The sequence below is a fragment of the Salvelinus sp. IW2-2015 genome, linkage group LG4q.1:29 (genome assembly GCF_002910315.2).
Source record: "Salvelinus sp. IW2-2015 linkage group LG4q.1:29, ASM291031v2, whole genome shotgun sequence".
Taxonomy (NCBI): Eukaryota; Metazoa; Chordata; class Actinopteri; order Salmoniformes; family Salmonidae; genus Salvelinus; species Salvelinus sp. IW2-2015.
Genome location: NC_036842.1, coordinates 70,636,204 through 70,708,292, shown reverse-complemented (window position 1 = coordinate 70,708,292; position 72,089 = coordinate 70,636,204). Strand labels below are relative to the sequence as shown.

Genomic DNA, 72,089 nt, shown 5'->3' with positions numbered 1-72,089 from the left:
CCCCAAGCCATAAGACTACTGAACATCTAATCAAATGGCTACCCAGACTATTTGCAATGCCCAATGTAGAACCTCTTTTACGCTGCTGCTACTCTCTGTTATTATCTATGCCTAAGTCACTTTAGTAACTCTACCCACATGTATATATTACTTCAATTACCTCGACTAACCAGTCGTATATAGCCTCGCTATTGTTATTTTACTGCTGCTCTTTAATTATTTGTTACTTTTATTTATTTTTATTTATTTTTATTTTTTATTAAAACTGCATTGTTGGTTAAGGGCTTGTAAGTAAGCATATCTCTGTAAGGTCTACACCTGTTGTTTTCGGCGCATGTGACAAATAACATTTGATTTGATTATGTATGAATATTTTTTATGAGGTTTTACTTTCTCAACTTCTATAAGTGAGAATGAGATGTAAACCCTTGTAATCTATGCAGTGATAAATGTACACATCTCCAAAGCTTTCATTGTGTTTTAAAGCAGACTCTGGAACGCTCTGTTTTATATTTGCTTAGGCTTACTTTATAATAGGTTATGCATTATATAACGTTGGCACAGACATGTGATTAGGGGTAGTTCATAGGCCAAAATTGTGGGGTTGCTGTGTTCTGTGTGGTTTCACACTTTAATTGCAAAATGACGCAGTTCGGGCTAGTTTGAAATAGAATATGTTTACCAAAGATGGTAGGCCTAGCAGTATTTTGTGGCCTAGATGCTTTAAGTAGCCTACCCTTTGGGACCTCCCTTACTGAGCATACTAAAAGAAAGCATCGCGCACAACCTAACCAATCGAATTCGTCTATTTCTCGACGGAGCCTTCTTCCCTACTGCCCTTGTGAAAAACCCTCCTCCAGGGTGAGTGGAATGAATATATCCTTCCTTTTTATTTGATCAGTCCTAAACATCGGACTGTAATCAGATATATGTAAATCATTAATAGTAAGAAAACCCGTATATTATTGGACTTTATTGTGGATTATATAAATAGGGCACTTCACGAAGGAGGACTAGGCGGGTGCGACGAGGGATCGAGGGACGCCYCCATATTTTCTCTTGCTAGCTAGTGCACTACGAGATACGTGCTTTGTTTCGTGTACCCTTCATTTTAGTACCCTTGTATTTGTTCATGATGGAAGCGATGGATAAAAGGCCTTTTGGTTCAGAATATAACTATAAAAGTAAGTTTTATGCCAACCACGAATGTCGTTTTCTAACATGTGTGTTAACCTAACGTTAATTGTTTATGTTAAGAATATGGTATTATTTTGCGACGTCGCCGACTTGGAGTCTGTTAAAGTTATCAAAGTTATTTGTTTACTGCTGATTATGGATATGCTAACATTGTTGTATTTTTCACCCAATAAGTGTCGGAAAATGACATATCCAGATTGATAAAATTGCGTGCAACGAATGACGCCATCTTCACTGGGAAGAGAAACTCTGCCATGCCTGCCTGGAGGTGAGTGAGTGATACAATGTCTGATACTCAAAACAAAAGTGGATGTTTGATGGCTTTGATAATGACAATTAGTTTTGGCTTTCATCTATATGCTTGCCTCAAAATAAACTGTATCGTATGCCACTTTATTTGATATGAGAATGTTATATTTGATCAATTTTGTTGATAAATCAATGTTGAATCACTGATGTGCATTTCCTAACAAAAATAGAATTTGAAAAACATGAAGGCCTATAGGAAAGTCAGTGTTTTAAGAGCTAGTTATGAAGATGAAACCCTATCAATATCTGACTTAACTCACTTTGATTCTGCAGAGCAATGTTAGTGGAGTTGGGTCTCGAAGGAAAGCTTACAACTGGGCAATTGAAAAAGAAGTGGGAAAACCTTAAAAAGAAATATAAGGTAATGATTATGAATGCAATTGAGAACAGGAAACAAACACCCTTGGCCTTAACTCAAGATGTGTTATCTCCTATTTGAATCACTCTTGAACACAGATTCTAGGCTTTGGTTCCAGCCCAGTACTAACCCGATGTAACTAATCAAGGACTCAATGATGCATTTAATCAAGTGTGTGTCATAACCATAAATCATGCAACCCAAGACAAATAATAGAACATTAACCTGATTGTACCCTTTGTCATCTTTCTTTGTAGGATTTTAAGTACCCTCCTCTTGGCATGGAGAAAGTCAATCCAATGTCCTGGCGTTGGTTCCACCTCATGGACGATGCCATCGAGGGTCGCCTGTCTGGGTCTGCCCGTATCCTAAACCCTTCACTGTTTGATTTTGGGGAAGTTGGGGACGTTTCATTCGCATCCTCTCCCACTACCTCTCCCATAGCAAACAAGAGACTTTGTATGAGGCCGGAGGGGGGTGAGGGGACAAACATTTTTGAGTTCTGGGCCAAAGCACAGTTGGGGGAGAGTGTTGGGGCTGCGAGCACGGTAGCAGATGGACAAGTGGCGTACACAGACGCAGCTACAGAGGAGATCCGTAGGGCTGCGGTGGAGTGTGAGAGGGCCCTGCGAGAGGAGGGCAGGGGTGGGGGTCAGAACGAGAGGGCCGCGCCTGACAAGATGCCAGTGGGTGGATACGGGAGGACCATGGCTGAGGATGTAGAGACAATAGCTGAAGACGGAAGAGCCATGTTGGTGAGAAATCCTGGCAGGAACATTGAGAGGGAGACTGCTGAACTAGAGAGACAGATAGCAGATTTGGAGAAGGAGAGAGAAGTGTTAGAGAGGGAGCAGGCTGATTTTGACAGGGAGAGGTTGATACTGGACAGAGAGAGGGATGTGGTGAACAGAGAGAGGGTGGCTGTTGAGCGAGGCAGAGCATCACTGGACAAGGACAGAGCGGCGATGGATAGGGAGCGAGCGGCGATGGAGCGGGAGCGAGCCATACTGGACAGGGATAGGGCGTCAATCGAGAGAGAGAGGATAGAGCTGCAGAAAGAAAAGGAAGCCCTAATGAAAAGCAAGATTTCCAGGAACAACGGCTCTGCTGATGTAGAACTGGACTCATCTACTATAGAGAAGAGAGAAAGACTGCTTTCCATATTTGAAAGACTTGTTGATAAGCTGTGAAAATGAAACATCATTCAAAAAAAGTGTCTAGGTGAAGGATACTATAGGTGACACAGTGCGTACAAGACATAAACAGGTTTCTATGTCACCAGGCCCCTTATCATTGTGATCATTTTCATAAAGTTAACTAGTGGTGGCTCTCAGATCCTCCCTGCAGACACTGGGAGTGCAGTCATTTAATTAGTGCTGGGTGAAATGAGCATTGAGTGTGAGGTTTCACCTGGAAAAAGAACCCTTACGATGTTTGTTGCGCTTGTTCTGTTTTTTTTTTTCTTTGTAGATTGTTTACCATTAAATGTCATCCACTATTTAAGTATAGGTTTACACTATGAGAAATGACAAGAATTTCTGTTCCCTAAATGCATTTGTTAAACTGCATTTGACCATTATTTATGTTCTGTTCGGTCTGCCAGAGTACCAGTGTAATGCTATACTGTTAATAAAGCCCACTTTTTTTTTCTTCGTTCCTGTAGTTGTCATATACTGCCATTACTATGTAATTACCCTCTACCAAGCTAGTAAATATGCATGAATGCATTCAGTTGTACAACTGACTAGGTATCCCCCCTTTCCCCCTATAGTCTTTTACAATAAGCACTATGCAACTGCCTATATTTACATACCTGGTACAATGTAATGCTCCTCTATGACCCTGGAATAATACCTATAACATAATGACATAGCCTTCCTCACTGCCACCATGTCAATGTTATGATCATTTCATTATATTTACTTTAAAAAGGTGTGCTTGAATCTTGCAAAAACAGTCAGATTAATGTTATCAGGTTTCCAGATATGTATTTATCCAGTCAAAATTTGCAGAAAGAAATAATCTCAAACATCTGTTAGACAACAGTCATTCCATAATTATTATTTCGGTGGCCGAATTCCATCTGTGCCTAATGGACAGCTCCTGAGACACTATTGTACAGCATTACAAGTTTAATAAAGTCAAAAAGGTAATGATGTTTTCTGAACACCAAACGCATTGTCACACCTTATTGGCTTTGTGCAAAATCAGTAAGATTCCATTGGCTGGAGACTTCCAAAGGTGTCACGGGCCCTGCAAAATGTTTGTACGTGTTAGCATTTTAAAATGCTCACATACAAAAAAACTAGAGAAAGTTGCCAGTCAACTCAACACTCATGACCTTTTCTTGACAGATAGCTGGTTGCCAGGCCAGGGAGTGTCCATTGGTTGGCTGTGGTCACCAGGGCCTGAGAGATCCTGAAGTCATTGGAAAAACGTTAGGCCATTACCTCACAAGAGTGATGTGCCTAAACAAAACATCTGGGATACCTTGTCACAGCATAGATGTTCATTAGAGGAAATGCCTGTATCCAACACGTGACACATTTACATGACAGTGGCACGACATGCCAGAGAAGACACTGGCTGACTTCAAGGGGCAAGACCAAGCAAAATGCACCCCTACTGACAGGTTGCAACGGGTGCATGGCTGTGGGACGGAAAATCCAAAGTGACTCAAAATTTCCCTCCAAGAGGAAATAGAGATGTGCATGTGATAATCCACCATGCATTAGCAGTACAAGCTCTGAAACATCAAAATAACTATAAACACTTGGAAGGAGTCATCAGACAGAGAAGAGCATACAATATACAAAAGATGGAGCTCTATAAAATGTTGGTCATTTTTTATACCTGTTTACTGCACACCTTGATGCCTGCAGTCGGTGTGTGCGAAGTTCAAATGTGTGCCAGTCATGTTGAGAGTGCTTTGTTTTTACACTGCTGCTACTCGCTGTTTATTATCTATGCAGTCACTGTTCTCTCTGCTGCCGCACAGCAAACAGTACCAAATTACCTCGACTAATCTGTACCCCCGCACATTGACTCAGTACCGGTATCCCCTGTAATATAGCCTTGTTATTGTTATGTCATTTTCTTGTGTTACTTTTTTTGTTTATTTAGTAAATATTTTGTTAACTATTTCTTTAACTGCATTGTTGGTTAAGGGCTTGTAAGTAAACATTTCACTGTAAGGTTGTATTCGGCACATGTGACAAATGCAATTTGATTTCAGCCACACCCGTTGCTGACACCTGTATTAAAATCGAGCACACAGCCATGCAATTTCCATAGACAAACATTGGCAGTAGAATGGCCTTACTGTAGAGCTCAGTGACTTTCAATGTGGCACTGTCATAGGATTCCACCTTTCCAACAAGTCAGTTCGTCAAATTGCTGCCCTGGTCAAGTGTCAGTGCTGTTATTGTGAAGTGGAAACGTCTAGGAGCAACAACGGCTCAGCCTCGAAGTAGTACGCCACACAAGCTCACAGAACGGGACCGCCATGTGCTGAAGCACATAGTGCTTAAAAACCACCTGTCCTCGGTTGCAACACTCACTACCGAGTTCCAAATTGCCTCTGGAAGCAACGTCAGCACAAGAACTGTTGGTCGGGAGCTTCATTTAAAGGGTTTCCATGGCCGAGCAGCCGCTCACAAGCCTAAGATCACCATGCGCAATGCCAAGTGTCGGGTGGAGTGGTGTAAAGCTCGCTGCCATTGGACTCTGAAGTAGTGGACACACGTTCTCTGGAGTGATGAATCACGCTACACCATCTGGCAGTCCGACAGACGAATCTGGGTTTAGCGGGTGCCAGGAAACCGCTACCTGCCGGAATGCTTAGAGACTGGCCTGCAGAGCCCTGACCTCAACCCCATCGAACACCTTTAGGATGAATTGGAACACCGACTACGAGCCAGGCCTAATCGCCCAACATCACCAATACTATGTGGCTGAATGGAAGCAAGTTCCAGCAGCAAAGTTCCAAAATCTAGTGGAAAGCCTTCCCAGAAGACTGGAGGCTGTTATAGCAGCAAAGGGGGACCAACTCCATATTAATGCCCATGATTTTGGAATGAGATGGTCGACGAGCAGTTGTCCACATACACTACATGACCAAAAGTATCTTAAGTGTGTTAAGTCTAAAGACAAGTCAAACACATTATCTGCTGATGTATGCATGTCCCGTGGCGAGAAGGAAAACACTTGCAGAAAATGATCTGGGGTCATTTAACTGTAGAATTGACTAATCTTTCAGAATCAATGAAAATATCCTGGTAGACAATGTTCATTAAATATTGGGTAGTATTATTCGTGGCCATGGTTCCAAGGGGCGAAGTGAAAGGCCCACATTGTACTCCCAATTTCTTCTCGTCACACAGAGACACAATAATAAACATCTCGGTGATGGCGATTCTTTGGCCTGTACTTTCATGATATTGCTCTAATGACGAGTAGTTTTTGTCTCTGAAGTTTCAGATTGCTGTTCAAAGGACCTTGTTTTCCCTGGCAACATCTTGGCTTTTTCACCGACTTCCGATAGCAAGGACTGAATGTTCGTGGTTATTTTAAAGCCATTGCATCAAAACACATAGCTACCAAATGTTTTTTTTTTAATATCCTGGGGGAAAAGTTATCTATGTTTAGGACGGTCCTTTCTGTCAAATGGCTATTGTAGCTAGCATATCACAGAATTGACGTCTACAGAAAATATTTTTGTTCATGTTTTCGTTTTGTTGAAAATATTGAATATCCTCGGAATATGCAAGAAAAAACTATTTTTTTAAAGCGGCGATGTGTCAACTATAAACTGCTGCAGAATTTATGAACAAATATTTGAATCCAGGTGCGTTGTTTTTCTACCCCATGTTACACGGTTACGACACAGGAAACAACCAAGCATATTGGTTGAAATACATGACACTCATCAAATTCATACGGATCGTCCATAACGTCGAAGTATATGCATATACTGACAAGATACTTGTTTCAATGGGAGTAGTTGTCCACAAAGCGGCACCTGTGTCAAGCTCCCGCCTATTCCTCTCTTTGGATTGGTGGATACATCTATTTAAATACATGTTTTAGTATTCGATAAGGGTTGTTGACGTCAACAGCCTGTATTCAATTGGGATATGCTATTGTCGCCTTCACGTGCTCGTCGGAACTAGGAAACTCGAAAAATTTCAGACTTGCTAACTCATTGTAGTCAACAACCGCTTTCAATCAGTTAGCATTTCGGAAATGTCTGAGTTTCCTAGTTCCGACTTGCAGATGAACGTGGCATAGGCTAGTAGACTATGCTAGTAGTCTCGTTTAATGAATGCAGCATGCCATCTCGAGACAACTCCGATAGTGTTTTTTCCCCCTAGGATGTCACGTGTCCATTTATTTATTTGTATTGAACCTTTATTTAACTAGGCACGTCAGTTAAGAACAAATTCTTATTTACAATGACGGACTACCCCGGCCAAACCTGGGGTAGCCCGGTTGTGCGCCGCCCTATGGGACTCCCAATCACAGATGTAATACAGCCTGGATTCGAACCAGGGACTGTAGTGATGCCTCTTGCACTGAGATGCAGTGCCTTAGACAGCTGCACCACTATATCAGTACACTCATAACAATCTAAATAAACCTTACGTAGCAAATAAGCCATACACTTTTTTGTTGACCAAATTCCACTCTCATTGACCTCCATGCAAAACAAACGAAACATTGCCTCCTGGAGACAGATTTTTTCCCCTCTCGCTTTGCCTCTTCCTCCCCGATTAAGTGTTTACTGAGGGGATTCTATTAAACTGACCCAGGGTGCACTGGGCTATGGCCCATCACGTGACCGGCCGAAGGCTGTGAGGGAGGCACGCCCTTCTTCTTTGGAGATTAACTGCGGTTGGCATCCAATATGTTACATTACCGCCCCCAACTGGACTATAAAATAAATATATTATGCTTTGTAACACAAAATGGGAAAAGAAATAGGTTAAAAATAATAATAAAGATACCCTCCCTTCAAACTAACCCTACACTCATTAAAAACCCACTACCACATTCCCCTACTTTGACCCTATCAACTCCTGCACCATGCCAACGGCCTGGGAGGACGGGACACCACCACTCAACATACCCTGTAACTTCTGAGGTCAAATCTCGTATACCAAAATACTTCTCTGCAGCTACCACCACAACATCTATTTTCTGTGGTTTATGTTCCATTTCTGCGGTACAGTTGCTAACCATTGCTATGAACACTAAGAAGCCAACCTTACTTAAGTAATAATGCCCTCGAAGCCAGTATTTGTAAGATATATTGGCCAATATATCCTCCAAACACCAGCTTTGAGGGCATGATCACTTTTATACAACGGGTTACCAACATATTCAAATAATGATTTACATATTTTTATTACATATTTTATTTTTATGAATTCATTCTTCCTTCAACAAGATGTAGTCTCGACACAAATCTAGGGTTGCTACCCTAACTGGTTGGTCGTTCATTCTATCGGTTCGTTTGCCAGAGACGCGACCCAGTCGTTAAGTATTTTTGTTCTGCATCTATGGACCCAGTCGTTCGATCTAAATGTTCTATTGCCATACTGGCTGGCAACGTTCTTATCCCATGGTTGCTAGCTAGCCAACTACGGCTAATTTACAGTCACGTCAAACAGTGCAGCCAGAATAGCACCATTCGCCTCAGTTATGTTGTCAACAAGGTAGCAGGATCTGTTGTTCAGAAACATAACCGAGGTAAAGACAGTTTCAAGTTGGATATTCGCACTTTCAAACCACTTGAGCCACAGACTCCAAATAAGTGTCACGATGTTGGAAAAATTGCGCAAAACACTGCACAGGTCTTATTTTCACGATTTGGACATTCATTCGCTTTCCAAAGCTAATAAACATTTGGAAATGTGAGCAGCATTAAGTATTCCTAGTTGAATTAGTTAGGGAGCGTAAACAAAGTACAAACTTTTGTTACATTTGAATTTCAATAGCTCCTTGGTCATGTGACCTACTGACCTCAACCAAGGTTCAGAATGTCCACTAACTACCCTTCTATATTGCACACCCTTTAGTTTGTCCATTTTCCCCTCACTCGATTAAAACATTTTTTTTTTCAAAATGTTACATTTCAATAGCTCCTTGGTCATGTGACCTATTGACTTCAGACAAGGTTCAGAATGTACACTCAGTGAGCCTACACATTGCACACCCTTTAGTTTGTCCATTATCTCACACGTTTTTACATACATTTTTCAAACGTTCTAATTTCAATAGCTCCTTGGTCATATGACCGGACTGACCTCAAACAAGGTTCAGAATGTACACTCAGTGGGCAAGTCAGATCCGTAACTTTGGGATAAGGATTGGCTCTAAGGGCTGAGTCGGCCGGGCTGGGGTGCGAAGCGGGGCTCGAGCCGCTCTGCCTCCTCTCGCCACCGTTAGAAGTTCGTTGTGCGGTCTCCTGTGCGTGGTCTCGCAAGTGGCTGCGTGCGGGTGTTCGTCGGGCTGGTCTCAGTCGGCGGGCAGAAAGCGGACCGGTGGGGGGTTGGGTCCAGCGGTTGGTGACAGTGACTCTGGACGCGCCCCGGGCCCTTCTTGCGGATCTCCCCAGCTACGGTGCTAGCCGGCCCTTAGAAGCTGACTTAGAACTGGTATGGACCAGGGGAATCCGACTGTTTAATTAAAACAAAGCATCACGAAGGCCCGAGGTGGGTGATTTTTGCCCAGTGCTCTGAAGAAATTCAATGAAGCGCGTGTAAACGGCGGGAGTAACAAGGACTCTCTTAAGGAGTCCTTAGCCTTAGTAAGGGAGAAAACGAGGTAGCCCTCTAGTAGGGCTCTTCCAATCCCCCCCTGTATGTCACCTGTTTTCAGGTGTCGCTAACGTACGCAAAGAGAGTCCTGCAGATGGGGGTGGCTGTTGATAGTTAACGGAAGGCAGCAGTCGGTCCTGGAATATGGGACTTTCGCTCAAGCATGAAAATGTGACGGCGGTTCCACCAGACTCAATGATTTGCTGCGGGGCTCTTGTAAACGAATCCTGACCTTGACAGGAAGCCAATCAGAGAATGATGGCTCAAACCTATCCCTGGCTTTGGCTGGGAGGGGAGGAGTCAAGTCCTGGGGATGGCTGATGAAAGTGTACTACTGGCATCAGTCTTATCACAGAGCGGCTGTAGTGAAACGTTTAAACACGCGTCCCCGTATACTTAGCTAACTGTAAACCGCAAAGGTGTCAATCGAACGCTGGCTTCGGCTGGACCCGCTAACAGTGGAGCACTAAATGGAGATGGAATGTGCTTAGCGGTTATGGACACTGCCAGGTCTCAGGTCCGCCTGGGTGCGGGACTCTACACATTCTATGTGAGGGCTCTCCTCCACACTCCTTGGAGCATGTAGCGTGTGCCTTACCATTAGCTGACACTACCAAGCCTCAGGCTTGCCTGAGTGCGGGACACCACACATTGTAGGTGGGGAGGTCTCCTCTACGCTCACTAGACTCGAGGCAGAGACTAAACCCATTGGCCCCACAGTGATAGGGCATTGAATGGATCTGGATCATGCCCTACGAAGTGGGGAGAGGTATCTCCAGCTTGTCTGGGGAGGGAGGCCTACATCTGATGTGGGTAGTACCATCCACGCCCATTGATTTGCTGCAGACCCATAAAATGGACGAGTGAAGCCTAGGTTCCCACTGGGCACGGATCACTGAATGTCAACTTGATGAAATTCAAAGGAGCATATCCACCTGTCGCGGTCGCACTCAAATCACACAAGCACATTTGGTGTATGTGCTTGGCTGAGGAGCCAATGGTGCGAAGCTACCATCTGTGGGATTATGACTGAATGCCTCTATGTCAGAATCCCTCCTAAACGTAACGATACCGTAGCACCACAGATCTTCGGTTGGCCCGGGATAGCCTGCCTCTTTTGGCAGGTGAGTAGAGCTGTTTGTGACGGGGTTGGGGTGCGGCCGGATGAGTTACCGCCCCTCTCCTGATGCGCACCGCATGTTTGTGGGGAACATGGTGCTAAATCACTTGCAGAAGACCTGATTCTGGGTCAGCGTTCTGTAAGTAGCAGAGCAGCTCACTCGCTGCGATCTATTGAAAGTCAGCCATCGATCCAAGCTTTTGTTGGGGACGGAAGGCGTCTTCCTCCACCATCCTCCTTCTTTACTTATGGGTTACCAGATGTACGCAGAAGGGCCAGGGGCCAAAAGTGTGAGAGAGCCCAAGCAGGCAGGTAGAAGGCGTAAGACATTAACATGGGTCTCTGGATAGGTAGGGGGCTAGGTGGTGGTCACCCATCCACCCCGGGCCAATCCTCTGGTGGGACTGTGAGTCAGGTTGGGGCTCGCTGTGGAAGTCAAAGGGTCACCAGGTGCACGAGGAGGTGCACTCAGGTGCACTCCATCAAGGCAGGGGGCACTCAGAGTCCGAGCAGGGGCGGCCGGACACGGAGGCCATGGAGTTTATTTAACTAGGCAAGTCCGTTAATAACAAATTCTTATTGGGACTGTTTGGGACAAATTCTTATTGCCTGTTTGGCCCTGTCCAGGGCTATCGTCGGATTGGGCCACAGTGTCCCCCAACCCCTCCTGTCTCAGCCTCCAGTATTTATGCTGCAGTAGTTTATGTGTCGGGGGGCTAGGGTCAGTCTGTTATATCTGGAGTATTTCTCCTGTCTTATCCGGTGTCCCCTGTGAATTTAAGTATGCTCTCTCTAATTCTCTCTTTCTTTCTCTCTCTCTCTTTCTTTCTCTCTCTCTCTCTCTCTCTCTCTCGGAGGACCTGAGCCCTAGGACCATGCCTCAGGACTACCTGGCATGATGACTCCTTGCTGTCCCCAGTCCACCTGGCCGTGCTACTGCTCCAGTCTCAACTGTCCTGCCTGCGGCTATGGAACCCTGACCTGTTCACCGGACGTGCTACCTGTCCCAGACCTGCTGTTTTCAACTCTCTAGAGACAGCAGTAGCGGTAGAGATACTCTTAATGATCGGCTATGAAAAGCCAACTGACATTTACTCCTGAGGTGCTGACTTGCTGCACCCTCGACAACTACTGTTATTATTATTAGTTCTGTTATAATCTCCACCCGGCACAGCCAGAAGAGGACTGGCCACCCCTCATAGCCTGGTTCCTCTCTAGGTTTCGTCTTAGGTTTTGGCCTTTCTAGTGAGTTTTTCCTAGCCACCGTGCTTCTACACCTGCATTGCTTGCTGTTTGGGGTTTTAGGCTGGGTTTCTGTACAGCACTTTGAGACATCAGCTGATGTAAGAAGGGCTTTATAAATAAATTTGATTTATTGACAATGACGGCCTACCCCGGACGACGCTGGTCCAATTGTCTGCCGCCCTATGGGACTCCCAATCACGCCGGATTTGATGCAGCCTGGATTCGAGCCAGGTACTGCAGTGACACCTCTTGCACCGAGATGCAGTGTCTTAGACCTCTGCGCCACTCAGGAGCCCCACTCAGAGTCTCTGAGTGGAAAAAAGTGGACGGGTTACCAACTGCACAGAGACTGTTTCGGGTTACCAGGTGCACGTGGTTCCTGACAGCGGAAATATAGACGTCTTAGTGTCCGGGGAGGGGTGCTTAAGTGTGGTTGCCCCGGTTTGCCTGATGGGCAAGGTTATGGAGATGGCTGAGCCCTGGCCGGGACGCGGTGATGGGTGATACCCAGTGAGAGGGGTGTTGACCGGGTAAGGAGAGTAGGTGTAGAGGCCCGGAGGTCTGTAGTTCCAGGGAGTAAGCTATACACTCTCAGGCCCAGGGAGAGGGCAGGCAGGCGGCAGGGAGTGTAGGCATAGAGGCCTGGAGTCAGAGGTCACCATGTCAATGGGTGCCTGCCTGGAGGTCAGGAAGGCCCAAGTGAATAGGTGTGTGAGTGACACTGTCCTTCAGGGGAACAGAGCAGGCAATTAATGTAAAATCTTGTGAGATGAAAATGGACAAACGAAAGGGTGTGCCATGTATAAGACTAGTCAGTGGATATTCTGAAAGTAGTTTGAGGGTTGTAGGTCACATGACCAGGGAACTACTGAAAGTTAAAACGTTTAAAAATTCATGTAAAACCAGGTGAGATGAAAATGGACAAACTAAAGGGTGTGCAATATAGAAGGGTAGTCAGTGGATATTCTGAACCTTGGTTGAGTCCAGTATGTAACACGAACAAGGAGCTATTGAAATMAGAAAGTTTGAAAAATGTATGTAAAATCTTGTAAGATGAAAATGGACAAACTAAACAGTGTGCAATATAGAAGGGTAGCCGGTGTACATTCTGAACCTTGTTTGAGGTCAGTAGGTCACATAACCAAGGATCTATTGAAATTAGAAGGTTTGACAAATGTACAGTGGCTTGCGAAAGTATTCACCCCCTTGGTATTTTTCCTATTTTGTTGCCTTACAACAGGGAATGAAAATGTTATTTTTTGGGGGGGTTTGTATCATTTGATTTACACAACATGCCTACCACTTTCAAGATGCAAAATATTTTTTATTGTGAAACAAACAAGAAATAAGACCAAAAAACTGAAAACTTGAGCGTGCATTACTATTCACCCCTCCAAAGTCAATACTTTGTAGAGACACCTTTTGCAGCAATTACAGCTGCAAGTCTCTTGGGGTATGTCTCTATTAGCTTGGCACATCTAGCCACTGGGACTTTTTCACATTCTTCAAGGCAAAACTGCTCCAGCTCCTTCAAGTTGGATGGGTTCCGCTGGTGTACAGCAATCTTTAAGTCATACCACAGATTCTCAATTGGATTGAGGTCTGGGCTTTGACTGGGCCATTCCAAGACGTTTCCCCTTAAACCACTCGAGTGTTGCTTTAGCAGTATGCTTAGGGTCATTGTTCTGCTGGAAGGTGAACCTCCGTCCCAGTCTCAAATCTCTGGAAGATTGTAACAGGTTTCCTCTCAAGAATGTCCTTGTATTTAGCACCATCCATCATTCCTTAAGTTCTGACCAGTTTCCCAGTCCCTGTCGATGAAAAACATCCCCACAGCATGATGCTGCCACCACCATGCTTCACTGTGGGGATGGTGCTCTCGYGGTGATGAGAGGTGTTGGGTTTGCGCCAGACATAGTATTTTTCTTGATGGACAAAAAGCTTAATTTTAGTCTCATCTGACCAGAGTACCTTCTTCCATATGTTTGGGGAGTCTCCCACATGCCTTTTGGCGAACACCAAACGTGTTTGCTTATTTTTTTCTTTAATAAGCAATGGCTTTTTTCTGGCCACTCTTCCATAAAGCCCAGCTCGGTGGAGTGTACTATGGACAGTCCTATGGACAGATATTCCAATCTCCGCTGTGGAGCTTTGCAGCTCCTTCAGGGTTATCTTTGGTCTCTTTGTTGCCTCTGATTAATGCCCTTCTTGCCTGGTCCATGAGTTTTGGTGGGCGGCCCTCTCTTGGCAGGTTTGTTGTGGTGCCATATTCTTTCCATTTTCTAATAATGGATTTAATGGTGCTCCGTGGGATGTTCAAAGTTTCAGACATTTTTTTATAACCCAAACCTGATCTATACTTCTCCACAACTTTGTCCCTGACCTGTTTGGAGGGCTCCTTGGTCTTCATGGTTCCGCTTGCTTGGTAGTGCCCCTTGCTTAGTGGTATTGCAGACTCTGGGGCCTTTTAGAACAGGTGTATATGTACTGAGATCATGTGACATATCAGGTGACAATTAGATTGCACAGAGGTGGACTTTATTTAACTAATTATTTGACTTCTGAAGGTAATTGGTTGCACCAGGTGTTATTTAGGGGCTTCATAGCAAAGGGGGTGAATACACACCGTTAAGGTCYGAAGTTTACATACACTTAGGTTGGAGTCATTAAAACTCATTCTTCAACCACTCCACAAATTTATTTAGTTTTGGCAAATCGGTTAGGACATCTACTTTGTGCATGACACAAGTAATTTTTCCAACAATTGTTTACAGACAGATTATTTCACTTATAATTCACTGTATCACAATTCCAGTATGTCCAAAGTTTACATACACTAAGTTGACTGTGCCTTTAAACAGCTTGGAATTCCAGAAAATTATGTCATGGCTTTAGAAGCTTCTGATAGGCTAATTTACATTATTTGAGTCAATTGGAGGTGTACCTGTGGATGTATTTCAAGGCCTACCTTCAAACTCAGTGCCTCTTTGCTTGACATCATGGGAAAATCAAAAGAAATCAGCTAAGACCTCAGAAAAAAATTGTAGACCTCCACAAATCTGGTTCATCCTTGGGAGTAATTTCCGAACGCCTGAAGGTACCACYTTCATCTATACAAACAATAGTACGCAAGTATAATGTAAATGTAAACACCATCCCAACCGTGAAGCACGGGTGTGGCAGCATCATGTTGTGGGGGTGCTTTGCTGCAGGAGGGACTGGTGCACTAAACAAAATAGATGGCATCATGAGGGAGGACAATTATGTGGCTCTATTAAAGCAACATCTCAAGACATCAGTCAGGAAGTTAAAGCTTGGTTGCAAAAAGTTGTGGCAAAATGGCTTAAGGACAACAAAGTCAAGGTATTGGAGTGGCCATCACAAAGCCCTGACCTCAATCCAATTGAACATTTGTGGGCAGAACTGAAAAAGCGCGTGCGAGCAAGGAGTCCTACAATCCTGACTCAGTTACACCAGCTCTGTCAGGAGGAATGGGCCAAAATTCACCCAACTTATTGTGGGAAGCTTGTGGAAGGCTACCTGAAACTTTTGACCCAAGTTAAACAATTCAAAGCCAATGCTACCAAATACTAATTGAGTGTATGTAAACTTCTGACCCACTGGGAATGTGATGAAAGAAATAAAAGCTGAAATAAATCATTCTCTCGACTATTATTCGGAAATTTCACATTCTTAAAATAAAGTGGTGATCCTATTTGACATAAGGCAGGAKATTTTTACTAGGATTAAATGTCAGGAATTGTGAAAAACAGAGTTTAAATGTATTTGGCTAAGGTGTATGTAAACTTCTGACTTCAACTGTATGCACACACCACTTTTCCATTTGAATTATTTTTCAATATTTTGAAACAAGTTGTTTTTTTCATTTCACTTCACCAATTTGGACTATTTTGTGTATGTTCATTATATGAAAGCCAAATAAAAATCTATTTAAATTACAGGTTATAATGCAACAAAATAAGAAAAACGACAAGGGGGATGAAGACTTTTTCAAGGCACTGTATGTACAATCTTGTGAGAGAAAAATTAACAAACTTAAAGAGTGTGCAATATAGAAGGACAGTCAGTGTACATTCTGAACCTTGGTTGGGGACAGTAGGTCACATGACCAAGGAGCTATTGAAATTATAAAGTTTGAAAAATTAATGTAAAATTGTGTGTGATGAAAATGGACAAACCAAAGGGTGTGCAATGTGTAGGCCAACTGAGTGTACATTCTGAACCTTGTTTGAGTCCAGTAGGTCACATGATCAAGGAGCTGAAAACATAGAAAAATTCATGTAAAATCACCTGAGATGAAAATGGACGAACTAAAGGGTGTGCAATATAGAAGGGTAGTCGGTGTACATTCTTGTAGGGTTGTAGGTCACATGACCAAGGAGCTATTGAAATTAGAAACATTGAAAAACATTGAAAATGAATGTAAAATCATGTGAGATGAAAATGGACAAACAAACGATTGTGCTATATATATGGCTACTCAGTAGATATTCTGAAAGTAGTTTGAGGGTTGTAGGTCCTAAGACTAAGGTTATTGAATTTCAAAAATGAACAAACAAAAGGGTGTCCAATGTGTAGGCCCACTGAGTGTACGTTATGAACCTTGTTTGAGATGTGTGGGTCACATGACCATTGAATTTAAAAATGTAAATAAATAATTTAAAATAGTGTGAGATGTAAACCGACAAAAAAATGTGTGCAATGTGTGTCTACACCATCGGGTTAGCTAGAACCAGTTTTGAAAGTTTTAGGAGTAATGGTCACTATGTTGATGGTCCCTAACTGCTGTTGGTGGATGTAAGGAAAACTACAGGCGAATAAACAGCCATCACCAACACAAAGAGGCTGCTGACAACATACAGACTTGAAATCATTAGCCACTCTAACAAAAAGATCCCTAGTCACTTTATTAATGCCACTTTAATAATGAGGTTTACATATCATGTATTTCTCATCCCACATATGTATATACTGTATTTTAGACCATCTATTGCATCTTGCCTATGTCACTCGGTCATTGCTCATCCATATTTATATGTACATATTCTTATTCCATCTCTTTACTTAGATCTGTGTATTAGGTAGTTGTTGTGGAATTGTTGGATTACTTGTTAGATATTGTGTCACTGTAGTAACTAAAAGCACAAGCATTTCGCTACACTCGCACATCTGCTAACCATGTATGCGACCAATACAATTTGATTTGATTACTCCACTTTTGTTTTGAGCCGACATCACTGTCGGGCAGAACGGGGCAGCCGGCTCATGCCCGGGAGACAGCCCGCTTCCAAAACAAATGCAATCATCTTCCACGCGTTGCAAAGTACGCCTGCCCGGGCCAGATTAATATAATCCCCTCACTAGCCAGCTTGTTAAATAGAAGAAAAACGGCATAACATCTCGTTAAATGTTGTACAACCTGTTCTATTTGGTACCAACTCGAAATATCCCTAACACATGGACGAATTTACTGCGAGATGAAAGGATGAAATTGTTTTGATTGTTATTCTGTTAGTGGGTTGGGTTATCTGAGCTAGCTGCTTGCTACCAACACGTTAGCGGCCACTATCGCCTGCCTAGGCTACGAAAACGTTAGCTCCTAGCTAAACAACGAATCAAGCGCTGGCAAATCCAAAGTTCTTTGTTTCAACAAACTGCACCTTGAAGAGAAAAATATTATCAAACTCAACGAGATGCTGGCTGCAGGATAGCTACAACTACCTACTCAGCTATTCTTATAGTAAGCTCACTGGATGGAAAGCTTTTGCACGGGCACGCTTCCTTCCTGTAAGTGTTCACTTCTCCATTCTTTAGCTGGCGCAAATGGTGGACCCACTTCACGTCACGGATAYCTCTTATAAAAGTGAGTAGCTAATGTTATTAGCTAATTTCCCTTGTCTCATTTAGTTAGCTGGCAGAAGGTAAATTGTAACGTGTGCAATTGCAGGTTGTTTTGCTAGTAAAGTCATTTATTACGTGGATTGTTTTTATCAGCTGTGCCTCCATCCGTTGTCGAGATCTATAGCTTGTAATAGACAAGGTGATTACAATACAGTGTGTTTTGTTTACGGTATCTGAAAAGGACGCCAAGAGGTTTTAATAGAACTCTGTTCCTCCAATGAGGTTATTTTCACAGGAAAAATAAATGCTGCCAAGGTTGCCTGGGAGTATTATTTTTTTTTTTTTCACCTTTATTTATTTAACCAGGTAGGCCAGTTGAGAACAAGTTCTCATTTACAACTGCGACCTGGCCAAGATAAAGCAAAGCAGTGTGACACAAACAACAACACAGAGTTACACATGGAACAAACAAACGTACAGTCAATGACACAATAGAAAGTATTTATACAATGTGTGAAAATGAGGTAAGGCAATAAATAGGCCATAGTGACGAAATAATTACAATTTAGCAATTAAACACTGGAGTGATAGATGTGCAGAAGATGAATGTGCAAGTAGAGATACTGGGGTGCAAAGGAGCAAAAAAATTATAATATAGGGATGAGGTAGTTGAGTGGGCTATTTATAGATGGGATATGTGCAATGATCTGTGAGCTGCTCTGACAGCTGATGCTTAAAGTTAGTGAGGGAGATATGCGTCTCCAGCTTCAGAGATTTWTTTTTATTTTTTTGCAATTCGTTCCAGTCATTGGTAGCAGAGAACTGGAAGGAAAGCCAGCCAAAGGAGGACTTGGCTTTGGGGGTGATCAGTGAAATATACCTGCTGGAGTGCGTGCTACGGGTGGGTGCTGCTATGGTGACCAGTGAGCTGAGATAAGGCGGGGCTTTACCTAGCAAAGACTTATAGATGACCTGGAGTCAGTGGGTTTGGCGACGAATATGAAGCGAGGGCCAGCCAACGAGAGCATACAGGTCGCAGTGGTGGGTAGTATATGGGGCTTTGGTGACAAAACAGATGGCACTGTGATAGACTGCATCCAATTTGCTGAGTAGTGTTGGAGGCTATTTTCTAAATGACATCGTCGAGGATCGGGAGGATAGTCAGTTTTACGAGGGTATGTTTGGCAGCATGAGTGAAGAATGCTTTGTTGTGAAATAGGAAGCCGATTCTAGATGTAATTTTGGATTGGAGATGCTTAACTTCTTACGGCTGAGATCGGCTGAGATCCCGTTAACGGGATCGACTTGACAACAGCCAGTGAAAGTGCAGGGCACAAAATTCAAACAAATCTCATAATTAAAATTCCTCAAACATACAAGTATTTTACACCATTTTAAAGATAAACTTGTTGTTAATCCCAAAACTGTGTCCGATTTCAAAAAGGCTTTACGACGAAAGCACACCATCTGATTATGTTYGGTCAGTACCTAGTCACAGAAAAACACAGCCATTTTTCCAGCCAAAGAGAGGAGTCACAAAAAGCAGAAATTGCGATAAAATGAATCACTAACCTTTGATGATCTTCATCAGATGACACTCATAGGACTTCATGTTACACAATACATTTATTTTTGTCGATAAAGTTAAAATTTATATCCAAAAATCTTAGTTTACATTGGCACGTTATGTTCAGTAATGTTTTGCCTCCAAAACATCCGGTGATTTTGCAGAGAGCCACATCAATTTACAGAAATACTCATAATAAATATTGATAAAAGATACAAGTGTTTTACATGGAACTTTAGATAAACTTCTCCTTAATGCAACCGCTGTGTCAGATTTCATAACTTTACAGAAAAAGCACACCATGCAATAATCTGAGTACAGCGCTCAGAGACCAAAACAAGCCATACAGATACCCGCCATGTTGTGGACTCAACAGAAGTCAGAAGTAGTATTATAAATATTCACTTACCTTTGATGATCTTCATCAGAATGCACTCCCAGGAATCCCAGTTCCACAATAAATGTTTGTTTTGTTCGATAACGTCCATAATTTATGTCCAAATACCTCCTTTTTGTTTGCGCGTTTAGTTCCAAAATCCAAATTGATGACGTGCAGGCCAGACGAAAAGTAAAAAAATTCCATTACGGTTCGTAGAAACATGTCAAACGATGCATAGAATCAAGCTTTAGGATGTTTTTAACATAAATCTTCAATAATGTTTCAACCGGAGAATAACTTTGTCTGTAGAAATGCGATGGAACGCAGCTAACTCTCACGGGGGCGTGCCTGAGTGAGCTCGTGGCACTCTGCCAGAGCCCTGACTCAAACAGCTCCCATTCCCTCATCCTTCACAGTAGAAGAAGGTTCTAAAGACTGTTGAGGTTCACAAGGTTCTATAAAGACTGTTGAAATCTAGTGGAAGCTTTAGGAAGTGCAATATGGCCCCATAGACACTGTATATTGGATAGGCAAACCTACAAACCTCAGATTTCCCACTTCCTGGTTGGATTTTTTCTCAGGTTTTTGCCTGCCATATGAGTTCTGTTATACTCAGACATCATTCAAACAGTTGTAGACACTTCAGAGTGTTTTCTATCCAAATCTACTAATAATATGCATATCTTAGCTTCTGGGACTGAGTAGCAGGCAGTTTACTCTGGGCACCTTGTTCATCCAAGCTACTCAATACTGCCCCCAGCCATAAGAAGTTAATGTGAGTCTGGAAGGAGAGTTTACAGTCTAACCAGACACCTAGGTATTTGTAGTTGTCCACATATTCTAAGTCAGAACTGTCCAGAGTAGTGATGCTAGATGTGCGGGCATGTGTGGGCAGAGGTCGGTTGAAGAGCATGCATTTAGTTTTACTTGCATTTAAGAGCAGTTGGAGGCCACGGAAGGAGAGTTGTATGGCATTGAAGCTCATCTGGAGGTTAGTTAACACGGTGTCCAAAGAAGGGTCAGAAGTATACAGAATGGTGTCGTCTGCGTAGAGATGGATCAGAGAATCACCAGCACCAAGAGCGACATTGATGTATACAGAGGAAAGAGTCGGCACGAGAATTGAACCCTGTGGCAGCCCCATAGACTGCCAGAGGTCCGGACAACAGGCTCTGATTTGACACACTGAACTCTGTCTGAGAAGTAGTTGGTGAACCAGGCGAGGCAGTCATTTGAGAAACCAAGTCTGTTGAGTCTGCCGATAAGAATGCGGTGATTGACAGAGTCCAAAGCCTTGGCCAGGTTGATGAATACGACTGCACAGTATTGTCTTTTATCGATGGCGGTTATGTTATCGTTTAGGACCTTGAGCGTGGCTGAGGTGCACCAATTATCAGCACTGAAACCAGATTGCATAGCGGAGAAGGTACGGTGGGATTCGAAATGGTCGCTAATCTGTTTGTTAACTTGGCTTTCGAAGACCTTAGAAAGGCAGGGTAGGATAGATATAGGTCTGTAGCAGTTTGGGTCTAGAGTGTCTCCCCCTTTGAAGAGGGGGATGACCACGGCAGCTTTCCAATCTTTGGGGATCTCAGACAAAACAAAAGAGAGGTTGAACAGACTAGTAATAGGGGTTGCAACAATTGCGGCGGATCATTTTAGAAAGAGAGGGTCCAGATTGTCTAGCCCAGCTGATTTGTAGGGGTCCAGATTTTGCAGCTCTTTCAGACCATCCGCTATCTGGATTTGGGTGAAGGAGAAATGGTGGAGGCTTGGGCAAGTTGGTGTGGGGGGTGCAGAGCTGTTGACCGGGGTAGGGGTAGCCAGGTGGAAAGCATGGCCAGCCGTAGAAGAATGCTTATTGAAATTCTCAATTATAGTGGATTTATTGGTGGTGACAGTGTTTCCTAGCCTCAGTGCAGTGGGCAGCTGGGAGGAGGTGCTCTTATTCTCCAAGTATGTCAGGGTTGGTGTAGGAAATTGTATACACCAGTATACCACAACCAGGTTTATATCTATCTTTTAACGGTGCAGTGCAATTCTAAGGGGATTGGGTCTTGATAGAAAGCTGACAGCTGACCAGATTGCCAAAAAGTTGGAAAATCTGAAGACCAGATACCAGGTGAAGTGGGCTTGTGTTCTTAGAAGACTGAGATTTGGGACTTCTAAAAAAGTGTTTACTGATATTGTCAATATTTACTGATCATGAAGTCAAAACAAAAAAGCCTCATCCCAGCCATAGTCCCACTTTTGTATTTGTCTTTTAGGACTTAAAATACATTTTTCTTGGCAAGGACACTGTTGCTACCAGCATAGCCTCCTGGCCCTGGTTCCAATTTATGGGCGAGGCCATGGAAGGACGCCTCTTCAACAGCGCCCAAGTTTTGGCAGTGGCATCTTTGGCTGGTGAGGCTCCAGGTTCTTCCTCACCATTAACCAACGAGAGAGGACAGGGGGTTGACGGTGKTGACATTTTGGAGTTCTTGATCAAAACTGAGATGGAGGACAGTGTGGGGACAGAGAACTTGGAGGACAATGCAACAGTTAACACTGATGCAACTCAGACTGAGGGCCCTACTACTATGGGCTGGCGAAGAATTTCAGAATGCTCGTATAAAAGTAAGTGAGTTGGGGATACTCTGATTCTGTTGACCATTCAAATTATTTCTTCAACCTTAATTTGACCAGGAGGTCTGTTTAGTCCAGGGCTCTCCAACTCTGTTCCTGGAGAGCTACCATCCTATAGGTTTTCAGTCCAACCCCAGTTGTAACTAACCTGATTCAGTTCAACTAATTATTAGAATCAGGTGCCGTAGATTAGGATGGATTGGAGCAAAACCTACAGGACAGTAGCTTTCCAGGAAAGGGTTGGAGAACCCTGGTCTAGACTCTGGTCTTTTAAGGTTCCCTAGTGGCGCAGCGGTCTAAGGCACTGCAGCTCAGTGCTTGAGGCGTCACTACACACACCCCGGTTCAAATCCAGGCTGTATCATAACCGGCCGTGATTGGGAGTACCATAGGGTGGCACACAATTGGCCCAGCATCGTCCGGGTTTGGCCGGTGTGGGCCGTCTTTGTAAATAAGAATTTGTTCTTAACTGACTTGCCTAGTTAAATAAAGGTTAAATTCAAAAATAATAATTTAATTTAATTGTAGTTATTGGTTGTTAGCAAGCTTGCTGCAAAAAATGGTGTTATTTGATACATGGTAATATATGCTCAATCTGACGTACCTGATTCATATTACTGACATTGGTTCCTGCTTATCAGTGACAGAGCAGGAGACGGAGAGAATGATAAAGCTGCGTGCCGTGAATGAGGCTCTCTTCACAGGCAGAAAACATACTGCCAAGCCTGCCTGGAGGTGAGTATGTTTGGGAAGGACATATACAGACCATAGTTTGGCCCAGCACATCCTGTGATTATGTGTCCCAAATCCACCTCCAGCTCCTTTGCACTTATGTATGTCTAAAAGGACTGGATAGGTGTAAACAATATGGTGATAAGTCTTTCTAGCTCGACTTGGAGCTATTACCATATTGCTTATACCTATTTTATAATTTTGTTAACTGCCCTAAATGAGAATTAGTTTGCAAATTGTTGTCTTCGGCATTTTTGTTTGTCTCTCACAGGAGGCTGCTGAGAGGAGGACGGCTCATAATAAGGGCTGGAATGGAGTAAATGGAATGGTATCAAACACATAGAAACCATGTATTTGATGAGTTCGATTACCATTCCATTGATTTCGTTCCAGCCATTACTATGAGCCCGTCCTCCCCAATTAAGGTGCCACCAACCTCCTGCGTTGTCTCCATGTTTTCCTGCAGAGCTATTTTGAATGAGTTGGGCCTTCAGGGAAAGCTGACTACTGACCAGCTTGCCAAAAAGTGGGATAACCTCAAGAGGCGATATAAGGTAATGTGACAGTGACGGCAGTACTCAACTAGCGTATTTGTGTGTTTCATTTTCATTCTTGAATTATTTTGTGTAGTGTATAAGAAACATTCCCAAAGTTTCTTGAAGTTATTCTTGATCCACAATGTATCGCTCTCTCATCACCTCCTGCACACATCTCTTCTCACATCTCTTCTCTCTTCTCAATTCCACTCCACACTGCTTTGTCCACTGAACCCAGACACTGTGTTCCTCTTTTGGTGCAGGAGTTGAAATGTCCAGCCCGCAGCATGGAGAGCAACCCAAATTCCTGGCCCTGGTTCTACCGCATGAATGATGCCATGGAGGGACGATTCGCCGGCTGTGCCCCCATCCTGACGCCAGTAGTAGAGGAGGGTGATGAGGAGTTTGAGCCCTCTCCACCACCAAGGAAGAGGGCTCGTCGGACGCCAGGGAGGGGGGGGATGTCTGAGTTCTTGACAGAGTCTGAGATGGATGAGCTGGTGGAAACGGAGGAGAGGAATGGAGCAGCCGTCTTCCAAGGGGCCACCATAGGGGAGTATCACACAGCCACAGAATTCTCATATAAGCGTAAGTGATGAAGTTTTGCCTTTCAAAGGGACTATTTGCTCAAAATACAAATCAATATGATTTTCCACTTTCTTGGAATGGTATGGGTCGACCCAGACAGTTTTTAAAGTGCATGTTTGAGTTATTGGCAATAAGCTAACTAGCAACAAGTTACTTCGATAACAATTCTTTGTGAAGAATAACGCTAGTTGTTATATTTGCTTGATTTACAGTGACTGAGGAGGACACCAAGAGATTGATAGAGCTGCGTGCTTCCAATGAGGCTCTTTTCACAGGGAAGAGAAATACTGCCAAGCCTGCCTGGAGGTAAGTTAGCTTGTGTTGGAAGAAACTATTTGGCTAAATAAAAATGTGATCTTTCCAGTCAATGTACTCAGTTTATTTTATACCTCCATTATTTCTCTGTAGGGCTATAGTAAAAGAGATGGGCCTCGCAGGAAAGTTGTCTGCTGACCAGGTTGCCAAAAAGTGGGACAACCTGAAGACAAAATTCAAGGTATTGTAACTAGTGTGTGTCCATGTACATTTTGTACATTATTTTTCTCACCCTGTTTATCAGGGGCTGTGTGTGTACTTGCACATGTACACTGAGTGTACAAAACATTAGTAACACTTTACCTAATATTGAGTTTCACCCTCTTTTGGCCTCAGAACGGCCCCAATTCATCAGGGCATGGACTCTACAAAGTGTCAAAAGTGCTCCACAGGGATGCTGGCCCATGTTGACTCCAATGCTTCCCATAGTTGTGTCAAGTTGTCTGGATGTCCTTTTGGTGGTAGACCATTCTTTTTATATATATATTTATTTTTTATTTTTATTATATATATTTCTTTACTCCCTTTTTCTCCCCAATTTTGTGGTATCCAATTGGTAGTTAGTCTTGTCTCATCGCTGCAACTCCCGTATGGACTCTGGAGAGGCGAATGTCAAGAGCCGTGCGTCCTCCGAAACACAACCCAACCAAGCCGCACTGCTTCTTGACACAATGCCAACTTAACCCGGAAGCCAGCCACACCAATGTGTCGGGGGAAACACCGTACACCTGGTGTCAGCGTGCACTGCGCCCAGCCCGCCACAGGAGTAGCTAGTGCGCGATGGGACATCCCTGCCGGCCAAACCCTCCCCTAACCCAGACAATGCTGGGCCAATTGTGCGCCGCCCCATGGGCCTCCCTGTCGCAGCCGGCTGTGACAGGTGGTGGACCATTCTTGATACATACGGGAAACTGTTGAGCGTGAAAAACCCAGTGGCGTTGCAGATCTTGACACACTCAAACCGGTGTGACTGACACCTACTACCATACCTCGTTCAAAGGCACTTTTGTCTTGCGCATTCACCCTTTGAATGGCACATGTACATAATCCATGTCTCAAAGTTTAAAAATAATTATTTAACCTGTCTCCTCCCCTTCATCTACACTGTTTGAAGTGGATTTAACAGGTGACATCAATAAGGGAACATAGCTTTCACCTGGATTCCCCTTGTCAGTCTCATGGAAAGAGGTGTCCCTAATGTTTTGTACAGTCAGTGTATATGTACATGGATGCTCGTATGTGGGACCAGAAGATGGATAGGTCACACTAAGTGATATCTTCTAATTAGTTTATATCTTCTCTTATCCCTTAGGACTTGAAGTATCCGCCGCGTGGCATGGAGAACCAGAGCACCCCTGCCTCCTGGCCTTGGTTCCAACTCATGAATGATGCCTTCGAGGGCCGACTGGCCGCGAGAGCCCCCAAAATAACTCCCATATGGATGAGCGAGGAAGACTACTTGTTTGTATCCTCGCCAATGCCTACAGAGAGAGACCTGTGTCCCATGCCAGAAAGGAGTGAGATTTCTGAGCTGGAAGAGGGAATGAGACCAGAGGGGACAGAGGTGGATGGAACGGTTACGTTCTTAGACGCCAGTGGAGAGGAGTGCCCCACACCTGTGGAATTCTCCTATAAAAGTCAGTGTCATTCCTTCATTCTTCATGTCTCTGAATGTTCTTTTCAAGGAGGATAAAATATACTTTTAGAAGTCAAATTTCATGAGTTAAAAATTGATTAATGTTCTCAGGTGTATATGAACTAGAGCTGTCCCCAACTAAAATAAATCTTGGTCGAACGAGAGTAGTCTTTTCTTTTGAGCAATCGATTGGTCYAAATGTAAAAACATGTACTTTTCCATATATAGACACACCCTATATGTTTTAATAAAATCAACTACATGTACTGAGCTTGTCTGATGCTTTAAGCTTGCTGTTTTATTAAATAATTAAGTCACACAAATGACTCAAGGGAGCCAGAGATCAAGATAGCCTAACCAGAAGGGGGAAAAAATTACTTTTCCCGATCTTCCTCCTCCCGCTGCTGCTGAAGTTGCCGGTAATAGGCGACACCAGGGGTCGGCAACCTTTTTTCCATTTGGAGTAACAATTTATCTTACCATTTCTATCCATCTGTGTGCCAGTTATGATTTTCTTTTTTTTCCTTTTTCTTTTTAAAAATGTTATCCCATTTTCTCCCCAATTTTCGTGGTATCCAATCGCTAGTAATTACTATCTTGTCTCATCGCTACAACTCCCGTACGGGCTCGGGAGAGACGAAGGTCGAAAGCCATGCGTCCTCCGAAGCACAACCCAACCAAGCCGCACTGCTTCTTAACACAGCGCGCCTCCAACCCGGAAGCCAGCCGCACCAATGTGTCGGAGGAAACACCGTGTACCTGGCCCCCTTGGTTAGCGCGCACTGCGCCCGGCCCGCCACAGGAGTCGCTGGAGCGCGTTGAGACAAGGATATCCCTACCGGCCAAACCCTCCCTAACCCGGACGACGCTATGCCAATTGTGCGTCGCCCCACGGACCTCCCGGTCGCGGCCGGCTGCGACAGAGCCTGGGCGCGAACCCAGAGACTCTGGTGGCGCAGCTAGCACTGCGATGCAGTGCCCTAGACCACTGCGCCACCCGGGAGGCCCCCAGTTATGATTTTCATTTGCACATTTTTGTGGAACAGTTTCATTTAATTTATAGTCTTTTGTATCTCAAAATCATGGTAATGTGGTTAATCTAAATTCTAGCTAACAAACAAATAAAAACATGGTAGCCTGCAGGTAGAAAATATCCTGATAAATATACTATAAATCACATTGGCTACGCATGGCTGTCTGCAACAAACTTGAAACATATATCAACTGTGTCCGGCCCAAAGCCCACGCTAGCAAATTTTCAACATTGTATAAAAAATACTGGGCCCTCAGTTTCATTTTTAATTTGAGAAGCTCCACAGCTCAATAGTGGTAGTGAGTTAAGACAATCAGAAATACTATCCAACATCCCCAAATATGCACATTTATAGGCCTACATTTGCGCACAAGTCAGGTAGCCTAGGCCTACTTCTATATGCGTAATCAGGTGCATGTCCTTACTCAACATTGACAGGAGCACTCCAAACAAAAGACAATGGGAAAAAAATTGACAACTTGTAAATGTTAAGAAATAAACCAAAACTTTCTCACAAGTGTAGCATAGGTTGTGAGCTCTGCAAACAACGTTTCCACTCCGACAATGAGAGCGCTTCACGACTGTAATAATAATATTGAATGCATTAACAGAAATTACCGTAACCAAACAAATATTGTAGATTAGAAATTATGTGAATTAAAGTAAATGTAGGTTACTACTGGTGATTATATGTAATGGGGAATTGATAGACACTAACAATCAAAAGGGCAAACAATTCACACAAGGAAGTTATGAAACAATAAATGTGCACGAAATGACGGGAGAGARGTGCTTTGTGCATCTTAGCCACACTCCCCTTTTCCTTGGATAGTGGCATCCCCGCGGCTTCCTCAATGGATTTAGTCCACTGAGACCGGCGCGAATCAGACATGTCAAGTGTGCCATGAAAAAATCGATATATTTGCGACTGCTCAACGTAGGCTCTTGGCCGGCCGAGATTTTATATCGACCAAACAATCAACCAGTTGACTAAATGCGGTCAGCCTTAATATGAACCATATACAATGCCTTCAGAAAGTATTACTGCTTCAATTATTCCACATTTTGTCATTACATTCTGAATTCAATATTGATTCATATTTTTTTATCACCCACCTACACACAATACCTTATAATGAAGAGTGAAAATATGTTTAGAAACTTTTGCAAATGTATTAAAAATAAAATACAGATCTAATTTACATAAGAATTCACACCCATGAATACTTTGGCCGAGATTACAGCATGAATTGTCTTGTACAGTGCATTCGGAAAGTATTCAGACCCCTTGACTTTTTCCACATTTTGTTACATTTTAGAATAAGGCTGTAATGTATTACATTTAAATGTTTTCCTCATCAATCTACACAAAATACCAAATCATGAAAACCGGTTTCAACATTTTTGCAAATGTATATAAAAAAAAAAAATGTTTTTAAACATACCTTATTTACATAAGTATTCAGACCTTTTGCTATTAGACTCAAAATTGAGCTCAGGTGCATCCTGTTTCCATTGATCATCCTTGAGAAGTTTCAACAACTTGATTGGAGTCCACCTGTGGTAAATTCAATTGATTGGACATGATTTGGAAAGGCACACACCTGTCTATATAAGGTCCCACAGTTGACAGTGCATTTCAGCAAAAACCAAGCCATGAGGTCAAAGGAATTGGCCGTAGAGCTCCGAGACAGGATTGTGCCGAGGCACAGATCTGGGGAAGGGTACCAAAAGAATGGCTGCAGCTGTGAAGGTCCCGAAGGACACAGTGGCCTCCAACATTCTTAAATGGAAGAATTTTGGAACCACCAAGACACTTCCTAGAGCTGGCCGCCTGGCCAAACTGAGAAATTGGGGGAGAAGGGCCTTGGTCAGGGAGGTGACCAAGAACCTGATGGTCACTCTGACAGAGCTCCAGAGTTCCTCTGTGGAGATGGGAGAACCTTTCAGAAGGACAACCATCTCTGCAGCACTCAACCAATCAGACCTTTATGGTAGAGTGCCCAGAGAATCCACTCCTTGGTAAAAGGCACATGACAGCCCACTTGGAGTTTGCCAAAAGGCACCTAAAGACTCTCAGACCATGAGAAACAAGATTCTCTGTTCTGATGAAACCAATATTGAACTCTTTGGCCTGAATGCCAAGTGTCACTTCTGAAGGAAACCTGGCACCATCCCAATGGTGAAGCATGGTGGTGGCAGCATCATGCTGTGGGGATGTTTTTCAGCGGCAGGGACTGGGATACTATTCAGGATCGAGGGAAAGATGAACAGAGCAAAGTACAGAGAGATCCTTGATGAAAACCTGCTTCAAGGCACTCAGGACCTCAGACTGGGGCGAACGTACACCTTCCAACAGGACAACAACCCTAAGCACACAACCAAGACAATGCAGGAGTGGCTTCAGGACAAGTCTCTGAATGTCCTTGAGTGGCCCAGCCAGAGCCCGGACTTGAACCCGATCTCTGGAGAGACCTGAAAATAGCTGTGCTCCGACGCTCCCCATCCAACCTGACAAAGCTTGAGAGGATCTGCAGAGAAGAATGGGAGAAATTCCCCAAATACAGGTGTGCCAAGCTTGTAGTGTCATACCCAAGAAAACTCGAGCCTGTAATCGCTGCCAAAGGTCCTTCAACAAAGTACTGAGTAAAAGGTCTGATATTTCCATATTTAAAACATTTGCAAAGATTTTTTATTTTTTTTAAACTGTTTTTGCTTTTTCATTATGGGGTATTGTGTGTAGATTGAGAGGGGAAAACAATTTAATCAATTTTAGAGTAAGGCTGTAACCTAACAAAATGTGGAAAAAGTCAAGGGGTCTTTTCCGAATGCACTGTTTGCTTGTATTTGGTATTTTATTAGGATCCCCATTAGCTGTTGCAAAAGCAGCAGCTACTCTTCCTGGGGTCCACACAAAACATGAAACATAATGACATAACACAGAACATCAATAGACAAGAACAGCTCAAAGACAGAACTACATAAAAAAAAATGTTTACACATAGCCTACATATCAATGCATACAAACAAACTATCTAGGTCAAATATCTGCATTTGAGGATTTTCTCAAGCTATAAGTTGGGTGGGGAGTGTGGGAGAACAGCAATCTTTAAGTCTTTCCAAAGATTTTCAATTGGATTCAAGTCTGAACTTTGGCTGGGCCACTCAAGCGCTTTCACATTTTGGTTCTGAAGCCATTCCAGGGTTGCTTTGGCTGTATGCTTGGGGTCATTGTCCTGTTGGAACGTAAATCTTTGCCTCAGTCTAAGGTCATTTGCACTCTGAAGCAGGTTCTCGTCAAGGATTTGCCTGTATTTGGCTCCATTCATTGTTCCCTCTATCCTTACCAGTCTCCTAGTCCCTGCCGCTGAAAAGCATCCCCATAGCATGATGCTGCCACCATGCTTCATGATTTGGATGGTGTTCAGACCGGTGACCAGCTGTGCCTGGTTTTCTCCAGACAGTGCTTTGCATTCAGGCCAAATGGTTACAATTGTCTCATCAGATCATATAATCTTTTGCCTTATGCGCCGAGTTTTTTACATGCCTTTTTGCAAACTTCAGGTTGCCATGTGGCTTTTTTTCAGGAGTGGCTTCCTTCTGGCCACTCTTCCATAAAGTCCAGATTGGTGAAGTGTTATAGAGATTGTTGTCCTTCTGGCCAGTTCTCCCATCTCAGCCAAGGAACTCTGTAGTTCTGTCAGAGTGGCCATTAGGTTCTTGGTCATCTCCCTGACCAAGGTCTTTCTTGCCTGGTTGCTCAGTTTGGTCAGATGGCCAGCTCTAGGCAGAGTAGATCCACATTTGTTCAATTTCCCAATGATGGAGACCACTGTGCTGTTGGAATCTTTCAACACTCTAGAAATAGTTTTACACCCTTCCCCAGATATATGCCTCATCACCTCTATTTCAGAGTTCTACAGCCAGTTCCTTGGACTTCATGGTATAGTTTCTGCTCTGACATGCACTGTAAACTATGGGACCTTATATAGACAGGTGTTTTCTTTCTAATTCATCTCCAAACAATCCAATTGGCCACAGGTGGACTCCAATCACATTGTAGCGACGTCTCAAAGATGATAAAAGGAAATTGGATGCACCTGAGCTTAATCTGGAGTAAAGGGGTGTGAATACTTATTTAAATGAGATTTCTGTATTTCATGATGTGTGAGAGAAAGAAAATCTATTTTGAATTCAGGCTGTAACAACAAAATGTGGAATAAGTCAAGGGGTATGATTACTTTCTGAAGGCACTGTAGGCAACAATCAAGAAAAACATTTTGGCAAAGAAATATAAACTTTATTTTTGTTTTGATGACAGTGACAGAGCAGGATACGAGGAGGCTGATTAAGTTGCGTGCGGCCAATGAAGTTCTCTTCACTGGGAGGCGAAATGCTGCCAAGGCTGCATGGAAGTGAGTAGGATTTAGTATGAAAGTAAATGTCAATGACGAAGCACTAAAGTCAGATATGCATAATCAACACTGATCACATTGGTTATTTTTGTGTGCAGGGCCATTTTAAAAGAGTTGGGTCTCCTGGGAAAGGTGTCAACTTACCAGGTGGCCAAGAAGTGGGACAACTTAAAAAGAAGATATAAGGTAAACTGTCAAGTGTTTCCGGCAAATTTCTGCAACATGAAATAATCAAAGTGTAAGTAGATCAAATCAGAATGTTTATATTGAAGGACCAATCCTTAATAATGTCCATGCATTGCTCAAACACTTTCACCCATCTGAAATCTGTTCTGTTGTTTGTATTCTACACTGTGGTCACACTTGTCCCCTGTTGTTCCCTGAACAGGACTTGAAGTACCCTCCTGTGGGCATGGAGAGCATAGCAGACAACGCTGCTTCCTGGCCATGGTTCTACCTCATGAATGAGGCCATGGAGGGCCGCCTTGCTGCCAGCGGACCTGTCCTGACCCCTATAACGGAGGGTGATGATCCCGAGCCTTCCCCTTCACAGTCCTCTCGAAATAGAGGATGCCCGTTGCTGGAAAAGGATGACATCACACTGGAGTACGAACAAGAGATTTATGTGGACCCCACCATAGAGGAGTGCCACCGGGCCACAGCGGAGTGCGAGAGTGCACTGATAGAGGAGAGGTTGGGTAGGGGGCCAGCAGGGGGCACTGCTGCTCAGAAGTCTGTGACACTGGAGAGAGAGTGGGAGATGGTGGAGAGGGAGAGGGCAGCGATAGAGGGGGATAGAGCGGCGGTAGACAGAGAGCGGCAGTGGCTGGAGAGCGAGAGAGCCAACTTGGCAAGAGACAGGATGCTGTTGGAACAGGACATGGCGGCATTGGGTAGAGAGAGAGAGGCCTTTGAGAGCCAAAGGGCAGCAGTGGTGATGAACAGTGCTACAGGGGTGCACACTGGACACGTCAACCACTGTGGGATGGGGATGTAGACTTATGGTATTAACTGCCTTGGAAGCCAAGGACTGATTAAGAGCCTTCAAGTTATTTAGAGAAGACTTTTCAGCATGTTTTCACCTTATTGGCTCGAGATTAATCAAATCAAATTTATTTATATAGCCCTTCTTACGTCAGCTGATATCTCAAAGTGCTGTACCTAGCCTAAAACCCCAAACAGCAAGCAATGCAGGTGTAGAAGCACGGTGGCTAGGAAAAGCTCCCTAGAAAGGCCAAAACCTAGGAAGAAACCTAGAGAGGAACCAGGCTATGAGGGGTGGCCAGTCCTCTTCTTGGCTGTGCGGGTGGAGATTATAACAGAACATGGCCAAGATGTTCAAATGTTCATAAATGACCAGCATGGTCAAATAATAATAATCACAGTAGTTGTCGAGGGTGCAGCAAGTCAGCACCTCAGGAGTAAATGTCAGTTGGCTTTTCATAGCCGATCATTAAGAGTATCTCTACCGCTACTGCTGTCTCTAGAGAGTTGAAAACAGCAGGTCTGGGACAGGTAGCACGTCCGGTGAACAGGTCAGGGTTCCATAGCCGCAGCAGGACAGTTGAGACTGGAGCAGCAGTACGGCCAGGTGGACTGGGGACAGCAAGGAGTCATCATGCCAGGTAGTCCTGAGGCATGGTCCTAGGGCTCAGGTCCTCCGAGAGAAAGAAAGAGAGAGAGAAAGAAAGAGAGAGAGAATTAGAGAGCATACTTAAATTCACACAGGACACCGGATAACAGGAGAAGTACTCCAGATATAACACTGACCCTAGCCCCCCGACACATAAACTACTGCAGCATAAATACTGGAGGCTGAGACAGGAGGGGTCAGGAGACACTGTGGCCCCATCCGATGATACCCCCGGACAGGGCCAAATAGGCAGGATATAACCCCACCCACTTTGCCAAAGCACAGCCCCCACACCACTAATAAATGTTTTACACTCACAAGAGAACGTGCTTTCTTTGATTTGTGATTGATACATTCCGAACATCTAAACGTAATGGTTTATTAAACTAACCAGTGACAGAGACTTCAATCTGTAACATTGTGGACTTGTTTTAAATGTAATTTGAGAATTTCTCTTTCTTTTGACAGAACAGGCTAATGATGTCATGTAACCCTTAAAGTGTTTGTGGTGTGACTCATTATCTCAATGACCTCATCCTGTCTTTTCAGTCTCGGTTGCAATTATATTGTAATATAAGACAAAATTAGCACCATAAGTGAGAGAACTGAATTTGTTATAGAAGTGTTAACTTTTTATGTACTGACTACTTTTCTCTAATGTGAAAGCTGTTTCCATTTTCAAACAATGAATATGCTATAAATTACTTCCAAAAAAGTATGGAAGTGAAATATTGTTTGAGAAATCAAATCACAGTATGACCAAAGCTCAAGTGAGAAATGTGACGGAATATATTTTTTGAGGAAATAGTACCCGCTCAACAATTGTGTATAGCCTACAATAAAAAGGACCATACTCTGCTCATGATTTTCTTGTTATCGGATCTGTACAAATGTAGAGGACTAGGGGCTAAAATCAATGGATGGTTAGGTTTGAACGCAACAGCTATTTTATTTAACCTTTATTTAACTCAATATAGTAATGCATGGAATGAAATATGTTTGTATCCAGATGCCCTTTGTAGCCAGCTGAAGAAGCTTTGCTAGGAGAATCTCCAGGTGGACTTCATAAAGTCCTTGTCTAACCCGCTCCACTGGCACGGACAGTGTGCCAAGTGCTGGGACAAGTCCTTCTTTTTTCACGGACCTGGAGGTCCTGCAGTTCCACCGACTGTCCAGCTTGAAGTGTCATCGCGGCTGCAGCCTCCAGTACAGTGAGCAAAGTGTTTCCGGGTGGAAAGGTTCCATATTACCCAGGAGATTCATTGCCTCTTTTCTTGCATAGGCCTTGTTCAAACATAATGCACAATGTGTTTTTGACAGGCAATTGCCTGTGCATAGTGCTGCAGTAGTATAATGTTTTGAGAGGGGGTGGAGAAAAGGGAGGGATGATTGAGTAAAAGAATCTGGTGAAGAAAGAAACTTAGCTTTTAACCTAACTGGATCAACCTGACTAGCAACCAGCTGCATTTGCTCTTTTGTGCTTCTCATACAGGCAACAGGAGAGAGAGTAATCAGATATCATGCTCACTGTACGCATAGGTAAGTCATATTTTCCCATAAAATGCCAATGTTTTACGTTTACTGAGAAATCTGGATATCAATCTGTCTGTCAATACAGTATTTACTTTAAGAACAATGACAAGTTAATCTCTTGTAGGACAAAGGGTGCATAAAACACAGGGCTCCACAAGTTGCAAAGCCAGGGTTTTTTTCAGCATGTTTTATGTATTACTGCTCAATATATGAATGTTTTAATAGTGTGTATAGAGTACTATGGTATAACCTATTTTATGAACAAATGAAAAAACAAGATTATAAACAAAATATTTTGTTCCATAGAGGGGTGAAGACTACCAATCAACAATGTGGTTTTACTGGTAGAGCAGTCTTCTATTTATCTCTGGCTCAGGCCATTCAGGTGTTATTAACCCTTTTCTACTGTAGGGTGAGTGTAGAAATATACCTTAGTGTTTAGTGTAGGGCCCAGATCCTAGCTTGTGATCCATGCGAGTACTGACTTTCTCATAATTCATGCATTTACTGTATGTCAATAGGAAATTGAATTGAACATGAGTGAAATCAGCCCTTTGGTTGTACATTTTACAGTTGTAGTCATCCATTCATTGACAGCTGTCTATGCTTCTCCACAATATATACTGTAAGTGACTTGGTGATTATCCCGTATCAGTACGATATCCCCATTATTTATCTTGCAGGCCTTCTTCCAATCATAGCAGTGCTTGGAGTCCTTTTCTTTGCTGTTTTAATCATAATGCGGTCTCAAAGTAAGTCTCGATGACAATGTTTGTCACACAAGGACACATTCATTTGATAACGACTATTAATTACATGCTGTTAATAAAACCGGCATAACATTTGAATAAACGTTTGTCATCTAGCCTAGCTAATGATGAATTTATCAGGAAAAGAGTTCATGTTTTCTTCAAGAGTAAGTACCCACTACAATAATTCCCATTCATAATGATACACGCTGCTCCTTCACCCTATTACTCTAGGCGACACCCTCTCCTGGTATCCTGAGTTTCCTGGTCCAGAGTGGCTACAGGTGCCTAATGTACCCCAAGAGACCAGTGAGTAATCAGAAGGATGTGTATTTCCACCTGTGCAACATGTTTGGGCTACTAGCATCCACATATTCAAAATTTTAACAAAACAAAGTTGTAGCTGGCAAGGCCAAAAAGCTAGTCTATCGCATCAAATGAATGGTATGGGGAACCATTAATATGTGTGATTGTGTGTGTTTCTCCTCCTGAATACTTGCGCAGCCTCCAGACAAAGACCAAGTCCGTGTGGCATCCCAAAGCCCTGTCCAGAGGGGGACTTCAGCTTTTTAATCGCCAGTGGAGCTGCTAATGTGGTTGGACCCAAAATCTGCATAGAGGACAAAATGTAAGGAACATATCCCTGTGTGTGTTGTTACAGGTTTTTTCCATTTATGTTTTGGGGTTGGACTTTTAGCATGTAGGGCTCACTATCACCTTGTTAGTCAGTATGTGTTACACCTGTGCTGGTTGCGATGTCGTTAGTGGGAAGGTGTTTTACCTGAGCTTGCCCAGGTGCTATTTAAGAGTGGCTGGCCCACTGCTCCAGTTGTCTTGATAGATCCGAAGGATTAATACCTTTAGTTGGTGCTCCCTATTTTTATTTTGTAGACCAACAAGGCTTTATCTGGTTTTGCGCCACACTTTTGTTTTACTTCCTGTCTTTACATTTGGTATGGGTTTTACTTTTGTTTGCTTTTTCTTGGGCAAATTCAGTCGGCTCTCATGGTGGGTGTCTTTTAGGTTCCTGTTGATGCTAGTCAACCTTTAGTAGACACCCCCATGAGTCTTTCAGAACCCTCCTAAAACCCCACCTGTTTTGGTTGTTGGTCAGTGACTTTGTTAGTGCCTTCTGTTTGAGCAATGTTTTGTTTTTTTTTGCTGGGGAATGTATCTGTCTGTAAGTGAGAGTGATATCTTGATGTAGAGAGTGCCCTATTATTGTTCAATGTTGTGGGGGAGGGGTTGTCGGGTTGTAAGACTCTGTTCTATGTTCTCTTCAGGGTTATGGGTTATGTGGAAGAAAATGTAGGGTACGGAATTAACATTGCTGTTGTGAACGGTAAGTCAAAAGGTTATATACACACAAATAGTATTAACAGTTTTCTTATATTTTACATCTTGTATTCAGTGTTTATCTGATTTTAAATACCTAATTAGTCTCTCTTTTTCACACAGGGAACACGGGGGAGGGTATGAAGACAGCATTTTTTAACATGTATGATGGTGGTAAGATGGTTTACAGCCCCCTATAAAAAAWAAAAAAAWATTGGCCAGAGGAGCATGTACACTGCCTAGTGACCATCTACACACCACATTGCAGTTTTCACATTTTGCAAATCTAAATGGTTTAAATTGGTGACATTTTTTTACCAATCTACACAACATACTCCACATTTCAAAGTGAAATAAATGATATAAAAAAATAAAATTAGGTTTTATCTAACCTTTCACCTTTCATATTTCTTTGAGCCTAGCAAACTCCCCAGTCCCTGCCCGTGACAAGCATACCCATAACATGCCACCACAATACTTGACACATTACTGACCTGTATGGGGAAAAAAGGAAGGCCACTCTAAATCATTGATTCTGTTTGCAAAAAGGCAGTTAAGTAATACTGCAAGACAACACGGCAAAGAAAAATACTTTTGGAATAAATTAAAAACTAAAGGTTTGGGTCAAATCCAGTACAACACGAAGTGAATCACTATTTATTTTCAAGTATTGTGGTGGCAGCATTATGTTATGGGTATTCTTGTCACCGGCAGGGACTGAGGAGTTGGTCAAGATCAAATACATATAAAAGGTGCAAAGCTCAGGAATTGAGGACATTTTAATGCCAAAGACATTAAATGGCTTTCCAAGAGGTGTTGAGTGGTCCAGTCTATCCTGAATTAAAATTAGCTTGAAAATCAGAGGCATACAAGTATACCAAACACCTTCCTAATATTGAGCTGCACCCCACCCCCCCCCCCCCCCCATAACAGCCTAATTTCATCGGTGCCTGGACTCTACAAGGTGTCAAATCAAATGTCACAGGCTCCAAATACAACAGGTACCGTGAAATGCTTACTTACAAGCCCTTAACCAACAATGCAGAATGTTTGCTAAATAAACTTAAGTAAAAAAAAATGTACACAAATAACTAATGAGGCTATTTACAGGGGTACCGTTAGAGTTAATGTGCGGTGGTACAGGTCAGTTGAGGTAATATGTACAGTGGCAAGACAAAGTATGTTAACCCTTTGGAACTATCTGGATTTCTGCATAAATTGGTCTTAACTTTTGATCTGATATTCATCTAATTCACAACAATAGACAGTGTGCTTAAACTAATAACACACAAATTGTATATTTCTTGTCTAAATGTAATATATTTTAAACATTCACAGTGTAGGTTGGAAAAAGTATGTGAACACCTTGGCTAATGACCTCCAAAAGTGAATTGGAGTCAGCTAACCTGGAGTCCAATCAATGAGACGAGATTGGAGATGTTGCTTAGAGCTGCCCTGCTCTATAAAAAACACTCACAAAATGTAAGTCTGCTATTCACAAGAAACATTGCTTGACGTGAACCATACCTCGAACAAAAGAGATCTCAGAAGACCTAAGATTAAGAATTGTTGACTTGTATAAAGCCGGAAAGGGTTACAAAAGTATTTCTAAAAGCCTTGATGTTCATCAGTCCACGGTAAGACAAATTGTCTATAAATGGAGAAAGTTAAGCATTGTTACTACTCTCCCTAGCAGTTGCCATCCTGCAAAGATGACTGCAAGATCACAGCGCATAATGCTCAATGAGGTTAAAAAGAATCCTGGAGTGTCAACTAAAGACTTAGAGGAATCTCTGGAACATGCTAGTGTAACGGATGTGATATGGCTAGCTAGTTAGCGGTGGTGCGCGCTAATAGCGTTTCAATCGGTTACGTCACTCGCTTTGAGACCTTGAAGTAGTGGTTCCCCTTGCTCTGCAAAAGCAAGCGATGGGTAACGATGCTTCGTGGGCGACCATTGTTGATGTGTGCAGAGGGTCCCTGGTTCGCGCCCGGCTCGGGGCGAGGGGACGGACATAAAGTTATACTGTTACACTAACATCTCTGTTGATGAGTCTACGATACGTAGAACACTAAACAAGAATGGTGTTCATGGGAGGACACCATGGAGAAGCCACTGCTGTTAAAAAAAACATTGCTGCACGTCTGAAATTCGCAAAAGAGCACCTGGATGTTCCACAGCGCTACTGGCAAAATATTCTGTGGACAGATTAAACTAAAGTTTGTTGTTTGGAAGGAACACACATCACTATGAGTTGAGAAAAAAAGGCACAGCACACCGACATCAAAACCTCATCCCAACTGCAAAGTATGGTAGAGAGAGCATCATGGTTTGGGGCTGCTTTGCTGCCTCAGGGCTTGGACAGTTTGCTCTCATCGACGGAAAATGAATTCCCAAGTTTATCAAGACATTTTGCAGGAGAATGTAAGGCTATCTGTCCGCCAATTGAAGCTCAATAGAAGTGGGTGATGCAACAACACAACAACCCAAAGCACAGAGGTAAATCAACAACAGAATGGCTTCAACAGAAGAAAATATGCCTTCTGGAGTAGCCCAGTCAGTCCTGACCTCACCCCAATTGAGATGCTGTTGCATGACCTCGAGAGTGGTTCACACCAGACATCCCATGAATATTGCTGAACTGAAACAGTTTTGTAAAGAGGAATGGTCCAAAATTACTCCTGACCATTGTGCAGGTCAGATCCGCAACTACAGAAAACGTTTGGTTGAGGTTATTGCTGCCAAAAGAGGGTCAACCAGTTATTAAATCCAAGGGTTTACATAGTTTTCCCACCATGCACTCTGAATGTTTACATGGTGTGTTCAATAAAGTCATGAAAACGTGTAATTGTTTGTGTTATTAGTTTAAGCAGACTGTGTTTGTCTATTGTTGTGACTTAGGAGAAGATCAGATCAAATTTGATGACCAACTCATACAGAAATCCGGGTAATTCCAAAGGGTTCAGATACTTTTTCTTGCCACTGTATATGTAGGTAGGGGTAAAGTGACTATGCATAGATAAACAGCGCCTAGCAGCAGCGTAAAAAAGGGTGTCAATGCAAATAGTTTGGGTAGCCATTTGATTAACTGTTTAGCAGTCTAATGGCTTAGGGGTAGAAGCCTTTTGGARGTAGACTTGGCACTCCAGTATCGCTTGCTGTGCGGTAGCAGAGAGAACAGTGACTAGGATGGCTGGAGTCTTTTACAATTTTTTAGGGCCTTCTTCTGACACCGCCTAGTATAGAGGTCCTGGATGGCAGGAAGCTTAGCCCCAGTGATGTACTGGGCCGTACGCACTACCCTCTATAGCGCCTTGCGGTCGGATGCTGAGCAGTCGGATGCCATACCAGGCAGTGATGCAACCAGTCAGGATGCTCTCGATGGTGCAGCTGTAGAAACCTTTTGAGGATCAGAGGGCCCATGCCAAATAATTTCAGGGGAATAGGCGTTGTCGTGCCCTCTTCACGATTTTGGTGTTTGGACCATGATAGTTTGTTAGTGATGTGGATGCTAAGGAACTTGAAGCTCTCGACCCGCTCCACTACAGCCCAGTCGATGTGAATGGGGGAGTGCTCGGCCTCCCTTTTCCTATAGTCCACGATCAGCTCTTTTGTCTTGCTCACGTTGACGGAGAGGTTGTTGTCTCTGACATCCCTGTAAGCTGTCTCATCATTGTAGGTGATCAGGCCTACCGCCGTTGTCGTCGGCTAACTTAATGATGGTGTTGGAGTGGCGTGGCCACGCAGTCGTGGGTGAAAAGGGAGTACAGGAGGGGACTGAGCACGCACCCATGAGGGCCCCCAGTGTTGAGGATCAGCATGGGAGATGTGTTGTTGTTTACCCTTACCACCCGGGGGTGGCCCATCAGGAAGTCCAGGATCCAGTGGCAGAGGAAGGTGTTTAGTCTCAGGGTCGAAAGCATTCCACAGGGATGCTGGCCCATATTGACTCCAATGCTTCCCACAGTTGTCAAGTTGGCTGGATGTCCTTTGGGTGGTGGACCATTCTTGATACACACGGGAAACTGTTGTGTGGAAAAACCCAACAGCGTTGCAATTCTTGACAAAAACCGGTGCGCCTGGCACCTAGTACCATACCTCGTTGAAAGGCACTTGCCCGTTCACCCTCTGAAAGGAACACATACACAATCCATGTCTCAATTATCTCGCGGCTTAAAAATCCTTTAACCTGTCACCTCCCCTTAATCTACACTGATTAAAGTGGATTTAACAAGTGACAACAGTAAGGGATCATAGCATTCATCTGGTCAGTCTGTCATGGAAAGAGACAGTTTTGTATATTCAGTGTATTGCTGTCCATCAATAATTCCCAACCAAATTTACTGAGCTTGAGCAATTCTGACAAAAACAATGGATATACAGAGTTCCATAATTATTGGCACCCTTGATAAAGATGAGTAAAAAATATATGACCCTTCCTATATACAGAATCTTCCCAGATCTTTGATATCCTTCGTCTGCGTTTATGGACTGTCCTCTTTGATTCAAACCACAGGTTTTCAATGGGGTTCAAGTCCGGAGACTGAGATGGCCATTGCAAAATGTTGATTTGTGGTCAATTAACAATTTCTTTGTGGATTTTGATTCATGCTTTGGATTGTTTTGCTGGAAGATCCACTTGCGGCCAAGTGTCAGCCTCCTGACAGAGGCAACCAGGTTTTAGGCGAAAAATGTGCAAACTGTAATGGCTTCCAACAGTGCTTCCACCAGGTATTAACTGTGAGGTGTGAAGACATATGCAATAAAGACTTAATATTTCAAAATGTATTTAGAACATTGTCTATCATTTGAAACTTTATTATTTAAGGCAGCAAAATGTGAAGATTGCAAGGGGTGTGTAGATTTTCACTAGGCACTGTATTTCCTGCTTAGCAACATTAGTTAAATGCATCTCCACCCTTTCCATGATCGGTTTCTGTACCTTGTTATAAATGTTGAGCTATTAACCAACCAGATACAATCATTCCTGTATGGGTTGGTCAACCATATCCAGCACATTGAAAACGGAAGTACAGTGTTTCTTAAAATAATACATAGATTTTGTTCAATTTGAGTGTACATAATTCTAATTTCCACTCCTCAATAAAGAAGAAAACCATTGATCATGTTGAAAAGCTGACATGTTATCTCTGTCTTGCAGATATTGAATCTCTGGTGGAGTTTCTGGAGTCCATTGAGAATAGATCCATTGTGTTGATTGCCACCTACGACGACCCAGCTACAAAGTGAGTCACATTTCATTTTAACATTAAACCAACTTTCATGGCAGAACTTGACCAATATGGTCATCCAGGATACTATATGATAATGCTTTGGGACCTTTGGAGTGTGCACCAAAATCATTTAATTAATTGAAGCGCTCTGCATGCTCATACAAAGTCCTATCGCAAGCCTATTCATATTGTTTTTAGTGATACAATTAATGATGGTAGTGAGGAAAAATACTGAATGGTTTAGTAATTGATTGACAGATTGAACGAAGAAGCAAGGAATCTTATCAGAGAGCTTGGCAGCTCTGCTATCCAGTCATTAGGCTTCAGAGACAACTGGGTCTTTGTTGGAGGAAAAGGAGCAGATGTCGAGAGTACCTTGGAGAAGGTAATACCATACCAACATGTATAATATGTTTTCACTGTCTCTGTTATCCAGTTTTTTGGATTGCACCTGCAGTTCCCCACTTTTTACTGATATCATGTGGTTATGTTGCTGTTGCAGGAATCTAATTGATCCGTTTCCCCCCCACAGCATATTAAAAACAATAGAGACAAAAACAAGTATGACTCCTGGCCAGAGATGATTGAATTGCAAGGATGCTTACCACGCTATTTGGAGTGATTGGTACCAAAAATGTTGTTATCCTGCCAGACCCCATATCCACTGTAAACATTTGCACATGTTATGATGTCTGTATTACTCTGAAAAATGCATAATAAACAACAGTTTGGCCTTGTCTATGAAGTATTCTTTTGGCAAAATACAGAATTATCTGTTTATAACACAGATAATAGAGCTCGTCATTTTGTAGTCCTACAAACTGGAAATTAGTTACCTGTGGTTCATTCAGACATTTTTATTGGGGAAATTGATGGGGAAAGAATGGGGTTTTGGGATAAACGCCGAAAATAAGGTCTGTGGTTAACACAGGCTTAGAAGGTCTTATACGTTTTGTTCTATGAGATCAGTCTATGAGACCTTTGGTCTCTGAGTCGGGTAAATCAGCTTTTAGTTTTCTTGCACCTTATTTGTGGAACAAGCGTCAAAATATTCTTAAATGTGATGTTTTGGTGCCTCAAGGGCAATTCAGACAGCAGATTGAGGACCTTATTACTGATGAATGTGTTTTTTTTTTATGACCGTGTCTTTCTAAAAGCAATTTGTATTTATATGCATGCATTTTCTGTAATTCAGAAAATTCAGTCTGTAAACGGGACCTTGGTCTCTGTATGACTCCCAGATAAAATAAAGGTAAAATAAAAATCTGACATTTCAGCATGGAATTAAACATCAAGGTAGGTATTCAGGTAACAATCATGTAAGTAATAAAAAATAAACAGTGCAGATAACAATTACCATCTTCAACTCAATCATCTCTTTCCTGCCAAGGTAGGATTTACCCTCCATCCTCCTCTTCCGAACGTCTCCTTTCCACTTTGAAGGGTATTTTATTTTCTTGGCTGGCCCATTCTCCTCGCCTCAGTTGTGCTACTACTGCTGTACAACTTTTTATTTCTAGTAGCTATATAACACAAACAGCTTACTGAGATGTTTCACTATATGACAGATGTGCTTATAGGCGTTGTCATAAAAACAGAACAGTTATAATTGCAACGGTTTAGTAGATTATAAAAAAAGAAGATCAGTCTTTACATGGCTAAAAGAAAAGGAATATAACATATACTGTTTACAGGAAACTCCTTAGATGAAGTTGCGTGGAAAAAGGAATGGGGTGGTGAAATAATTTTCTGTCATGGACAAAGGAACTCAAAGGATGTGATGATATTAATTAACAAAAATGTCGATCTGAATGTGCAAATAGTCAGGAATGATTCGCAAGGAAGGTGGATCCTTTTGAATATGAAAGTGTAGGATAAAGAGATTTGTCTCATTAATCTATATGGTCCAAATCAGGATGATTCACACTTCTTCGAAAACATTTATACCAATTTATTGAACTTACAGGCAACAAATGATCTAATCATTATGGTAGGAGACTATAACACAGTATTAAGTACCTCAATGTATTAAGTACCTCTATACCTATTTTGCCAATTGGCCTGGACCCCTTTCACTACACAAAGCCCTGCTTATCCTTCACGACTGGACTACCGACGTAATCTGCCCAAGTTTTTTTTCTTCCCAACAGGCCCCTCCTTCGCGACGTCCCCTGAATGCCCATCTGCTAGCCTGCTAGCCACGGCCCGCTAGCTGTCTAGAGCATATTGGACTGTTAGCTGAAGAGATCCATCGGCCAATTTCTTGGGCAACTATACCTATTTTGCCAATTGGACTGGACCCCTTTGCTACACGGAACCCTACTAATCCATCACGACTGGTCTATCGACGTAACCGCACAAGGACTCTCCGCACGAGGAGGCTATAACAGATTTCCTCCATCGCGACGTCCCTCTAAGGCCCTTCTGCTAGCTTGCTAGCCCCGGCCTGCTAGCTGTCTGAATTGCCGTGTCTCCAGCCAGCCTAACTACTCACTGGACCCCTATGATCACTCGGCTACGCATTCCTCTCCCTAATGTCAATATGCCTTGTCCATTGCTGTTCTGGTTAGTGATTATTGTCTTATTTCACTGTACAGTAGAGCCTCTAGCCCTGCTCAATATGCCTTAGCCAACCTTTTAGTTCCACCTCCCACACATGCGGTGACATCAGCTGGTTTAAATGTTTCTAGAGACAATATCTCTCTCATCATCACTCAATGCCTAGGTTTACCTCCAATGTATTCACATCCTACCATACCTTTGTCTGTACATTATGCCTTGAATCTATTCTATCGCGCCCAGAAACCTGCTCCTTTTCCTCTGTTCCTAACGTACTAGACGACCAGTTCTTATAGCCTTTAGCCGTACCCTTATCCTACTCCTCCTCTGTTCCTCTGGTGATGTAGAGGTGAATCCAGGCCCTGCAGTGCCTAGCTCCACTCCTATTCCCAAGGTGCTCTCATTTGTTGACTTCTGTAACCATAAAAGCCTTGGTTTCATGCATGTTAACATTAGAAGCCTCCTTCCTAAGTTTGTTTTATTCACTGCTTTAGCACACTCTGCCAACCTGGATGTCCTAGCCATGTCTGAATCCTGGCTTAGGAAGACCACCAAAAACCCAGAAATGTCCATCCCTAACTATAACATTTTCTGACAAGATAGAACTGACAAATGAGTTGCAATCTACTGCAGAGATAGCCTGCAGAGTTCTGTCTTACCATCCAGGTCTGTACCCAAACAATTCGAGCTTCTACTTTTAAAAATCCACCTTTCCAGAAACAAGTCTCTCACCGTTGCTGCTTGCTACAGACCACCCTCTGCCCCCAGCTGTGCCCTGGACACATATGAATTGATTGGCCCCCATCTTAATTCAGTGCTCGTGCTGCTATGTGACCTAAACTGGGACATGCTTAACACCCCGGCCATCCTACAATCTAAGCTTGATGCCCTCAATCTCACACAAATTATCAATGAACCTACCAGGTACAACCCAAAATCCATAAACACAGGCACCCTCATAGATATCATCCTAACCAACTTGCCCTCCAAATACACCTCTGCTGTTTTCAACCAAGATCTCAGCGATCACTGCCTCATTGCCTGCATCCGTAATGGGTCTTCGGTCAAACGACCACCCCTCATCACTGTCAAACGCTCCCTAAAACACTTCAGCGAGCAGGCCTTTCTAATCGACCTGGCGCGGGTATCCTGGAAGGATATTGACCTCATCCTGTCAGTAGAGGATGCCTGGTTATTCTTTAAAAGTGCCTTCCTCACCATCTTAAATAAGCATGCCCCATTCAAAAAATGTAGAACCAGGAACAGATACTGTTGAAGTCGGAGGTTTACATACACCTTAGCCAAATACATTTAAACAATTCCTGACATTTAATCCTAGTAAAAATTCCCTGTCTTAGGTCAGTTAGGATCACCACTTTATTTTAAGAATGTGAAATGTCAGAATAATAGTAGAGAGAATGATTTATTTCAGCTTTTATTTATTTTATCACATTCCCAGTGGGTCAGAAGTTTACATACACTCAATTAGTATTTGATAGCACTGCCTTAAATTGTTTAGCTTGGGTCAAACGTTTTGGGTAGCCTTCCACAAGCTTCCCACAATAAGTTGGGTGAATTTTGGCCCATTCCTCCTGACAGAGCTGGTGTAACGGAGTCAGGTTTGTAGGCCTCCTTGCTCGAACACACTTTTTCAGTTCTGCCCACAGATTTTCTATAGGATTGAGGTCAGGGCTTTGTGATGGCCACTCCAATACCTTGATTTTGTTGTCCTTAAGCCATTTTGCCACAACTTTGGAAGTGTGCTTGGGGTCATTGTCCATTTGGAAGACCTATTTGCGACCAAGCTTTAACTTCCTGACTGATGTCTTGAGATGTTGCTTCAATATATCCACATAATTGTCCTCCCTCATGATGCCATCTATTTTGTGAAGTGCACCAGTCCCTCCTGCAGCAAAGCACTCCACAACATGATGCTGCCACACCCGTGCTTCACGGTTGAGATGGTGTTCTTCGGCTTGCAAGCCTCCCCCTTTTTCCTCCAAACATAACGATGGTCCTCATGGCCAAACAGTTCTATATTTGTTTCATCAGACCAGAGGACATTTCTCCAAAAAGTAAAATCTTTGTCCCCATGTGCAGTTGCAAACCGTAGTCTGTCTTTTTTATGGCGGTTTTGGAGCAGTGGCTTCTTCCTTTCTGAGCGGCCTTTCAGGTTATGTCGATATAGGACTCGTTTTACTGTGATATAGATACTTTTGTACCGGTTTCCTCCAGCATCTTCACAGGTCCTTCGCTGTTGTTCTGGGATTGATTTGCACTTTTCGCACCACGTACGTTCATCTCTAGGAGACAGAACGCGTCTCCTTCCTGAGCGGTATGACGGCTGCGTGGTCCCATGTGTTTTATACTTGCGTACTATTATTTGTACAGTTGAACGTGGTACCTTCAGGCATTTGGAATTGTTAGTCCAAGGATGAACCAGACTTGTGGAGGTCTTGTGAGGTCTTGGCTGATTTCTTTGATTTTCCCATGATGTCAAGCAAAGAGCACTGAGTTTGAAGGTAGGCCTTGAAATACATCCACAGCTACACCTCCAATTGACTCAAATTACGTCAATTAGCCTATCAGAAGTTCTAAAGCCATGACATTAATTTTGTAATTTCCAAGCTCTTTAAAGGCACAGTCAACTTAGTGTATGTAAACATCTGACCCACTGGAATTGTGATACAGTGAATTATAAGTGAAATAATCTGTCTGTAAACAATTGTTGGAAAAATTACTTGTCATGCACAAAGTAAATGTCCTAACCGACTTGCCAAAACTATAGTTTTTTAACAAGACATTTGTGGAGTGGTTGAAAAACGAGTTTTAATGACCCAACTTAAGTGTATGTAAACTTCCGACTTCAACTGTAGACCCTTGGTTCACTCCCGACCTGACTGCCCTTGACCAGCACAAAAACATCCTGTGGCGTACTGCATTAGCATCGAATAGCCCACTTGATATGCAACTTCTCAGGGAAGTTAGGAACCAATACACACAGGCAGTTAGGAAAGCTAAGGCTAGCTTTTTCAAACAGAAATTTGCATCCTGTAGCACAAACTCAAAAAAGTTCTGGGACACTGTAAAGTCCATGGAGAATAAGAGCACCTCCTCCCAGCTGCCCACTGCACTGAGGCTAGGAAACACTGTCACCACCGATAAATCCACTATCATTTAGAATTTCAATAAGCATTTTTCTACGGCTGGCCATGCTTTCCACCTGGCTACCCCTACCCCGGTCAACTCGCCCAAGCCTCCCCCATTTCTCCTTCACCCAAATCCAGATAGCTGATGTTCTGAAAGAGTTGTAAAATCTGGACCCCTACAAATCAGCCGGGCTAGACAATCTGGACCCTCTCTTTCTAAAATTATGTGCCGAGATTGTTGCAACCCCTATTACTAGTCTGTTCAACCTCTCTTTTGTATCGTCTGAGATTCCCAAAGATTGGAAAGCTGCTGCGATCATCCCCCTCTTCAAAGGGGGAGACACTCTAGACCGAAACTGCTACAGACCTATATCTATCCTACCCTGCCTTTCTAAGGTCTTTGAAAGCCAAGTTAACAAACAGATTAGCGACCATTTCGAATCCCACCGTACCTTCTCCGCTATGCAATCTGGTTTCCGAGCTGGTCATGAGTGCCCCTCAGCCACGCTCAAGGTCCTAAACAATATCATAACCGCCATCGATAAGAGACATTACTGTGCATCCGTATTCATCAACCTGGCCAAGGCTTTCGACTCTGTCAATCACCACATTCTTATCGGCAGACTCAACAGCCTTGGTTTCTCAAATGACTGCCTTGCATGGTTCACCAACTACTTCTAGATACAGTTCAGAGTGTCAAATCGGAGGGCCTGCAGTTAGGTAAACTGACTAAAGAGGACAGCCAGCTGGATGTGTAACAACCACACTCTATCCTTGACTGATTTTAGAGCTGTAATTTAATGTTGTCTTTTTTGTTGTTTGGGCTCATAAAATGGGCTGATGGTGAAGTAGACATACTCGGTATTCATATCACAAAAGATATAAGTAAGCTCACCACAATGAATTTCAATAGAAAACTTGTAAAAATAGACAAGATCCTGCAACCATGGAGAGGTAAATACCTGTCTATTTTTTGAAAAATTGCCCTGATTAACTCCTTAGTCATGTCTCAGTTTATTCACTTACTTATGGCGCTGCCTACTCCTGATGATTCGTTTTTCAAATCATATGAGCAAAAAATATTTTGCTTTATCTGGGACGCTAAACCAGACAAAATAAAACGTGCCTATCTATATAATGAATATGAATTGGGTGGGTTGAGATTATTAAATATAAAAGCACTAAACCTCTCTCTAAAAGCTTCATTCATTCAACATTTTTATTTGAACCTTAAATGGTTCTCAAGTAGATTACTAAGAAAAGCTCATCTATTGTTTAAAAATTGCCTTTTTGCCTTTCTGCAGATTGCCGTGTCTCATTTTTTATTAATTGAAAATTATACTTTTTTCTAAGTATCACTCTTTTTCAAACAAGCATTGCAGAGCTGGCTACATTTTCAATTTCATCCCCCTGAAAAGATAGAACAAATATTACAATAAATATTATGGCGGAACTCAAATGTGCTGGTTGATAAAATACCTGTATTTATGGGAAAGATGTTTGAAAAGAGTATTTTGTTCTTAAATTATATTGTAAATTGAAATGGTAGAGTTATGTCCTTCATGGAATTATCAGAATTGTACGGAAAGGTCTGCTCAATCCAAGAGTACAACCAATTGATTACAGCATTGCCCCAAAAATGGAGGAGGCAGGTGGCAGCGGGAGGAGGTAGGGAACTGGTCTGTCTGCCCAATATAAAGGATCAAAACTGGTCTCAGGTTCAGGAATGGCTGAAAATGCATAGCATTGATCTAAAATTGACCCTAGAAATAGTACCGTTAGGAGATCTAGAGAGACCGGGTCAGTCAATTACTAATATACTAATAGTCTTAGTAAAAGTATTTATCTTCAACTCGCAATCTGTTGATTCCATTCGATTAGATCGATTGAAATTGTACGTTAAACATCACAGCATAGTGGAACGATATGTGTTGCGTAGAAACCCGAAGTGGGTGGCCAGCAGAGATAGATGGGATGGGCTGAGGGAAGCTGAGGGTTGGTATGTGGAAGTGGAGCCAAGTGGGAGTGGAGTTGCTGTGTGGAAGATAGAATGATGGTCAAAGATAAAAGTAAAACATTTAAAATAATCAAAATAAAACATAATAAAAAGTACATTTGAATGACACTAAGTGGCAGTGTTTTTACAACTAATGCTGGTTTGCCTGAGGCGGATGCCGTGCAGGTGTTTGTACACATGCCTATACACACACTCTCATTCAAATAAACACATACAAGAACACACACATACATGTAATAGTGCCAGACATGCACACAAACATATACAGTTGGCATTGCTGTTATGATTTTAGTTGTCCTTGATGTCCTTTGTTTTACATTTATTATTATTATTATTATTTTTAATTGCATTGTTGCTTGCTGTTTTCTTCTGTATTTTCCTTTTTTCTCTTTAGTTCATTCTCTTGGTTGTTGGTGCATTGGGGGGTTCTTGGGGGTGGGGAATGGAATTTAATTGTATTTTTTATTTTTCTTCCTGGGGGGGGACTGTGGGAGGGGTCTCGAATGGTTGAGGGACAGCTATTGGGGAACTGTGGGGGGGATCTTGGAGGGTTCAGGTTCACATTTTTTGGCCTGGTGGTAGATCGGTTAACATGCCCTTGAGCAGGGCATTGACCCTGGATGCTTCTGTGTGTCGCTCTGAATGAGAATCTGTTGGATGACTGGTATGATGTAGTTGTTGAGCGGCTTCACTGCAAGTATATTGTATGTTTCGAATATTCAATTAAAAATGTTATTGAAAAAAAAATGAAAAAAACACTTTGAAGTTTGTGGAAATGTGAAAGGAATGTAGGAGAATATAACACAATCGATCTGGTAAAAGAAAATACACATTTWGTATTTTTTTTTTACCATCATCTTTGAAATGCAAGAGAAAGGCCATAATGTATTATTCCAGCTCAGGTACAATTTAGATTTTGGCCAATAGATGGAAGCAGTGTATGTGCAACGTTTTAGACTGATCCAATGAACCATTGTATTTCTGTTCAAAATGTTGTATCAAGACTGCCAAGACAAATGTGCCTAATTTGTTAATTAATAACTTTTCATGTTCAAAATTGTGCACTCTCCTCAAACAATAGCATGGTATTCTTTCACTGTAATAGCTACTGTAAATTGTACCGTGCAGTTAAATTAACAAGAATTTAGGCTTTCTGCCAATATCAGATATGTCTATGTCCTGGGAAATGTTCTTGTCACTTACAACCTCATGTTAATTGCATTAGCCTACGTTAGCTCAACCGTCCCGTGGAAGGGACACCGATCCCGAAGACATGAACCCTATCAGTCACGAGACCCCAACAAAAATCGGCTTTTCATTTATCTGACTTTCATTTATCGGTATTTAGCCTCATAATTAAGTGTTTTACCATTTATTTTCAGGACAACCAGGGCTACAAGTATAACACAAAAACACATTTTAGGAAACCTTTCAAATATTTTGCAGGTCTTTGAAATATTTAGCAGGGCTTTTAAATACAGTATTTCATAGCCTTTTACCAAACTTTGCAGCCTATTACCAAACTTTGTAGGATTGTAAAATATTTGAAGCCTTTTACCAAAATTCACAACCTATAATTTGGAAAGCTGGTTAGCACCTTAGGGAAACCGTAAAAAAAACGACAAAAACGAAATTTTCCCATAGGCTTTGTCCAACGAATCATGGTGGATTTAATGCCTACAAAAAGACGCCATTACTATTGCCACAGAGTTTGTAAACCCAGAGGCGCAAGACTTCCGGAAATGATTGCGAAACAGACCAAGCCGAGGTTTGGGCTGTGAGAAGTCAATGAGAGAAGGTTAAAAATTCTTCCTTAGTTGTTAATTTTCTCGAAATCTAAAAGCACAACCTAGATTCGAGTCAAAGCGACAAACTGACACATTTTCATTTGTCAAAAACAACTTTATATCGAAGGAGTGTCTTTGATTTGACTGCCGGCACAGTTTGGCATTTAAATCAAAATCAAAGCAAATCAATTCAAAGGTTATTGGTCACATACACATGGTTAGCAGACGTTACTGCGAGTGTAGGGAAATGCTTGTGCTTCTAGTTCTGACAGTGCAGCAATATCTAACATGTAATCTAACAATTCCACAACAACTACCTAATACACACAAATCTAAGTAAGGAATGGAATAAGAATATATACTGTGGTAGTAAATGGTACATATAGGGACAGGTATAATGCTATAGAGCAAAGACAGGTGTACATCAGACCACAGGAGGAGAAGGTGACACTTAAGTGCATAGGACAGCTGGACATACTAATGTTAGCATGCCTAATCAATAGCCTGATTTAATAACAGAATATTGAAATCATAGTCAATTAGAAGACAGTAGAAGGCAACAGTCAATTATTGTTTTTTTTCAGCGCTCGTCACTTCCTCTTGAACTTGCAACTTGCAGACGTGTTGCTGTGCGTTTTGTCGCCAACTTTACTTTGCTACCTGACAACTTTACGGTTTTTACTTTTTAATTACCGTTTATATTTTTAATTTTTCCTTCAGCTTTGTTTTTCATTCAACTATCTGGACATGGTTCGTCAGCACCTTCAACAGCCAAAGCTGTTGTAGTAGTAATAGTAACATAGTAGTAACATTAACATGGTGCCTTCTAATTGCAGTCGCTGTACTCATAATATACAGGAGAACGATCGCCTTACGGCGAGGATAGCTGTGCTGCAAGCCCAGCTTCAGACGCAATCGTTAGGCAAGGGTAATTTCAGTGTAGGAAAGGATGAAACAGCGTCTGTGCCACCAGTAAGTACAGATAGTAGTATAAATCCCCTCGCACAGTCCCCGCAGCCGGACAACTTTCTCATGGCTTCTGGAGGGAAATGCTGTAGGAATGCTCAACAGGTGTCGCTCATTCAGCCGACAGAAACTTTCAACCGGTTTTCCCCATTAAGCAGCGAGTCGGAGTCTGAGCCTTCTCTTGTCTCTACTCCTCCCGTTACGGGGTCTGAGACACCGAAGCTTCCCACCATTAGCTCTGACAAATTGACAAACTCCATTACCCGCAGTATTAGACTTAAAACGAATCCTCCAGCGATCATACACTGTTTACCAGGGGGCAGGGCTACCGACGTTAAGGCTAATCTGAAGATGGTACTGGCTAAAGCTAAAACTGGCGAGTGTAGAGACTATAGAGATATTGTTATCCACGTCGGCACCAACGATGTTAGGATGAAACAGTCAGAGGTCACCAAGCGCAACATAGCTTCAGCGTGTAAATCAGCTAGAAAGATGTGTCGGCATCGAGTAATTGTCTCTGGCCCCCTCCCAGTTAGGGGGAGTGATGAGCTCTACAGCAGAGTCTCACAACTCAATCGCTGGTTGAAAACTGTTTTCTGCCCCTCCCAAAAGATAGAATTTGTAGATAATTGGCCCTCTTTCTGGGACTCACCCACAAACAGGACCAAGCCTGGCCTGCTGAGGAGTGACGGACTCCATCCTAGCTGGAGGGGTGCTCTCATCTTATCTACCAACATAGACAGGGCTTTAACTCCTCTAGCTCCACAATGAAATAGGGTGCAGGCCAGGCAGCAGGCTGTTAGCCAGCCTGCCAGCTTAGTGGAGTCTGCCACTAGCATAGTCAGTGTAGTCAGCTCAGCTATCCCCATTGAGACTGTGTCTGTACCTCGACCTAGGTTGGGCAAAACTAAACATGGCGGTGTTCGCCTTAGCAATCTCACTAGGATAAAGACCTCCTCCATTCCTGCCATTATTGAAAGAGATCGTGATACCTCACATCTCAAAATAGGGCTACTTAYTGTTAGATCCCTCACTTCAAAGGCAGTTATAGTCAATGAACTAACCACTGATCATAATCTTGATGTGATTGGCCTGACTGAAACATGGCTTAAGCCTGATGAATTTACTGTGTTAAATGAGGCCTCACCTCCTGGTTACACTAGTGACCATATCCCCCGTGCATCCCGCAAAGGCAGAGGTGTTGCTAACATTTACAATAGCAAATTTGAATTCACAAAAAAAAAAATGACGTTTTCGTCTTTTGAGCTTCTAGTCATGAAATCTATGCAGCCTACTCAATCCCTTTTTATAGCTACTGTTTACAGGCCTCCTGGGCCATATACAGCGTTCCTCACTGAATTCCTATCGGACCTTGTAGTCATAGCAGATAATATTCTAATTTTTGGTGATTTTAATATTCACATGGAAAAGTCCACAGACCCACTCCAAAAGGCTTTCGGAGCCATCATCGACTCAGTGGGTTTTATCCAACATGTCTCTGTAACGGTTTTCTTCTGTGGACGAAGGATCGGACCAAAGCGCAGCGTGGTTAGTGTTCATCATTTTAAATTAAAGCCAATAAACGTGACACTACAAAATACAAAACAACAAAATGTGAAAAACCGAAACAGTTCTGTCTGGTGCAGACACACGAGACATGAAGACAACCACCCACAAAACCCAAACAAAAACAGGCTACCTAAATATGGCTCCCAATCAGAGACAAACGACTAACACCTGCCTCTGATTGGGAACCATATCAGGCCAAACACAGAAACAGGAAAACTAGACACACAAAATAGAATGCCCACTCAGCTCACGTCCTGACCACACTAAAACAAAGAAAACACAAAAGAACTATGGTCAGAACGTGACAGTCTCTGGACCTAATCACTGCCACAGTCATACTCTGGACCTAGTTTTGTCCCATGGAATAAATGTTGTAGATCTTAATGTTTTTCCTCATAATCCTGGACTATCGGACCACCATTTTATTACGTTTTGCAATCGCAACAAATAATCTGCTCAGACCCAACCAAGGAGCATCAAAAGTCATGCTATAAATTCTCAGACCAACACAAAGATTCCTTGATGCCCTTCCAGACTCCTTCTGCCTACCCAAGGACGTCAGAGGACAAAATCAGTTAACCACCTAACTGAGGAACTCAATTTAACCTTGCGCAATACCCTAGATGCAGTTGCACCCCTAAAAACTAAAAATTTGTCATAAGAAACTAGCTCCCTGGTATACAGAAAATCCGGAGCTCTGAAGCAAGCTCCCAGAAATTGGACAGAAATGGCGCCACACCAAACTGGAAGTCTTCCGGCTAGTTGGAAAGACAGTACCGTGCAGTATCGAAAGAGCCCTCACTGCTGCTCGATCATCCTATTTTTCCAATTTAATTGAGGAAAATAAGAATAATCCAACATTTATTTTTGATACTGTCGCAAAGCTAACTAAAAAGCAGCATTCCCCAAGAGAGGATGGCTTTCACTTCAGCAGTAATACATTCATGAACTTCTTTGAAGAAAGATCATGATCATTAGAAAGCAAATTACGGACTCCTCTTTAAATCTGCGTATTCCTCCAAAGCTCAGCTGTCCTGAGTCTGCACAACTCTGCCAGGACCTAGGATCAAGAGAGACACTTAAGTGTTTTAGTACTATATCTCTTGACACAATGATGAAATAATCATGGCCTCTAAACCTTCAAGCTGCATACTGGACCCTATTCCAACTAAACTACTTAAAGAGCTGCTTCATGTGCTTGGCCCTCCTATGTTGAACATAAATAACGGCTCTCTATCCACCGGATGTGTACCAAACTCACTAAAAGTGGCAGTAATAAAGCTCTCTCGAAAAAGCCAAACCTTGACAAGAAAATAAAAAAACTATCGGCCTATATCGATCTTCCATTCCTCTCAATTTTTTTTGAAAGGCTGTTGCGCAGCAACTCACTGCCTTCCTGAAGACAAACAATGTATACGAAATGCTTCAGTCTGGTTTTAGACCCCATCATAGCACTGAGGCTGCACTTGTGAAGGTGGTAAATTACCTTTTAATGGCGTCAGACCGAGGCTCTGCATCTGTCTCGTGCTACTAGACCTTAGTGCTGCCTTTGATACCATCGATCACCACATTATTTTGGAGAGATTGGAAACCCAAATTGGTCTACACGGACAAGTTCTGGCCTGGTTTAGATCTTATCTGTCGGAAAGATATCAGTTTGTCTCTGTGAATGGTTTGTCCTCTGACAAATCAACTGTACATTTCGGGGTTCCTCAAGGTTCCGTTTTAGGACCACTATTGTTTTCACTATATATTTTACCTCTTGGGGATGTCATTCGAAAACATAATGTTAACTTTCACTGCTATGCGGATGACACACAGCTGTACATTTCAATGAAACATGGTGAAGCCCCAAAATTGCCCTCACTAGAAGCCTTGTTTCAGACATAAGGAAGTGGATGGCTGAAAACATTCTACTTTTAAACTCGGACAAACAGAGATGCTTGTTCTAGGTCCCAAGAAACAAAGAGATATTCTGTTAATCTGACAATTAATCTTGATGGTTGTAAGTCGTCTCAAATAAAACTGTGAAGGACCTCGGCGTTACTCTGGACCCTGATCTCTCTTTTGACGAACATATCAAGACTGTTTCAGGACAGCTTTTTCCATCTACGTAACATTGCAAAAGATGAATTTTCTGTCCAAAAATTATGCAGAAAAATGTATCCATGCTTTTGTTACTTCTAGGTTAGACTACTGCAATGCTCTACTTTCCGGCTACCCGGAATAACACTAAATAAACTTCAGTTAGTGCTAAATACGGCTGCTAGAATCCTGACTAGAACCAAAAATTTGATCATATTACTCCAAAGCTAGCCTAGCCTCCCACTGGCTTCCTGTTAAGGCAAGGGCTGATTTCAAGGTTTTACTGTTTACCTACAAAGCGTTACATGGGGCTTGCTCCTACCTATCTTTCCGAGTTGGTCCTGCCGTACATACCTATACGTACGCTACGGTCACAAGACGCGGCCTCCTAATTGTCCCTAGAATTTCTAAGCAAACAGCTGGAGGCAGGGCTTTCTCTATATATCTCAATTTTTATGGAATGGTCTGCCTACCCATGTGAGAGACGCAGACTCGGTCTCAACCTTTAAGTCTTTATTGAAGACTCATCTCTTCAGTAGGTCCTATGATTGAGTGTAGTCTGGCCAGGTGTGTGAAGGTGAACGGAAAGGCTCTGGAGCAACGAACCGCCCTTGCTGTCTCTGCCTGGCCGGTTCCCCTCTCTCCACTGGGATTCTCTGCCTCTAACCCTATTACAGGGGCTGAGTCACTGGCTTACTGGTGCTCTTTCATGCCGTCCCTAGGAGGGTGCGTCACTTGAGTGGGTTGATTCACTGACGTGATCTTCCTGTCTGGGTTGGCGCCCCCCCTTGGGTTGTGCCGTGGCGGAGATCTTTGTGGGCTATACTCGGCCCTTGTCTCAGGATGGTAAGTTGGTGGTTGAAGGTATCTCCTCTAGTGGTGTGGGGGCTGTGCCTTGGCAAAGTGGGTGGGGTTATATCCTTCCTGTTTGGCCCTGTCCAGGGGTATCATCGGATGGGGCCACAGTGTCTCCTGACCCCTCCTGTCTCAACTCCAGTATTTATGCTGCATTAGTTTATGTGTCGGGGCTAGGGTCAGTTTGTTATATCTGGAGTACTTCTGTCTTATCTGGTGTCCTGTGTGAATTTAAGTATGCTCTCTCTAATTCTCGCTTTCTCTCTTTCTTTCTCTCGGAGGACCTGAGCCCTAGGACCATGCCTCAGGACGACCTGACATATGACTCCTTGCTGTCCCCAGTCCACATGGCCGTGATGCTAGTCCAGTTTCAACTGTTCTGCCTGCGGCTATGGAACCCTGACCTGTTCACCGGACGTGCTACCTGTCCCAGACCTGCTGTTTCAACTCTCTAGAGACCGCAGGAGCGGTAGAGATACTCTTAATGATCGGCTATGAAAAGCCAACTGACATTTACTCCTGAGGTCTGCATTTATGAACATTGAACATCTTGGCCATGTTCTGTTATAATCTCCACCCGGCACAGCCAGAAGAGGCTGGCCCACCTCATAGCCTGGTTCCTCTCTAGGTTTCTTCCTAGGTTTTGGCCTTTCTAGGGAGTTTTTCCTAGCCACCGTGCTTCTACACCTGCATTGCTTGCTGTTTGGGGTTTTAGCTGGGTTTCTGTACAGCACTTTGAGATATCAGTTGATGTACGAAGGGCTATATAAATACATTTGATTTGATTTTGATTTGAGGGACACATAGTCTACTAGTCCTAATAAGGACAAACATACCGAAGAGCACACCAAGCTAAACATAGTACGAAGGCCAAAGACATAGGCCCATAGGATAGATGGACATATATTATTTTTAGGACATAAGGGGTCCTGCCACCATTATAACTTAACTGAAAGCAGATATGGGCGTTATTGGGCATAAACAAGCAGGAAGCTTAAACTAAAAGATAATGGTGGCAGATGGACTGAGGGAAGGAACTTCATATGCATGTGGGATGGACTCATATCTGTATGTGTATAAGAACAGAGCGAGTGCTTAGGGTCTGTGGTTGTTCCGCGGACCAGCACGGCTTATGATATTTCTGTATTAAAAGCCTTTATTGAATTCACAGTTCTTGTAAGTGTTATATTTGTAAGACGATTTTCCACCCATACTTGGCGAGCTTGGCCAGGAGATCAAGGGACCACGGAGAGTGACGTTCCGGGCTGGCGATAGTTTCTTTGGACAATCTTGCAAACGGGTGGCCACCCAACTATTAAAAGGTAAGCTTGTTCTTAACATAGTTGAATGTTTGTATAAATTGCTTCAGAGATACTGTCTCAGCGAGAAGGGCGTCACGTAGGTCTCTCTTTAAATTTCCTAAAAACCCAGTAATGCTAAGAACTTTTGAATTCAATGAATTGCATGCATGTGTGATTTTGGGGTTGTCAAAAGTAAACATATACAGTGGGGAGAACAAGTATTTGATACACTGCCGATTTTGCAGGTTTTCCTACTTACAAAGCATGTAGAGGTCGTTAATTTTTATCATAGGTACACTTCAACTGTGAGAGACGGAATCTAAAACAAAAATCCAGAAAATCACATTGTATGATTTTTAAGTAATTAATTTGCATTTTATTGCATGACATAAGTATTTGATCACCTACCAACCAGTAAGAATTCCGGCTCTCACAGACCTGTTAGTTTTTATTTAAGAAGCCCTCCTGTTCCCACTCATTACCTGTATTAACTGCACCTGTTTGAATCCGTTACCTGTATAAAAGACACCTGTCCACACACTCAATCAAACAGACTCCAACCTCTCCACATGGCCAAGACCAGAAAGCTGTATAAGGACATCAGGGATAAAATTGTAGACATGCAACAGGCTGGTATGGGCTACAGGACATAGGCAAGCAGCTTGGTGAGAAGGCAACAACTGTTGGCGCAATTATTAGAAAATGGAAGAAGTTCAAGATGACGGTCAATCACCCTCGGTCTGGGGCTCCATGCAAGATCTCACCTCGTGGGGCATCAATGATCATGAGGAAGGTGAGTTATCAGCCCAGAACTACACGGCAGGACCTGGTCAATGACCTGGAGAGAGCTGGGACCACAGTCTCAAAGAAAACCATTAGTAACACACTACCCCGTCATGGATTAAAATCCTGCAGCGCACGCAAGGTCCCCTGCTCAAGCCAGCGCATGTCCAGGCCCGTCTGAAGTTTGCCAATGACCATCTGGATGATCCAGAGGAGGAATGGGAGAAGGTCATGTGGTCTGATGAGACAAAAATAGAGCTTTTTGGTCTAAACTCCACTCGCCGTGTTTGGAGGAAGAAGAAGGATGAGTACAACCCAAGAACACCATCCCAACCGTGAAGCATGGAGGTGGAAACATCATTCTTTGGGGATGCTTTTCTGCAAAGGGTACAGGATGACTGCACGTATGGAGGGGAGGATGGATGGGGCCATGTATCGCGAGATCTTGGCCAACAACCTCCTTCCTCAGTAAGAGCATTGAAGATGGGTCGTGGCTGGGTCTTCCAGCATGACAACGACCCGAAACACACAGCCAGGGCAACTAAGGAGTGGCGCCGTAAGAAGCATCTCAAGGTCCTGGAGTGGCCTAGCCAGTCTCCAGACCTGACACCAATAGAAAATCTTTGGAGGGAGCTGAAAGTCCGTATTGCCGGACAGCCGCCCCGAAACCTGAAGGATCTGGAGAAGATCTGTATGGAGGAGTGGGCCAAAATCCCTGCTGCAGTGTGTGCAAACCCTGGTCAAGAACTACAGGAAACGTATGATCTCTGTAATTGCAAACAAAGGTTTCTGTACCAAATATTAAGATCTGCTTTTCTGATGTATCAAATACTTATGTCATGCAATAAAATGCWAATTAATTACTTAAAAATCATACAATGTGATTTTCTGGATTTTTGTTTTAGATTCCGTCTCTCATAGTTGAAGTGTACCCATGATAGAAATTACAGACCTCTACATGCTTTGTAAGTAGGAAAACCTGCAAAATCGGCAGTGTATCAAATACTTGTTCTCCCCACTGTATGTGCATGTGTAGGGACTAAGTGAGTAGGGGCTGTGAACCTTGCTGGTGTCGGGCGTTTAGCGGAGGGGGCTTGCACTCGTTCTGATCGGACCGTTCGAACGGACCCACGTGTCTGGCTTGATTGGGAGGAGTCGTTCCGTCTGATTCTGCTTGGCTGAGCTCGACTGTCTCAGGATCTGTTTTGGGATGTGCGTAAACACAGCCCAATCAACCTGAGCGGGCGACTTGAGTCGGGTGTGTGTGATTCGGACTGCCCCTCTCACCGGACCATTCATTTGGGGACCTTGTGTGGCCTGACTGGTGCGGCGGTTTGCGCTCTCTGACTGAGCTGCCTGGCCCGGTGTGGGGCTGCGGCTGTCTGCCCATACGGTCAAAACAGATAAAGTAGTTAGAAAGCCCACGATACCACCCTTTAACTTCTCTGCGCTACGCATCCCTAATACGGGATCACTTTCCTAAACAACCGCTAGAATTGCAGGGTGCCAAATGCATAAATATTACTAAAAATATTTATAATCATGCAATCACAAGTGAAATATACCAAAACACAGCTTAGCTTGTTGTTAATCCACTTATCGTGTCAGATTTTGAAAATATATTTTACAGCGAAAGAAATCCAAGCTTTTGTGAGTGTAGCTTTCAATGCTACATCAGCTAGCCCCAAATTAGCATGGTCACGAAATTGTGAAAAGCAATAAAATTAATCGCTTACCTTAGATAATCTTCGGACGTTTCCACTTACGAGACTCCCAGTTACACAACAAATCTTATTTTTGTTCGATAAATATTACTTTTATCACAAAAAAAAACGCCATTTGGGTTGCGCGTTATGATGAAAAAAACTACAGCCTCGTTCCGGTCCTGAAAGGAAGATGGAAATTTCCAAACGTATCAGATTAAAAAATATTACTAAAAATATTTATAATCATGCAATCACAAGTGAAATACACCAAAACACAGCTTAGCTTGTTGTTCATCCACCTATCGTGTCATATTTTGAAAATATATTTTACAGCGAAATAAATCCAAGCTTTTGTGAGTGTAGCTTTCAATGCTATAACAGCTTAGCCTTATATTAGCTTGGCTAGCTTGGTCACGAAAGTAAGAAAAGCAATCAAATTAATCGCTTACCTTTGATAATCTTCGGGTGTTCCCACTCACGAGACTCCCAGTTACACAACAAATGTTCTTTTTGTTCGAAAATATTACTTTTATCACAAAAAAACGCCATTTGGGTTGCGCGTTATGATGGGGGGAAAAAAGCCGTGTTCCGTTCGACAAATCCCCAAAAGTATCCGAAATGGTCGTAGAAACATTTCAAATGTTTTTTTATAATCAAACCTCAGGTTGTCTTTAAAAAGTAAAAATTAGAAAGGGGTCTGCTTGGATGGTATAATTCACGGCTACCGCCCCTGTTGAGAAGAGGGGGACTGAACAGTTGAATAAATAGGGAGCGGAAGAACTCTGACCCGATTTGGCTGGGTTAAACTGCAAAATAAATCCTGCGGATAAAACGCTCCGTCTAGCTAAACGGGGGTCTGTAAATCGGTAGGTCACGCCACGATATTGCTCTAATACAGAATAGAGGCCAATATTGGGTGGGTGAATAGGGTATGAAGACAGGCTGACCCGGTTAGGCAGTATTCTCGTCATACCGTGAAAAATCCTATAATAGGTTCTGGCTTATGTCGAGGAAGTGAATTAAGTCAGGAGGGAAAAACTTATGTGGAAGAAGTGAATTAAGTTTAGTAGAAGAAACTATAGGTCGTTTTAGGTAAAACGAAGGGTATGTGTGAACAAATGTGAATAAAGAAACTGAACGAATTAGAATAAACGCATGAATGAGAATTCTCTGTGGTGAAATGAGTAGATCAGAATAAACTAGAATATACGGAAAAAGGAGGAAGAACAGGTTGTGTGTGTATCTTGTCATAGGTCCAGAGGAGGGACTGCGCAGCTTTTCTGTGATAGGCAAGATAATAAGGTTAAGGGGAGGCACTCTTAACTATCGCTAGACAAAGGGAACGAAATCGATAGACATTGGGCAAAATAAGTTATAAATAAGGATAAAACATTGACGTGATAATGTGTTAAACGTCCATTGTAAAAATACAATAGGTGTTAAAAAGAGGTATTAAACAGGGCACAGATAGTATATAACGGATGCGAAATAGGGAGAAAAAATATACAGATAAACAAAAATTATACTACGTGGTTAAAATAAATCTAGGCTGTCTAGAATAAAGTGACAAAAATACATGAGAAACACCATAACAGAAGTCTCGAACACATATTAAAAATACCCCGAGCATTGTAACGAAATAGGAGGAAACAGCAGGCGACCAGGCACTCTGTAGCAACAGAGGCTGCAGTTTAAAAATAGCCTGAAGGACAGGAAGAGGTGTAAAAGATACTGAGGCCAGGACAAGAGAGGAGGGCGTGAGAGGCTTGCCTCACTGACAGTGAATTAGGAATTAAGCAATAAGGAAAGAAAATAGAAATAAGAAAGAGTAGGCAGTATAAATAAATAAATTAGAAAGAAAAGGTATTAGATAAAATCCTAAACATTAAGTAAAGCTGAAATAACAGAATAAACAAGTGGATAAAATGAATAGAAAACCAGTAGAGATCTTAGGGGCGAGATACCCCCTGAGCAAAGAAGAAATAATAAAGACTTCTATAAAATGGGAAAAACGCACAAAAAAGTTAAACACCAAATGGCCAGCGGTGGGAACATTAGATGTCTCTGTGTGTGAGGAATGGAGACGCTGATAAAGAACTATAAACCGAATGACAAGAAACAGAAAATAAGAAATAAACGGGAAAGAGAAAATGAAATACTAAAAATGTTCAAAGAAGAAGGAACTGGTCTGTTAAAAAGCATGAAGACGGCAAGAGAAATGCTGAAGAAAGATGACAAAACAAAGAAGGGGAAAGAAGAGTGGGTGACTAACCCCCCACCTTATTCCGATGGGCAATTCCCAATGATAACTGGACACATGGAAATAAAAGGTGAGATAGAAGTAACGGAAGAAGAAGAAGAGGCTGTCACGCCTGAGGCAACATGTGCACCCTCTCACCCAACAGACAGAGACAAGAAAAGGACTGTGAAAAACTCAAGAACAGAAGAAGGGTTCAATTGCTATGAAGGCCTGAGAGACACCTTAGCAGCAATGGAAACAGTAAAAAATGGAAAGGAGTCATCAGAGCCATTTACAAAAGAAAAAAGAAAAGCAAAGGAAAGAAAGGAAGAATACCATAGGAAAAGCTTGGGAATATTAGCAGATCCCCAAGAAAAACAGAGTCTTAGTGAGTCAGAAGGAGATGAGGAGGAGAGCTACAGATACAAAAGAAATAGAAAAGAAAGAGAAGAGCAAGCATCACAGCTACAGGAGGAATGTAAAGGGCTGGGATTAAAACTAGGAAAGAGTAGGGGAAGGCAACAGCGAGAGGATAACGATCTGGTCTGCGATGCATATGAGGGCATGAGGAGTAGGTCTGCAGAAGGCTATATTGGGGCTCGTAGAAAGGGGTCAGAGAAGGAACATGGTTACTACAAAGGACAGTGTCCAATCCTGATAAAAAGGCACTCAGGGACACTATACACCATGGGCTACGCAGGACCTGGAGGGGTTGGTTGTCCGTCTGCCAGATCTACATGAGGGGGCGGGTAAATTAATCAGAACCTGTGAAGAACATACAGTGGGGAAATTGCTGGCGGTGGGTGACATAAGGGCACTACTGGCCAGGGTAACGAGCATGCGTACTATGGGAGAGATCATGCAGGACGGTGGCATCGATGGCACAGAAGGGGGAGTGATAAATGATGGACTACTGTTCAACAGACACAGACCAGCCATCTGGCGCGCTTTAAGAGCAGCATATCCAACAAAAGTGGATCCCAAAGCACTGAGAGGTGAAGCTATTGGGGCCACAGAAAACCCAGCCACATACCTACATGGACAGCTGAAAAGATGGAGGATGGAAACAGAACAAGATCCTGAGGGGAACGACCTAATGACAACTATGTTCCGGAGTTCAGTGATAGAAGCCATGCCCCAGCCAGTAAAGAGCAGGCTGGAGGATGTGGTGGGACTTACTTCAAAACCTTACAAGGAATTCTGTGACTATATGATTCATGCTGTGGAGAAACATAGGAAGGATGAACAGAGACAGATGGAACAAGGAAAAGACATACAGAGGAGACTGACCCAGTTGCAGTTGGACGAGCTAACCAACAAAGGGAAGAAGAAAGTCCAGGCCGCAGTAACGACCCCTGTGTCAGAGATGGGAACAATGGCTGCTGTCTCCCCAGGAGAGCCACAGCTCCTCGGCCCCGGACAGGCCCAAATGCCAACCGCACTGCCAGTAGAAATGTGTACACACAGCCCCCGAATTGTAATGGTGGGAAAAAACAACAGAAAAATGTACGGTCTGATCAAGGGAAAGGACCCAGGAGCCCTCGAGGGCCACCTGGTACTTGTTGGGAATGTGATCAAACGGGACACAACAGACGAGACTGTCCTACATGGCAGGATCGGACTGAAGGAAATAGAAATAGAAGACCACCACCAACAAACAATGCCCCAAGGGGCTGGAGACCACCTGGTACTGAAAATCAGAATGGTGGGGATCCGAATGATGGATGGCGGGGCAACCCAAACCAGCCAGGCCCTCTGGACCCATGGTCAGGGCCTAGTCACACATACTAGGGATGCCCAGAGAATCCTACGGGGGAGGGTCAGTTTCCAATAATAACTACAAGGGCTGACCAAGAACCTATGCTGCAGGTTCAAATAGAGAACAGAGGCACACACATGATGATAGATACTGGAGCCACTTACACATGTGTGAGTCCAAATTATGCCTCTCATCTCCCCATGTCTGGTAAATATGCCAAAACAATAGGATTCTCGGGAAATACGCAGTTAATTCCAATGACTGCTCCAGTTCGTCTAACGGCTGATGGTAAATCAGCCACGATTCCAATATTAATATCAGATCAAACACCAATTAACCTATTGGGAAGGGATGCTCTATGCAAAATGGGCATACAAATGAAATGTTCTCCCAATGGAGTAATAATAGAAAGAACAGGATTACAATTACCAGTGGTGACTGCAGGAGAGACAGCTAACGTATATTGGCTAGGAGGCATTGAGGCAGATGTAGATAGAACTGTAAGGAAATGGGGTAAATTCATTCAGGCCCAAATACCTAAAGCAGTTAGAGCAAAATCTGAATATCACTGCACAATGCAATTTGACCCTCATCAGGACCCCTTACTAGAACAACTCTGGGTTATGGGGGCAAATGGAAGGAAACCACCAATAATGTCTCAGTATGTAATCACTGAAAAGCAGGGGGCCGCAATGGATGTGATGGACGGAGACGGATCTGAATTTGTGCAAAAATGGTTCAATGTTTCTGACTCTGTCCCTCACATTACATTGCTGGTAAATCAGGGATTTACATCAAAAGATCTAGGACCTATGATGAAGAAAGCTGGGGAAAAGAGTTGGGATAAAACAGACAATCCATTAAGTTTCCATTCAAAAGATAAAGCATTTATCAAAATAGTAACCACTACAATGTTGATTGGTGATCCCAGGGAGATAGAGGTTAGTGCAGGGCAACAGGTAATGTTAGGTGAGGGAATAGGACTGATTGGTGAACTCAGAGAAGAAATGGAGAAGATCATACCACTAGAGATATGGTCACAACACGATACAGACGTTGGATTAGTGAAGTCAGCAAGTCCTGTTAGCATCAAAATAAAACCTGGTGCTAAACCTCCGTGGAAAGCCCAGTATCCTATGAAGCCTGAGGCTGAAGAAGGGATAAGACTGACAATTGAAGGACTGCTCAGGGCAGGTGTATTGATAGAGATGCCCAGCCGTTGCAATACACCCCTGCTACCTGTTCTTAAAGCCGAGGGTAAAAAATGGAGACTGGTCATGACTTAAGAGCTATCAATGACATTGCTCAGGATTGTCCTGCTGAAGTCCCAAACCCTCACACGCTGTTGACCAATGTTCCCCCTGATGCCAAATACTTTACCGTTATTGACCTATGTGGAGCGTTTTTTAGTATACCCCTGGCGGAAGAATGCAGACATTTGTTTGCTTTCAGGTACAGAGGCAGAACTCTGTCTTACTCTCGTCTTCCGCAGGGATTTAAGCTCAGCCCCCACTTGTTCAATCAAATACTGAGAGCTGATTTGGAAGAATTAATGCTAGATGGCACGCTGATCCAATATGTGGATGACCTGTTGATCTGTGCTTCGACAGTAGAACAGTGCCACTCTGACTCACTAAAAGTACTGCAGCGATTAGCAGGAGGAGGACACAAAGTCTCTAAAACAAAACTGCAGTACTGTCAACCTCAGGTTGAGTACTTAGGCAGAACGATAGCTCATGGAACTAAAGCAATAGCTCCAGGACAGCTAGAGGGTATTAGCAAAGCACCGTTGCCACAAACGGTAGCTCAAATGATTACCTTTTTGGGAATGATGGGATTTAGCTCTGATTGGATAGAGGAGTATGTAGTTAAAACAGCTCCTCTGAGAGAAATAATGAAAGAAGCAGGACAGCTAAATCTGAGAGCAAAACTAGATTGGAACACTGATGCTTTGGTTGCATTTGAAACACTTAAGAGGGAAATGCAAACAGCACCAGCTCTAGCAGCCCCAGATTACACTAAACCATTTTTATTATACGTAGCAAATAGGTGTGATAATTATGCAGCGGCTGTTCTTATGCAGGAGACATGTAGTGGTAGGAAGAAACAGCCTATCGCTTACTACAGTTCTAAACTAGATCCGGTAGCTCAGGGTTACCCACCGTGTTATCAAGGGTTGGCAGCATTGCATTATGCTTATGACAAGGCGTCAACTATTACCATGGGGTATCCTGTGATTATCAGCACTCATCATAAAATAGTGGAGTTAATAGAACAAGGTAAATTTGTGTTAACCAATGCTAGGACATTGGACTATATGTCCTTACTCACCTATCCGGATGTCTCCATTAAAAGATGCAGCACTGTYAATCCAGCAGACAGAATTCCATTTGAATTTGAAGGAAAAGCACACGACTGTGTTGCAGAAGCTTTAACATTTACCAGACTGCGTCCAGACCTCGAATCTATTCCGTTAATAGACAAAGAGGGATATAACCTGGAGAATTACTTTGTTGATGGTTCTTATTTCAAAGACTACACAGGTAATCATGCAGGGTTTGCAGTAGTTAAACAACAGGGGAAAGCTTTTACGGAGGAAATATTAGAACATTGTCTTCAACCATGTTCGGCCCAGTTGGCTGAACTACAGGCACTGACTGCAGCATGTGTGCTAGGAAGAGGTAAAATAGTTAACATCTATACTGATTCAGCTTACGCACATGGTGTATGTCATTTGTTTGGTGCAGTCTGGAAACAGCGAGGATTTAAAAAGAGTGATGGTACTCCCATCCAGCATCACGCGCAAATTGTCAAACTAATGACAGCTTTAATGTATCCTCGGAAACTAGCAATAATTAAATGTCAAGCGCATTTGTCATTAGGGGTAATAATGCAGCTGATGAAGCTGCCAGAAAAGCATCTAGATGTATTGTCCCAATTCTCATTGCACCATTGATGGACATAGTTGCCATTGCACCTATTACATCTCCGGCTGAGTTAATTCAAATTCAGTCTCGCGCTGGAACAACTGAGCAAAATACCTGGCTACAGAGGGGGGCCTCTGTAGATAGACATGGGATATGGAGAACACATGATGGTGCCATACTAGCCACCACCACTTTACTGACGTTACTTATTAATGATGCACATGATATTGATCATTGTGCAAGGGGGGAGGTGATAAGAAAAATAAAAAAACAAGGTTTTTGGTCACCTTATTTACAAGCAACAGTAGACGAAATCTTGTCAAAATGTGAAAATTGTGCAAAAAACAACATACGTAAAGGTATAACTACGCCCATAGGTCACATACCGGTTCCAGAAGGCCCATTTAGACACATTGTAATGGACTATGTAGACATGATAAAACCTATACGAGGTAAAAGGTACATGCTAGTTATCATAGATAGGTTCGGCAGATTGGTAGAAGCAATACCATCGGCTGATCAAGGGTCAGGAACAGTGATAAAATTCTTATKGACAGAAGTAATTCCCAGATTTGGGATCCCGTCCGAAATTAGCTCAGACAATGGTTCAGCGTTTATACAAAAAGTTGTAAAAACAATAATACAGCAGCTAAGAATGAAACAGAGACTGGGATGTGTTTATCCTCCGCAATCACAAGGAATGGTTGAGAGGGTTAACGGAACGCTGAAAAGCAAGATAACAAAGATCTGTAGATCTACAGGGCTAAATTGGGTGGATGCTTTACCGCTTGCACTAATGAGTTGTCGCATGGAAACTAACAGAAACACGCATCTATCACCGCATTGTAACGCTCGTCGTTAGGTGGAAGAGAGGAGGACCAAATCGCAGCGTGGTATGTATCCATATTTATTTTAATACTTCTTTTACACGAACAAAAACAATAAACCAAAACGAAACCAACGACGCTACAGTCCTGAACATGTGAACCTATAAACCAAAGAACGCAACGAACAGGAACAATCACCCACAAACAAACAGTAAAACACCTGCCTCTGATTGAGAACCATATCAGGCCAATTAGACAACCCTAAACCAATGAAACACATAACATAGAATATACCCACCCAGCTCACGTCCTGACCAACTAAACAAAGACTAAACAAGGGAAATAAGGTCAGGAACGTGACACGCATGAAATGCTTACGGGTCGACCCATGCCTATACCAATGTTAGGAGGACTGTACAAAGGTCCCTCCTTAGATATATTGCAAAGTGAATTAAAATCATATGTGCAGCACCTAACTAAGATACACAAAGTTATATATTCACAGGAGAAAAAGAAGGTGCCTGAMCCGGGACCGGAAGGACCTCTCCCAGTGATACCAGGAGACCTAGTCTACATTCGAGTGTTCCGAAGGAAGTGGGATCAACCAAGGAGAGAAGGACCCTACGAGGTGGCCGAAGCAACAACAACGGCCGTCCAAGTGAAAGGAAGCAAGACGTGGTACCATCTGAACCACTGCACCCGAGTCCCAACAGAGAGAAGGACACAACCATATAGAGATGAGGACATAGAGGATGCTGATTCACCAGGCGGGAGCCCGGAAGGAGCAGAAGCAGCGGAAACGATCGAGACGCCGGGAAGGAGCCAAGAAAACGGCAGACCAAGTGAAAGCCAAAATACGACAGGTGCATCGACTAATGCACCCAGAAGAGAAAGACGGAGAGACAATGCTGGAGAGAAAACCTGTAAACAACCAATATTCTCTCCAGTGGGTCCAGAGAATCCAGGAATGGGGGGGAGTAACATGCCTGCTACTCCTGACGACATACCTGTTGTGGCAGACCTCTTTGACAGAAGCCCTCCACAGTGGGACCCCGAAGTACCACCTGCAGAATGGGAACATCTCTTCCCTGAAATTGATACCTTTCCAGATGGAAGCCCAGTCCGGCCTGAGGAGAGGGAGCCTCAGGGGAAGAAAGAGGAAGGGAAGCCTCACGAGAAACAGAAGGAGAGACCCCGCAAGGAGGAGCAGAAGTCCCGCAAACTGGAGAAAACAGGGATTTCCCCACAATTGACTTTTCAGCTCTTGAATGGTTCCCCTTAACAAACAATTGAAGTTAGAACCACAGAAGAACAATGACATTGACATAGCAAAAGTAACAGTGAACTCTAGTACAGAGACGACAGACTCATGCACAATCAAGAAGCATGGTGGAAACAGGAAGAGAAGAGAGGAACCAGCCGAACAATCTAAAAAGAATGACAGGGTTAGAATCTCTGTTCCACCTCAAATCATAACAGAAGCAGGAGAACAAAAATCAATCTCAATCATAAGGATCAAACCCTTGCCAGAGATTGCACTCTGTGGATGGACACATCATCAAACGAAGGGAGAAGTCGTTTGGGACCACAGAGGATGTGACCTGATGGTAATCAAAGAAAAAGACGAGTGGGTGCTCATCATGAACAAGATTGAACCAGTGGAAGGTGAAGAATACATAGTTGAAATAGCAAGAACAAGATTGAATGAAGGAAGTAGCACCACGGTCATTAGAATTGATCCTATGCCTATACCTGAACGGGAAGAGCCTGTGACAACTAGAACAACGACAACAACGGTGGCAGCTGCTGTGAAGACCACAGTAGCTACCACTAAGATAACATCAACTGCCCTTACCAAGCAGTCCACTGTACCCACAAAGAAACCTGAAACACCAGAACCAGGTGGGTTCTTTACTGACATTTGGAACTTTCTGACAAACTCTAATGATCTACCTCAAGACAAGAACATTGTAACGACGACAGATATCTCAGAATTAGAACCACTCAAGGACAACACACGAGAAGAAGTAGTCAAGAACGAGTGGTATGAATAGGCTAAATATACGGCAAACAAACACAGAATGGACAATTGTATTTTGTGTAGCAAGTCACCTTTGTCTAATCTTTTAATAGTCCCTGAACCTGCATCATTTAACAACTGTGCGAGTTGGAAAAATGACCACTGTGCGACATAGAATGCAGAATTGCTCTGGGTAGCTCTCGGGGTAGGACTATGTTGAATGAGACCATGTTGGGAGACAATGACTGTGCTGCCTATAACATTAGAACTGAATTAAATGGACCTCAACTAGATAGAAACACCATTGTTAAAGGAAAATATGAATGTTTCTATAGCCATAACACCCATGGAATTGACGTAGGAAACACCACTGTAGAATGTAATACTATTTGGGTATTAGAGAATGCGGGAGTTCGTAAAATTAATGATAAAGGGTTGATTATGAATAGAAAAGGGTTGTGTGGTCACATAACTCAGGTTGCGCCATCTCTTACTATGTTGAAAAATCAAGACAGAGGTATCGCTGATAGTTTCTGGATGTGTGGAAAAAACAAACTACTGAATGTATTGCCTGAAGGATGGACTGGTCTTTGTGCCTTAGTTAGAGCAATTCAACAGGTCACCATTATTAAATCACCCCATGATGACTATGTTAAACCTAGAGTTGAAAGGGCTTATGAAACAGATCCTGAAGTATACCTTGATGCAATTGGACAGCCTAGTGGGGTACCTAAGGAATTTAAGGCCAGAGATGAGGTTAAATCAGGATTTGAATCTATATTCTTGTGGATAACACCTAATAAGAATTTAGAGTGGATTAATTATATTTACTATAATCAACAGAGATTCATTAACTTCTTCTTAATAGGYGGCGCTATTTTCACTTTGGGAAAAAATAGTGCCCAAATTAAACGGCCTCGTACATCTCAGACCCTGTAACGGGTGGAGGAGAGACCAGAGAAGGCTCGGCCTCTGACTCCGACTCGTTGCTTAAAACTTCTTCTTAATAGGGGGCACCCTTTTCACTTCTGGATAAAATCGTGCCCAATTTAAACGGCCTCGTACTCTGTCCTAGATCATATGATATGCATATTATTACTACTATTGGATAGAAAACACTCTGAAGTTTCTAAAACTGTTTGAATTATATCTGTGAGTAAAACAGAACTCATTTGGCAGGCAAACTTCCAAACAGGAAGTGAAAATTCTGAAATGGGTCTCTGTGAAAGGCTTCGCCTATTCAATTGCCTTGTATTTATGGATATGTATGCACTTCATACGCCTTCCACTAGATGTCAACAGGRAGTAGAACGTT

At 42.9% G+C, this 72,089-nt stretch overlaps 3 protein-coding genes across 7 annotated transcripts; all 3 read left to right on the top strand.

Annotated features, from left to right (window-relative positions):
- The first annotated feature begins 814 nt into the window (after window positions 1-814).
- LOC111962475 (myb/SANT-like DNA-binding domain-containing protein 4) lies at window positions 815-3,517 on the top strand. Its single transcript, XM_023985587.2, has 4 exons — window positions 815-1,184; window positions 1,372-1,465; window positions 1,780-1,867; window positions 2,122-3,517. Exons 1-4 carry the CDS (start codon window positions 1,133-1,135, stop codon window positions 3,052-3,054), a joined length of 1,167 nt encoding a protein of 388 aa, XP_023841355.1. The 5' UTR covers window positions 815-1,132; the 3' UTR covers window positions 3,055-3,517.
- A 13,882-nt stretch (window positions 3,518-17,399) lies between these two features.
- LOC111962474 (uncharacterized) lies at window positions 17,400-34,238 on the top strand. Of its 3 annotated transcripts, none has more exons than XM_023985585.2 (11): window positions 17,400-17,933; window positions 22,152-22,476; window positions 23,127-23,220; window positions 23,684-23,771; window positions 24,017-24,341; window positions 24,554-24,647; window positions 24,750-24,837; window positions 25,969-26,293; window positions 31,647-31,740; window positions 31,839-31,926; window positions 32,129-34,238. In XM_023985585.2, exons 2-11 carry the CDS (start codon window positions 22,197-22,199, stop codon window positions 32,735-32,737), a joined length of 2,085 nt encoding a protein of 694 aa, XP_023841353.1. In that variant the 5' UTR covers window positions 17,400-17,933; window positions 22,152-22,196; the 3' UTR covers window positions 32,738-34,238. The 3 variants fall into 3 exon arrangements, with proteins under 3 accessions (XP_023841353.1, XP_023841352.1, XP_023841354.1); XM_023985584.2 differs by having other exon boundaries at window positions 22,125-22,476; XM_023985586.2 differs by lacking the exon at window positions 22,152-22,476.
- A 371-nt stretch (window positions 34,239-34,609) lies between these two features.
- On the top strand, window positions 34,610-42,962 carry LOC111962473 (protein FAM3C). Of its 3 annotated transcripts, none has more exons than XM_023985582.2 (9): window positions 34,610-34,912; window positions 35,590-35,658; window positions 35,890-35,964; window positions 36,160-36,283; window positions 36,939-36,997; window positions 37,114-37,128; window positions 42,153-42,237; window positions 42,484-42,610; window positions 42,758-42,962. In XM_023985582.2, the coding sequence occupies exons 1-9, from the start codon at window positions 34,894-34,896 to the stop codon at window positions 42,845-42,847; spliced, it is 663 nt and encodes a 220-aa protein (XP_023841350.1). In that variant the 5' UTR covers window positions 34,610-34,893; the 3' UTR covers window positions 42,848-42,962. The 3 variants fall into 3 exon arrangements, with proteins under 3 accessions (XP_023841350.1, XP_023841349.1, XP_023841351.1); XM_023985581.2 differs by having other exon boundaries at window positions 37,114-37,164; XM_023985583.2 differs by lacking the exon at window positions 35,590-35,658 and having other exon boundaries at window positions 34,618-34,912; window positions 37,114-37,164.
- The last annotated feature ends 29,127 nt before the right edge of the window (window positions 42,963-72,089 follow it).

Excerpts from the sequence above, each read along its gene's own strand:
- LOC111962475 (XM_023985587.2), top strand. The coding sequence starts at position 1,133 with ATGATGGAAGCGATGGATAAAAGGCCTTTTGGTTCAGAATATAACTAT. Across the intron at positions 1,185-1,371 it reads TTCAGAATATAACTATAAAA|TGTCGGAAAATGACATATCC; the intron begins GTAAGTTTTATG and ends TCACCCAATAAG. Across the intron at positions 1,466-1,779 it reads TCTGCCATGCCTGCCTGGAG|AGCAATGTTAGTGGAGTTGG; the intron begins GTGAGTGAGTGA and ends TTGATTCTGCAG.
- LOC111962473 (XM_023985581.2), top strand. Across the intron at positions 35,659-35,889 it reads AATCATAATGCGGTCTCAAA|GCGACACCCTCTCCTGGTAT; the intron begins GTAAGTCTCGAT and ends CTATTACTCTAG. Across the intron at positions 35,965-36,159 it reads TAATGTACCCCAAGAGACCA|CCTCCAGACAAAGACCAAGT; the intron begins GTGAGTAATCAG and ends ATACTTGCGCAG.